Genomic DNA, 72,089 nt, shown 5'->3' with positions numbered 1-72,089 from the left:
TGTCAGTTCGCCCCTGTTCTCAGCATAAAAATACACAGGGAAGTTACAAGACTGGTGGCTGGGAGAATAGAGGGCATTGCGACCACCGGTCCTATGAAACGGATGTTAAGAGACCTTTTGAAGAATAAAAGAAGTCTTATTTTATCAGTGTCTGGATATCTATGCATGCAAACAAGAAGAACGTCTTTAAAGGTAAGAAAGCACTTTAAAAGTTAAATATAATTTATGAGCTCCAGGTTAACAGTTAAATTCAGTATTCAATAGAAATAATTGAGCTTTTTTTACCTGCCAAAGGATTTTTGTTCCTGTCCATCCAGTCCTGAGATTTACACAGCGTGACTTTCTCTCTTGCACTTAAACAGAATGGTGGCTGGCCAGCAACTCATGCCATTAGCATACTTGTACATTACGGCAGATTAACCTCTGTGTCTGCCATTTTACAGGTTTGACAGTTCGCCACTCCATCTGCCACCACCACCACCACCATCTTCTGGGTTTGGTACCCCTCTTTAAATCATCTTGGGGCCATTGATGCTGTAGCTCCTGTGCTGAAGTTACATCATCCTAGCTTCATCTGCCAGGGAATGTGCCGTGAGCATGCACAGTGAATGCACATAGGACAGGTAGATTACTGCTCTGCCAGCAGTCTATGATTGGATAGTGAAGGAACCGCAACAAACTGAGTAGGTCATCTATAACTAAACTGCAGAGAACGGGGACAGATTTATTTAAAATAAATTCTTTATTTAAATAAGGCAACAAGGAATACCATGAGATGATTACAAGACATATCAAGTCAGGTTAGTTTGTTCATGATCGAAAAGACAAGTTAGGAGCTCACTGGATTTCTGGCAGGATCAACTGGTATTTTTTTTCACCCTTATCAAACAGATATAACATAACACTTTCTCTGGGATATTTAACAGACTAAATGAAGAAAATATGAGTAGATTATTACTGAGATTTACATACATGTTAAGGCACCACTGAACCTATTCTGCTTTATTTTTTCTTCTGAAGCTTTGAATTAGTGTACACACCAGTAAAGCCGGCTCCTACATTTTCCTCTTCTAGACACAATTAGGCTTTTTCTGTGGTTTGAAATATTGCTACGTGTATCATTTTGTATTCAGTCTAGTCCCCCTGTCAAATCACTCATCTGTCAGCCATGAACACCTGGATACTTACCTGCAACATAGATGGAAGATGAGTCATTAGGTTTGCCCAGAGCCGAGTACACTAGATGCTTCCCGATCTTGGCATATTTATCAGCCAGTGTACATAATTCTGTTAGTAGATTAGTGCTTAAATCTGGGCTAATCTAATGTTATGCTTATTTGCTTTAATAATCATGGGAATGCCAGAACAAAAGTGTTTAGTTTAGTTTAGTCCGGATTTTTTTGGCTAGTAGTGAATAGCAGTGCATTGTAATGAAATATTGAAGTCAGTAAATTCAATGAATTGAATGAATTGCTCTTACTGTGCATTCAACATTATATGTCATTATTATGTAGTCCTGCCTCCTTAGGAGTTGCTGAAAATTTGGGTCCCCCTATAATCTTGCACAGCTAGACAACACGCATTCCTCACAGACTTGCACCCGGGAGACAGTAACAAGTCCTTGAGCTTGTTTTGGGTTTAGAACTTGGATGGGGTGAGGGGTGTATGGGATGCCCAAGAGAACTGCAACTGAGGACAACTTCTTGGAAATATGTACAAGTTTTTACACTGCAAAATTCTCTTCTTGAAGACCTCTTCAGCCTCTCCTAGCATACCACCCCTGACAACAGAAACTGGTCCAAGGGGTGTAGGATCCTGGTCCTATGAGCTGGTGGGTTGGTAGCTGCTTTCAGGCCTTCCTCTGGGCTGGCTTCTTTCCTGCTGCACAGGTGGAACTTGCTCTGGGGGCCAATGAGGTCTGAGCTTTCTTCTTATCCAGCACCACTGCCTGGAGGTAAGCCCCTTCCCAACTGGGCCCCCTCTCAGGTTCCTGCACCTCAACCTTCTCATTTCATCTTCCACCCAAACTCTCCTGCTGCTGAGCAGGCTCTATCACATCCTGCACCTCAACCTTCTCATTTCATCATCCACCCAAACTCTCTTGCTGCTGAGCAGGCTCTACCACATCCTGCACCTCAACCTTCTCATTCCATCTTCCACCCGAACTCTCCTGCTGCTGAGCAGGCTCTATAGCATTGAAGGGCTGCCTTGGCCTCATGCTAAGCCTCATGCTTGGGGATTGGCCAGGGTCCCCTAAGTGTGCAGGCCAGTCTCTCCTCACCCCAGCCTACTGCTTCTAGAATCTTCTCCAAGATTCTAGAGCAGGGGGAGTTATCAGGGAACTAACCTGCAGAGTCTCTCAGCCCTGAGCTGAATTTAATCCTGCTAACTATTACACCCAGGCTGCTACTCAGCCCTCCTTACTAAAAATTGAACTCGAGCCCCCCTGGCTATCTAGAGGGGCACTGCAATATATTTATATTGTTAAATAGTAAATGCCTGGTTGACGGTGAAATGTCCCTCTACTTCCTTATTCAGAGTGGGAAAACTATTCCTCCATCTTCAGCGTTGCCACTCTCACTGCGCTTGCTCCAATGAGAGTAAATGTGGTTTTGCTGTGAGCTTGATTGGTACATGAAAAAGCACATCGCCATCATCCCTTTATAGGCACCATTCCTCCCTGCTGGTCATGGGATGTTGCAGGCATTAGCGACATAATCTGCTTTAGAAGCAGGTTTTATAGAGCGTAATCAAGCATCTGATCAGCCGATTGCACCACTAAATTCTGCGCACCCAGTGGCCAGCAGGGATGAGCATGCATGTCTAGAGGGATGCCAGGGATATGTTCTTTCATATAATGTTCAGACTCAAGCTTCATCACAGGCTAAAACTGATCTCTGCCCCTATGTGTTGAATTCCTCCTGAAAAATAGCAGTGCGCTTCCTGTGCCTAGTCTGTTGTGTGACTCATAGTTGTATATTTGCATCCTAAGACTGCTAGTCTTAAAGTAGTTCTAAAGCTAAAATACTTTTTTACTTTAATGCTGCCTCAATGTTTTAGGACTTGATGCGCCCCCTCTAAATACTTTCCTCTCTCCTGGATCAATCCAGAGCTGTGTCTGCCTGAAGTCTTTTCTCCTCTGTCCCTCTTCACACAGGGACTGAGAGACCACAGTGGGAGCCATTGGCTTCTGCTGCTGTCAGTCAAATTCAGAGAGGAGGGAGTGGGAGGAGGGGCCAAACTGCATTGTGTGTGTCAATAGACGCACACAGCCTAGGTCGAACCTGCGCATCTGCCCCTATAGCAAATGTTTTCTATGGGGGCACACACAGAAAAGGAGGAGCCAAGAGTGCTGGTGGGAGACCCCAGAAGAGAAGAATTTGGGCTGTTCTGTGTGATAGAACCATTTCAAGCCAGCCATACATGAATAGATTTCTCTATCTATGCTAAACGGGTTGCATACAGGAACTTACTACAATGCATAAGAATAACATTGCATTGGGGGAAAAAAAAGAAGAAAAAATAAAGTACTGCAATGCATGTTATCAAAACATTGCAGCACAGCCTGCATTACAACACATGCCAATCTGCACACCAACATGGGGCATTATGCACACAATAACAAATACGCTGTGGTGTGAATTGAACCTAAGCATTGAACCTAAGCATTTCCCATTTAACAGTTTTACTATAAAACCACCCCATAGTATCTAAAATGTATGTTCCCTTTCTTCGCTAGTCACTCGGTTCCCCAAAGAAGAATTGCTATTTAATGTGGCCTAATGAACCTGCAAAAAAGAGGTCTTACCTGCAGGCAATAATAGTCTTACTTGTTTGGCAGCCCATATCTTGAAAAGTAATTATCTGACTGGTTGTACAAGTCAAATACTTATTCCCCCCGTTGCATGTAATGGTTCCTTCTGCTGGCTTGCACACCCTGTGGTGGCAGCAGAAACCACTGAGTGCAGTAGGGGTAGCAGTAATTCAACCAAAACGAAGGAGAAGCAAATCTGCAGCACTTCATAACAAGTGCCACTGGAAAGGTAAGCATATTTCCTCTTCTTTTGGCAGATATTGACATTTGCTGTTTCGACCCTGTAATTAAAAGCTCAGCTGAAGTTCTGAATCAATTCCACATGTTTGAGCCATGTGACATCACTGGACCTGTCAGGTGGGAGCAGTAGTGGTGAAAGAAATGGGACTGTATGCGGGGCGGGAGGGGGGGTAATAAAGTGAACCTGTTGCAAAGTTTAGAATTTAATAAAACTTCAGCTGATTTTTCTAGATCTATTGACCCGCATTTACATTAGCTTTTGTATCAGTATGTTCTTACCAAGAAATTAAGTTCATTTCCCCCGCCACCAATCAGCATTAGACCTTGAACGTGTACATCTGATTGGTGGCAGTGGGGAAATAAATCTAGTTCTTATTAAGAAGACAGTGATACACACGGCCCTGTAAGGCATGGCCACTAATAAAGAGTACAGATTAGACTTCATTTGGGAACACTGCTGTAAGGTTGACCTCAAAAAGCATGGTGTTATGGATTTTAGTTTCCTTGTACAGCTCTGTATCTTTTTAATAAACCTGAGTACTGATGAGCTCCTATCATGTGTTTCCAGACACACTTACGGTTTTTTTTCTAAATTGTGAACACGTACCCCAGTGAAATTTCATTTTAATCTCTACAGGTGACCTGGAATGTAATCTTTCTACTTGCACTGAGATAAGAATAAATGGAATTCTCTTGATTAGAAGTCAAATTCTAAAGAGAAGCATGTGGATACATTAACATACATTATTACATTTACTAGCCTACATAGTCAAACTGATGCAGTTCTTAAAGGACTAATTCACCCAAATGTGAAGTTTCATCAGGTTGGCATTGATAGTTTTTGAAAAATAGAAAGATGCTCTACTCCAAGCTTACTCCTAAACTAGCATTCCCTGTAACTAGCAATGAGCCGAACTGCACAGGCCAACTTCTGTGAACTCCATAGTTCAGATGCCTAATCCAAAACCCTTTTAAATCAATAAGATCCAAATCTGCCAAATCAAAAACACCCATTTTCTGGTCTAATAGGCAAAGGTTATCAAAAAAATTGTATGGGGGTGGGCAGTGCTCTGGGGCAGAAAGTGGTGATTATTTAAAGCACTGACATTTACAAAGGAAAAATACTTATAAATTGTTAGCAAATTACATTTCCCTTCTGGCTTCTATTATTAATAAAAAAGAGCCCCCCAAAATATTTGTGAGACTTTTAGAGGCGGCTGTGTGACTTTGTTATACTGGCATTAAGAGGTCATTTGTTGGCAATTTAAAGTAGGACTATGGATAAAGTAAGGGAGGGTTATAGCCCTTGTCATTTTTTTTTTCTGCCATCTGCGTCCCATTGGGGATATTTCTCTTCACTTCCAGTCCCATAACCAAAACATAAATTCAGAGAAAATCCCTGCACATAAGGAAAACTCTTGGGCCCCCCAAGTCAACAGAACTAGTGTCCCATTTGGAAAATTTCCCCTCTATTACATTTCTGGGGACAACCTAAAATTTGGGATTTTTGTTTACTTTCACTTTCAATGATAACAGTAAACAGGACAAATCTCCCAAATGGGGGCACAGCCAGCAATAAAAACCTTATGTGTGCTCTAATCCATTTCCACTCTGTCCAGAACTAAAAAAAAAGTTTTGCTTTTAGTCATACTTTAAACAGCATCATTTTGCTGTAGCACTTCCTACAGCAAGGATGAAAAAAAAAATTCATGGAGTCCTCCCAAAAGGCATACCAGACCCATTGAGTGAACCAATCCTGTAATAGCTTGTCTGGGGTGCCTTTTTTGGCACACCCTTGCAAGTCCTTCTTCTCCAATTGTTTCCATAGTTTTTTGAGGGCTACAGGAAAGTGTATGAGGCTCTTGTCTTCTAGTTGCCTGCAGATGAAAAATCTGCATCTTGTATCAGGAAAGGTTACATTCTCCCCAAACAGGCCTTCTAACCCTGACAAAATTTTCTCAAGACTGAAACACTCATCCTCTGCGAGTACCATGACTGCTAGTTCTTCAATCAATATGGTGGGCACCTAATAGAGGCAGGCAGCACTCTCCAGTCTCTCCCACTCTGTTAGTGAGATATAGGACTCGTTGAAATGGGCACCAGAGCTAACGCTGCTCCCAGTAGCGTCCATATTTGTGGGCCACGAGCTGTGCAAGGCTGCACAGGCACCAAGGGAAGAACGGAGCCTGCCAGTTACAGTCCCGATGGTGGCAGCTGTCCCCGGGACTATGCCTGGTAACCCAGATGGAGAAAACTTCCAGAAAGTATCACCTATGGCTTGGGTGGTGAGTGAACCGTTACACAGCTACACGAAAAGGCGTATACTCGCCACTCTATACATACATGCAAGAATACATATAGATTGACTGTACATTTGTCATCAATTTATTGCAGGATGGGGACAATATGATTCACTATCCAGGTGCAAGGCACCATTTACACACTACAAAAGACGGAGGATCCAGCAGGTTTCATACTACCATCTATATCAAGGTGGTCTATAGCCCGCACGTTGCGGTGAAGAAACCCCTTGAAGCAGGGCCCTGCCATCTTTATCATCTTTATAATAAGGATATCAACAGTGATTCTTTCATGACTGACTCTGCATCTAGATATATATGGGCATGTCCATTGTGAATTTGTACATGTTCACCACTCACTCATGCCCTGAATAGGGGCCACATTGCTATCATCCTGTCATTATAGGAGCATCCGTATCCCCACATATTTTTTCAATTTTTCACCCACATTGCTTTGATTGGGTTATGGGTAATTTTGTTATTAACCAATTCAATACCGGGAAATTTTACACCTTCCTGCCCAGGCCAGTTTTCAGGTTTCAGCGCTCTCACACTTTGAATGACAATTGCGCAGTCATACAACATTGTACCCAAACTAAAATTTTATAATTTTCTTCACACAACTAGAGCTTTTTTTTGGTGGTAGTTAATCACTGCCGGGGTTTTTATTTTTTGCTAAATTAACAAAAAAAGACCAAAAATTTTGAAAAAAACACATGTTTTTCTTTGTTTCTGTTATAGAAGTTTGCAAATAAATAATTGTTCTTCATAAATTTAGGCCAAGATGTATTCTGCTACATGTCTTTGGTGAAAATAACCCAAATTAGGATGTATTATTTAGTTTGCAGGAAAGTTATAGAGTTCACAAACTATGGTATAGATCTGAATATTGATCAATCCTGAAGTACTGACAGCCAATCTAATTTCTTGAGGTCCAAGAATGTCAGAACAGTACAGATATCCCCCAAATGACCCCTTTTTGCAGAGTAGACAGTCAGACGTACTTCATAAGAGGCATGGCGAGTTTTTTGAAGTTGCATTTTTTTTGTCATAATTTTTCGGAAAATGAAAAAATAAAAAAAATTTGTTTCAATATTTTTTTTTTACATATTGTCACCAGTGCAGTACAGCGTCATCATATAACTGGCATGGCGGTGAACAGGGACACTGACTGGTGACAGTATGAAAAAAAAAAAAATATTTTTTTTTTATTTTTGTATTATTTTTTTATTTTTTATTAAATTTTTTTTCTTTTTTTTAAGATTTCTTTTTCATATTTCACTATGTCCAAAGTAGTACAATGTTACCACAGTAACATTGTACTACTTTGGGGAAGTGATCAGTATTTTTTTTTTTTTTACACAGTTTGCTTATAGCAAAGAATTACTTTGCTATAAGCAAGCATTTACCTAAATGACATCGATTCATTCAAGGTTTTTTTTTTTTTTTTTGTGCTTAGCTGTGATTTGGCCACAGCTAATCACATGACATGTGCATGTGATTAGCAGTGACCATTCACAGCTAGGCACTAGTATACAATGGATGGCATGAATGACGCCGTCCATTGTATACAACTGTCATGTGACCTGCTGTGATTGGTCACAGCAGGTCACATGGTACCGGCAACGGGGGCCGATGCTCAGATCTGTCATCGGCCGTGTTCGAGGTACACGGCCGGTGACAGATCGCGCCACTGCGCGGCTCTGCAGGAGCGCAATCTGCGCATGTGCGGGAGGACGCCATATGGCGTCCACCCGGAACGCTGATGACATTTGCCGGCCGCCATTCGGCCATAGGGTGGGCGACAAATGGTTAATATATGGTGCCTGCTATAAGCCATTATTGCATAGCATTGTATTATACATTATATACCTGACAGTACAATTTTTTGACACAGCCCCTACTGGTGGTGTAACCAATGTGTTGGTGCTGCAAATGTACTAGACAGGTTTCTGTCATTACATATGCAGCACATTAAGATAAAGACCGGTCTTGATGTTGTTTTTATGTGATTTTAGGTCTTATTGTATTATCTCATACTGAGGTGATGGTGAACCAGGGTATTTACCCTATTGTCTATAATCATTGTGTAATAAAGCATAATTTTTGGGAACTACTCTGAGTATCGCATTCTGTCCATGATGTAACCACTTTTTTGTGAATCTCTTTTTACAACCCCCCCTTTTTTTGTATGCATGTTTTTTGGTTACTGGGCAGAAACCATATATTGGGTGATACAGCATATTACTGAACCTCTACTCTTTCTTATTCTTTGTGCCATGGTGGCCCCTGTTCCCCTGTCCATGCCAGTTACTGAGTGGGCATATCCTGCTAACTTATAGCAAGTGTTGGTGGATTCCAGACTCGTGGTCCAAAGAAGAAGAGAACCCACATGGAGACTGGTTGATGCAGCAAAGTGTATTAACATGATAATGTTTTAGGAGAACAACAAACTCCGTAGCCACACAGAACAGGAACACTTACAATGAACCAGGCAAAGAATTGCAATGCACATTGTAGGCACCTGACAACATCTGATAGAGGAGGTGCCTGGAAGGCAGACCACAACAGGCTAAAGTCCAAGCCACAGGAACCTGAACATATGCTAATGTGACTTTCTAGCCAGCAGGTGATCTGTCCCTGACCTATCCACTATGCAGAATACTCTCCAGCCCAAAGGGGACAGTGCTTTTTATAAGCACTGCTCTAATTAAAAATGACTTCTGGGTCAATCAGGGCAGCATCATCCAATCGGACAACTGCTCCCCTGATGACGCCTATGGAGGCCTCGGAGGAACCTTGCTCCCCCTTGTCCTCCACTCTCTCTGCGCCAAACAGCACCACTACATCTTCCTACAAATCATAACAAGATAAAAAATGAATAGCCCATTAAAATATAATATAACAAAACCCTCCTTTACTGCAATATTCAGATTAGATCCAGAGACTTCTCCAGAAGTACATTTCTGCTGCAAAATCTTCTCAGTTTGATGGTCAGCATCATTGAACCCACTTCCTCTGAGTTTAGGTCATCCTGGTCCATTCCCAGTTGGTGACTGGACAGTGAAAGAAGAAGCAGCACAGTTTTTAGCTCATCTCTTTGTCTCTCTGCTCTTTCCTTCTATCAGTATGCTTCTTGTCAGCGCATGCACTAACTAGCTCCTTGTACTGCTTCTGCCTCTCACACTCCAGCTCTGCTGTACAGGGACTTCAAGAAGCTGATCCCGGGTCTAGTTCAGGTACTTACACTGCTTGTATTTTAAAAATAAATGTAATCATATAATAATGATCACAGAGCCACATTAATTTGTGTCTATTGTATACGCCTAGATTTCAGTTTAAAATGAAAATGAATGTTCCAGCTTTAATTTTTTTTTTTCATCACAAACACTGAAACATTCCCTCCTGCCGCACAGTGTCAGGTTATCACACAAAGTAACTGACTTATTACATTAATTGCAGATGGTATTAAACTACTCACTGAGGTCCAAAACAATTAACACCCAACCTCTTCTGGTGTAATACAAGATACTCCGGGGGTCTGAGCACAACTGCCTTATAAACAGATGAGGAGGTTTAGTTTGCTGTAACAACTAGTCTTGTTGTTATGTTGCATGTTGGTATAGCTTTTTCTAAAGCATTACATTTGATGATAATTTTTTCATTAGAGTCAGAATTGTAGAATATAATTTCCAAAAGGTTTGGACACCCCGAAAATTAATTTTGTGGCCCCACTGGCAGTCATGAATGCCTTTTTGCACCTATGCTCAGTTTGCTGCCATTGCTTACCTTCCTCTCAATAAAAGCTAGTTGACTGGCTATTAGGCTGAACCGGTAGCTTTAAAATGTATGTAAATGCTAACAATGAACTTTCCTTATTTGCCCCCTTTTGGTCTGATAAATACACCATCGGAATTAATTTTGTTATATCTGTTTAATAAGTTCAAAAAATACCTGTTGATCTTGTCTGATATTGAGAGTTGTTCTGTGTCCTATGCATTTCCTGTGTTCTCTCAAGGAAGGTGATTTGCCCTTCAAAGTCTTATCTTGGAATATGGAACAATTAGCCTCTATGTCAGCCTTTCTCAAACATTTTAATACAGGGGAACCCTTGAAATAATTTTCAGGTCTGAAACTCCTGCTTTATGAAAAAAAAATTGTTCCAAAGTATTACTTATAAAATGGAATATATAATAGTAATGTAGCACCATCTAGTGTGCATAGTTCATTAAGTGTAGTTAGAGGCTTGCTATAAGCCTGGGTGTGAGTCAAAGGGTTTCTTCAGGCCAGGCTGGAGGGCTCTACAGGTCAGTCTTCTGGTACCTCCCCCTGTTCTAGAAGCTTGGAGAAGCTTCTAGAAGCCAGTATGCAAAGGCAAGGAAGGGTTGATTTGCATATTTATTATCGTATTTATGGTCATCTGAGCAATCCCTGGTAGTAGGCCTGGCACTGTGGCAGGCTGACCCATAAATATGACAGAGCTTGGACAGCGGGGGAGTTGGGTGGAAGATAGGTTGCTGAGGTGCTGCTGTGTAGCCTGGGAGGGGGCCACAAAGAAGGAGGGTTCTGCCTCCAGGCTGGAGGTTGGAGGAAGAAGGAAAGCTGAAAGAGGGAGCACCACTGCCCTGCAATCCAGTGCAGTATGCCAGAGAAGGAAGTTGTCCCCATTTTTGTCATTCTTCAAGTCAAGTTGGGCATCCCATATACACATTTTCTTTATTCAAGTTGAAATCCCTAATAAATACAAAAAAAAACAAAAAAAAACTGTTTCTTTGTATCTGGATACAAGTTGGAAAAATGCATGTTGGAATAAGGGGAATAAGCCTGTGGCTCTCAATGATGTAGCACTACAATAATAATCATGGCCAGATAAGAGACACCAATGGTGAAAACTGTAGTTCCCCTTACACTGGTGGTCAATTAAAAAGTGCCTTTGTATAACGATTGGTGTAGTGGTCCCATATATTGGTGGCCAATGGGAGAAGCGGCACTTACATTAATGGTTATTGGAAGAAGGACACTCTTAGGCAAGCCATAGATTAATCAATTTTCTTTCCTTCCAGCATGGGTGGAAGGAAAGAAAATTGCTCAATTCCCCCATCAACACAGTCAGTGTTGATAGGGGAATCTCTAACACAGTGCATTTGAGTTCTGCCAGATGGGAGCCTTCCTGGCTGGCAGAATACAATGATGACTGTGTACAGCTATAGACGTGAGCAGTAATCGCATGCTAAAAATTTGACAGGCCGGATCAACTTGGATACAATCAGCCTGCTCATAGATGGATTGAATCTTGGTCAGTCCCTGCTGAACTGGTCGAGATGTGATCTATCTATGGCCAGATTGATCAGTGGGAAAAATACCCCCCTTACAAACAGCTAAGAAGATAATCAATATCAGTGGTTATTGGGAGTTAGAAACTCTTGATTGCTCAATGAATCTGGAGCAACCTTATAAGGAACCAGAGGGTTCCACAGAAACCTGGTTGAAAAACCCTGCTCTATGTTTTTTTTAGATGAGGACAGTGGGAGGCTTTTAGTTGTTAAAGCTGAAGTTTAGGTATGGATATTTTTTACCTAGTTACATTGGTCCAAACCTGTAGGATCCCCATGCAAGCTGGAAATCAATGTAGTAGGCCACCAGTAGCTTCCAGGTTTCACAGGTATGAATATAGATACCTAGATTGGGCCAAACTGGATCACTGCAACTGTATGTAAAAATTGCTATACCTTGAATTCATATGCAATTCCAAATTACTTATCATATTACCATGGTTGCATACCTACAGTTGGGATGTCATTACATCGACTTGATACTGTGTATGAATAGTGCTAATAAGAGCTGTTAATCTCTATATGTTAATTGTTAATGCAAAATACATATATTAGTAGTGGTTTGGGAAGGATCAATATCTGTTGCATTTGAGTTCAATGTTATGCAATGTTGGAAGGTAAAATATATGATATTTCTTAGTTATGACATCATTATTTAAGGCTAAGGTATATGCGCCAGGTTAGGTCTATTGCAGCAAACATTTTGTACAATTTTAGGTGCATTTTATATTACATATTATAGAGTAGGATAGAGTTTAAGGTTTGGTCTGAACACAAGTTTAGACCAAACCTTGGCTGTTTGAGCATTTGCAAGAACACCAGATCATTAGCCCATTCAGAGGGGAGCTAAATGCTGTGTTTAATAGTTGTATACATTGCAGCTTTTTCCTGTCAATGATTGTTAAGGGTGCTGGTGGGTGCAAATACTGCCATGTCCTTAAAAAACAGTGAAATCACTGGTCCTATTCACTTACATGGCCAGGAATCCCTGTGAATTGCCAAGTAAGCAACTGAGTTGGGATAGTTGTAAAAGAAAGGTATGGGAGTTCCCACATAATTCATACCAGGCCCTTCAGGTTTGGTATGAATTGTAAGGGGGACCGAAGGCAAAAAAAAAAAAAACACAAAAAGCAAAAAATGTATGAGGTTCCCCTCTAAATTTTAAACCAGGCCCTTCGGTTTGGTATGGATTTTAAGGGGGAACAGCATGCAAAAAACAAGAAAAACAGTTTTCCCCAATCTGAGCATGCAGCTTGGTCAACCAGGAAAGGGAAGGATAAGTGTGCGTTCCCTTCTCCTCCTGGACCAGACCAGGTCACTCCCTGGAAAAGCACCTTGTCCCCATGTTGATGAGGATCTGGTGGTTGTGGGGATCCACGGACAAGGGGCTAATCGGAACCCGGACTAGGGGCTAATCGGAACCCGGACTAGGGGCTAATCGGAACCCGGAAGCCTCCTTTGACAATCAGGGGGCACTTAGATACTGCCCACCCATGTGATTGAGTAAGGGATAAATAGTACCCCTACTCATTCACACACACGAAAAAAGAAAGTGTAAATAAGAACACACATACAATACACAATATTTGACAACTTTAATTAAACAAATATGTCCCACAATGTATATTAACCATCAATCATGTGTCCCACAATATTGCATTTTGAACAACCATTGAATAAATAAGCATTTTCTGTACTTGCAGAATCTTCAAAGGGATAAAATGAATTGTGCATGTATTGCAGAGATGTACAAAATATTTATGTATTTATTTTTTGCTTGTAAGTCGATCTAAATTCTAACTGAATGATATTTAGTTTGCAAAATACTGTGTATCATCAACAGTTGCCTATTTTAAATGATAAAATACTTGTTTTTCATTTTTTTCATCCTTTGTTGCATCAGAAGGTCTTGGGAGGAGCATGTAGGCAGGGGCCTCTGTGCAAGAACCCATTTGGGAAGACTCCAAGTCACACAACAGCTCCTGTTAGCTAAAACTTCTATAGGCATGGTTAGCAATGGAGTAGAAGCACACGCAGTTCAAGGCACTTAAAAGGAACAGTTTATCGCAGCTCTATAACAAATTTGAGAAATATGTTACCAAACGATGGCTTCTACTGGAGGGGTGATGGAACAGGAAAATTCCCACTGCACTCACCATTGAAGAGATTTCCAAAGGTTCTGCAATTCCCAACGTGTCCCTCACCTTGTCTCTTCTTGTCAGGAATCTTTCCCTGAGCTAACCACTATCCCTATCCAGTGGGTTCCTTTCCCTAACCTGCCACTCCCTTAAAGGGCACCCAAATATTGTGGGGTATTTAAAGGTTCCCATGTTAAGATGGCTGCCTCAACTCTCTGCATCAAATAAGATGCCTACCTCCTTAGAGAGAAAATCAAAAGCCAAAATGGAACTTTTAAGCCACAAAATAAATGCTGTAACTTGCTTAAACTTTAACCTGACACCTTAAAGTGCAGTCACAAATGAAGATGTGTTGAGGAACTGTACCATTTATAGGGAAATTGCAAGGATATTGGTTTTAATGTGATTTTATGGAAATCTAATAAAATGTTAAAATTTTAAAAAGTTATTACATTTGTGACACCTTAAAATTCAGGTTTTGACTTTTGTTTTTGTGCTTTTAGGTACAGTTGGGATGTGGTGCCTATGATACTATCCTCCATTCTCCTCCATCCAAATTTTACCTCTCTAGGGAGGAATAACGGAGTCTCTAAAGGGGCAAACCTCCCTTATAGACTCCTCGTACCCTGTAATGGTACGGTGCTGCCTAGAGGCCAGAGGAGTACCTGCACCTGCCTAAAAGCGGAGAGGACAGTTTGGGGGATATTTTGAGATGAGGTTGGTAATATAACTCAGGGCAGACTTGTGGATGGTTTTGTAAGTTGTTAGTAAAATGCAATACATGTACCTAATATCATATAAGCTGTATGTGGTGTTGGGTTAATAGGCTTAAAGGATAAGTTCACTTTAAAATAAAGTACTGCGAGTCTTCACTGTCCTGGACACACCTGCACATTAGTGACCCATAAATTCCTGAGACTAGGGGTGGCCCCAATGAAGTCGTTGGGGCTGTAATGAATAGGCATTAGGCAAGGCCAGGGCTGTGGATAAGGGGGTACCACCAGTCCTCCTGTAGGGTGTCAGGGACCCCAGACCTTACCGCGCCGCACGGGTCTGCACTTGCGAGGTATGCCGGGGCGCACTAGCGTGCATTAGGACCTGAGCACCCGCGACGGCAGCGGCAGTCGCACATGAGCACTCGCGATCGCGGACGCACGCCTGGCACCAATGAGGGCGCAGGGTGCCCTATTTAAACAGGTCAGGTCTGTGCTCTAGTTGTAGTATTATCTTTACCTGTATCCTGTGTTTTCTGCGATTGCCTTGTTGCCGACCATGCCTGACCTTGATTCGCTGACTGTCTCCTGCTCTGATCCCTGGCTTGTCTGACAATTCTCCTGTCTAATCCTGCACGTTTGATCTCCTGTTACCGAACCCGGCTTGTGACCAGTTTATCCTTCTGCCTACCGCTCGTACCATTCTGCCTCCACCGCTACCGACCCGGCCTGTCCGACTCTGCTCTCTACCTCCTTACATCAGGCTCTCACCTGCTATACACCTCCGGCAAGTGCCCCTACCACAGCTGGGTGCACCCAGGGGCCGCGACCTGGTTTTGGCCTGCTCCAAGTCCATCCCCACCATCAGGGGCCCTGGTGAACAAGCAGGTCAGGGCTTAGATTCCGCGCCTTGGGGAATTCCGGTTTGTGGAGCGCTAACGGGGCCCAGGCCAGCAGTGGGGCCCAGGTAGCTGAGTGAATCAGATGTGGGCAAGGGGGGTGATCAGCACGGCAGGGTCGCAGTTACTGAAACAGATCTCCTGTATGGCTCTCTTTGCAGCAGCTGAAATCTGGCTTCTTCTCCTCTCCCTCCCGCTGGCTTTCAGCTGCTGCAGAGAGAGCTATAGAGGGAATCGGTTCCAGTAATTGCTTCCCGGTGTACCCATCATCCTTCCTGTGCACAATATATTTCCCCTTGCTGCCCAGCCCCCCCGTGTGCCCCCACCCCTGCAGTGCTGCCGGATTCCCTCCTCTCTTTCCTATCTGCAGTGGCAAGCACACAATAGGATCCTTCAGGATGGAGAATGGAGGAAGAATCCGGTATTATGTCACATTTACCAGCCCCTTCATTTCCTGAATGAACACAATGGGTGATCAGTACTGATCACTCACTTTGTTTATTCATAACTGAAGCATAGTAAACTGTGGGTTTTTTTCGGGGGTGGCTGTCAGGTTGACTGTATGGGGCACTGTGGTTTCTAACAGCAGCCCTGGCAGTGTGGGTTGTAAATAAAAGGCTGAACTATGGCCATCAGTCGCAGGTAAGTATACATCTGTGCACAGGGTGGGTGGCTTAGGTTAGATCAGGGGATAGGGCAAAAATATGTGTGCACTTTGTTTTCAAAAGAACTTATCCTTTACATCCATTAACCCCCACATTATTATATTATTAAATGACATTTCTATACATATTTATGAGTGGATTTATGGCAGTAACTCTCTGCATGGCCCAGTGGATGTTGCACAAGTTAATAGGATGGGTAAAATTCCCTCTGTTCCGCTCACTTTCTTTGTGTACAATTCATGCTGTGAAGCCATCTGTCTGGGGCTGACAGGAAATTTCAGGAGATGCATTTGAGGTCAATCAGATGCCAAGAACCATGATGTCTTACAAATGGAAAAGTTTCAGCTCCTACACATGTTGTCACATCTGCAGCTTTCTCTGTTATGCACACAGGCACCCGACCCGCACCCAGAAGGAAAACATCCATACTTATCTGTGCTGTCTTCATTTGTAAAGTCTAATGGCTTTTATTTCAATATCGTAGATCTGTATTTTTATATCTGCAACTCATTTAGTAAAAGCTGAGATAAATAAAAAGAAGCCGCTTAACCTGCCAAAGGATTTATATTTCTGTCCATCCATTTCTGAGATTTACACAACTCTGCAGCACAGCACAGGTCCATGTGGCAGGGCAGGACAGCAGATTTATCTCTTCTGCAGGTCAATAACATTACAGGTCTTGTCCCTCCCTCAGCCTGCGATTGGACAGTGGCTTCTTGTGCTGCTTCTTCCTCTTCTGGTCTAAGCTCTGCTGTACAAGGATTGCAAGAGGCTAGTACTAAGTCAAATTTAGGTGCTTACCAGGGGCGGACTGACCATTTGGAAACTCAGGCACTGCCCGAGGGCCCGGGGTCAGTAGTGGGCCCCATGAGATGCCCCTGGTACCTTTTTCATAGGCTTTTTTTAGTTTGGGCAAGGACACAGGGGCCCCATGATCCTCTATTGCCCGGGGGCCCCATGAGTTGTCAGTCCGCCCCTAGTGCTTACACTACAAGCAATACTTGCAGAAGATACCTTTTTATTACACAGTAATGAATGAGCTTGCATTGATTGGTGTGTTTTGTATCTGCTTGGAGTTCAACCTTAACCACTTGCCTACAGGGCACTTTTACCCCCTTCCTGCCCAGGCCAGTTTTCAGCTTTCAGCGCTGTTGCACTTTGAATGACAATTGCGCGGTCATGCAACATTGTACCCATATGAAATTTTTATAATTTTTTTTCACACAAATAGAGCTTTCTTTTGGTGCTATTTAATAGCCACTGGGGTTTTTATTTTTTGCACTGTAAATGAAAAAAAGCAAAACATTTGAAAAAAAGAAGGTTTTCTTTGTTTCTATTATAAAATTTTGCAAACAGGTACTTTTTCTCCTTCACAGATGTGCATTGATAAGGCTGCACTGATAGGCAGCACTGATGAGGCTGCACTGATAGGTATCACTGATGAAGCCGCACTGGTGGGCATTGATGAGGACCTCTCCCCTATCAGTGTTCCTTGGTGAATGCCGGATGGCGGCGGAGAATCTCCGTCCGGGACCCGGTGATCAACAGCGGTAGCCGCCAATAGTGGCGTGGATAGGGTGGCATGCGCGCGCCCCCTACCCGGAAATGCCAGATCAAATATGTATATATATATGTGATTTTTGCGCCACTATTGGTGGCTACTGCTGTTGATCACCGGGTCCCGGACAGAGATTCTCCGCCGCCATCCGGCGATCGCCAAGGAACACTTAAAAGGGGGAGGTCTGTATGAAAAAAATACAGATCTCTCCCCTCTCGGTACCAGCATGCTGCTTTGTATTGCTCTGCATAGCAGTTAGAAAAGTTAGTAAACAGTAGTTCTGCTATAGGGCGGTAGGGAAGCTGTTAAAGGTGAACGGCAGTTGAACAGCAATCATCAGTCAAGTCTTGTATTACTGATTTTATTTGGAATATTTGTGAAGACAAAAATAAATTGTAATTGTAATGTGTTGGACAAGGAATGTTGGCAGAGTATCATTAGCGATGTCTCTATTCTACTGATGTCACAAGTCCCTCCAGCTCTTGCTCCACTACTGCTGCTGTAGGTGTGACTAATGCCCTCGTTAACACCTTCCTGATGGTATACTGAAGGATAGAGCAGCTGTCAATCAGCCAGGGGGTCCTGGATGTAAGGTGCCTATATGAGAGTGGCCATGGTTGACAACAGTAGGGGAAGAGGCTACCTCACCATGTGGCTTACAGTACAGCAACAGGTATTCCGAAGAGTGACAAAGCTGTGGGAAAAAGAATGGATTGATTACAGCATTGTCACCCTATAACTAGACAGTGAAACTGTCAGCAGCAACAGGTATATCTGACATTAAAGCTGATCTCCAGGATCAGTAAATATTGCCTAAATACAAGAGTTATGTGTATTCTTCCTTGGATCTTGGTGTACTTTGTGTATTTCTTCCAGATCTGTGTAGTAATCCATTGTGTGACTTTGCCTCAGTGCAGCTTCTTGTAATATGGACCGGTCACTGCTGATGTCTCTCCTTGTGCAGGGTGACTGGTCTTGTCTCTGCCCCTGCTGTAGTTATCTGCAGGCAACTTGTAGTGGGTGGAGCTTGCTGAACCCATCCTACAGCTCTGCTCTCAGCACAGGAAATGTACAGCACAATGATGAAGTCACCACATTTACAAGGTAATATCGAGGCTTACAAACATATTTGGTGCTCACAAAGTGAATTCATATTCTTTTGTGTCTATTGAGGAATACTATTGAATTAAGGTTTGGTGCCCTAAGTTCAGCTTTAAAGTGTTATTAAACCCTAGTGTTTAAAAGTAGCATAATATGGCAACACATTCATCTAGCTTGTTTGATGATCCATGCTGGTTTCAGTCCCCTCAATTCAGCCCAGGATCATTTATTCTTTTGCCATTATTGTGGTAAATCATACTACAAGTGCTGTCCTAATGGAGCTGCTGCTGGTTGCACCCCCTCCCCAACAAGGTCTACATGGGTATGCTCAGCCACCCTGTGTGCCGACATGCACAGATGGCGCAGAGAAGTGGGAGCTGTATAGGATCAGTGATCTGACCACCTGTCATGAATGGCAACTCAGCAAAGTGTAAGTGCATTGCCAATGCTTGTGCAAGTGCTGGTGGGACATATAGGCCTACTGGCAGGCATGGAGAAGAGAGATGGTGCTCATTGCCCAACCAGAAGTTGGGGGAAGCACTATGTTTGGAAGACATAGGTGTGTTCTTATAAGAAAGTTAATATAAACTTTTAGATATGGAGTACACTAAAAATAGTGTGTTTATAAACATATGACATGCAGGTAAATAAAGAACTTTCTTTTAGAATGAGGGTTTAATACTACTTTATTAAGATTTTGGGGTATGTCTGAAATTTGTGCCTGTTCAGCCAAAAGAGCATTTTTCAGATCAGATACTAATGTTGGATGAGAAGGTCAGTATCCTTGACTAGCATGTAGGCAGGTGCAGTCTACAGTCTCCACTGAAAGCGGTGCTCGTCTGGATGTGCAGCAGAGCAAGGTAGGTAGCCAAAAACAGGACTGGAGCAGGGTCAGATAAGCCAGGGTCATAAACAGTCAGGCAGCGCAGTACCGAATCAGAAGAGAAAGCCAAGGTCAGGAGCAGAGCCAAAGTCAGGAACCAGAAGCAGGACAGCAATCAGAGTCGGGTCAGGAACAAGCCGGGTCAGCAATAAAGGGAACGTCAGGAACTAGCAGGACACGGGAGGGAGCTGAAAGACCAGCCAGCACTGAATCACCACTGAGGTGCTCTTTAAATAGCCCGCCCAGTGCCGACAGGCACGACTGGGGCCTAGTGCCTGCCGGGTGCCGTCATCGGTGACAGGTGCGCCTGGGTCCTAGTGCCCGCCTGCCCGTATGTCTTGTCGGAATCCTGTGCATGCGCAGATTAATGCGCTGCGGCTGACTGAAGGAGTAAGAAGTTTTTGGCAGGTAAGATCGTATCGGGTTCAGGCTGCACAATTGGGTCGGGAAACATACGGGACAGAGCATCAGGTTTGCAATTTTAGATCCCGGATGGTACGTCAGATGGAAAACGAAGTGAGTAAAGACTGGTGCCCATCTTGCTTGTCGTGGTCTGAGGCGCTTAGCCTTTTTCAGATACTCCAAGTTCTTATGGTCGGTATAGATAAGAATAGGATGGGATGTGCCTTCTAGTAGGTAATGCCACTCTTCCAATGCTGCCTTGATGGCTAATAGCTCTCTGTCCCCCACATCATAGTTCCTTTCTGAGATACTCAATTTCCGGGAGAAAAAAGCGATGGGGTGCAGAAGGGATTTGAGCCCCTGTCTTTGCCAAAATATGGCACCTACCGCATTTTCAGATGCGTCCACCTCAAGGACGAAGGCTAAAATAGGGTCTGGGTGCTTCAGGATGAGTGCGGATGTGAACATGGTTTTCAGTTGTTCAAAGGCTGTTTGAGCCTTAGGAGTCCACTTGAAGGGAACATGCTGCCTGGTGAGCTGTGTCGCCGGCGCGATGATTCCCGAGAAATTCTTGATGAATTTTCTATAAAGTTTAGCAAATCCAACAAAGCGTTGCACTGCTTTCCTGTTCTCTGGGATGGGCCATTCTAAGACAGCGGAGACCTTTTGGGGGTCCATAGAGATGCCCTCAGGAGTGATCACAAGACCGAGAAACTGGATGGATTGTCTCTCGAATTCACACTTCTCTGCCTTTGCATAGAGATGATGCTGGCGTAGACGATTCAGAGTTTTTTTTACATGCTCCCGGTGATTTTCCATGGAACTAGAGAATACCAGGATGTCGTCCAGGTAAACGATTAGGAGTAGATCTAGGTATTCCAAAATTTATCGTTTACTAGGTGCTGGAAAGTTGCGGGGGCATTACAGAGCCCAAAAGGCATCACTAGATATTCAAAGTGCCAGAATCGGGTTCGGAAGGCCGTCTTCCATTCGTCACCTTCCCGGCTTCTTACTAAGTTGTAAGCTCCCTTCAGGTCCAACTTGGAGAAAAAGCGTGCTCCTCGCAGCCTTTGGAATAGTTCAGGGATTAGCGGCAGGGGATAACGGTTCTTGACTGGTATTTTGTTTAAATCTCGGTAGTCTACACAGGGTCTCAGGGTGTGGTCCTTTTTTTCAACAAAGAAGATACCGGGTCCTGCTGGTGATGGTGATGTAGAGGGCCGAATGAACCCTTTTTCTAAACTTTCATCTATGTACCCCCGGAGGGTCTCTAATTCAACTTCAGACAAGGGGTAAATCCTCCCGAATGGAATCACGGTGCCGGGCAGGAGCACAACTGGACAGTCATAAGGATGGTGAGGAGGAAGGGTGTTGGCACTCTTCTTATTGAACACATCCAAGTACTCATGATATGCCACCGGAATGAGTTTCATGGTCTCCGGCTCCAAGTGGATACTGAGGAGAGGGGTTGTCATTCTTGCCCCTTTTGGGGTACAATGGATCAGGCAATATTCGGAGGGGAAGGAGACCTCTCCAGACAACCAATTAATGGTTGGATTATGTGCTTTTAGCCAAGGCATGCCAAGAATAACTGGAAACATCGGAGAGGTAATGATGTCTAGTCGTAAGAATTCCTGGTGTCCAGACAAAGAGCAACAGAAGATTGGTATAGTTTCCTGTGTTACTGGGCCGGAACTGATACCAGACCCATCTGCCAAATGAACTGCAAGCCTTTGTGCCTTGGTGCGGAGCGGGATCAGATTTTGAGCAGCAAAAGGAGCGTCCATGAAGCAGCTGCAAGCACCTGAGTCTATGATGGCTGGGACCGTGATTGTCCTCTCGGCCAGTTGCAGTTGCAGAAGGAAGGAGAGGTTCGTTCGGGTAGTTCCTGGAGGATGCACCATGTAGACACAGTTGGGAGAGGGTTTACGAGGTTTTATTGGACAGGTGGCCACGAAATGACCTGCATCGCCACAGTAGAGACTGGATTTCTGTGGATGAAGGCGTTCTGCTGTGGAGAGCGGTGGTCTCCAAAAGCTCTTTCTAGTGGAATTAACAGGCCTTTCTGATGGAGCAGTACTCTTAGAGGGTCCAACTTCCAAGCATATCAGAATCCTCCCATTAGTCCTTTCTTCCTGTCTTTCCCGAATCCTACGGTTGATATGGATCGATAGGTCTATCAGACTCTCCAATCTGGTCAGTACCCCCACTTGGGCCAGCTCATCCTTTAGGATATCCGAAAGACCCAGACGGAACTGATAGCGGAGAGCCGACTCGTTCCACAGAGTATCCGAAATCCAGATGCGGAAATCGGCAACATATTCTTCTACGGGCCTCTGCCCTTGCTGCAGCTTACTAAGCATAGATTCCGCGGTTTGCTGCCGGAAGGGGTCAGCATAGATCTGAGCCATTGCTGTGAAAAAGGAGTCCACTGAGGTTAGGACCGGATCTTGTCGTTCACGGAGATGGTATGCCCAGGACTGGGGTTAATTTCTGAGAAGGGTGATGATAAATCCCACCTTGATATTTGATGAAGAGAAGGTCCTGGGAAGCAACGAGAAGTACAACTCGCAGGAATTCCGAAAGGTCCTGAACTTCCGGCGGTCTCCCGAAAAGAACTCAGGTGTAGGCACCCGGGGTTCCGGAGGGGCAGAATTTTCGAGGCTCATACTGGCCTCTTTCTGAGTAGCTGTATCAGAGGTTGCCGTGAGGTCTGTGTGCGCATTAGAGTCGGCTAGCAATTTATTTTCCAGGTGTTCCAAGACCTTCTGCAGACCATGTATCACGTGGAACACGGTAGTGACTGATTGGCGAATGTCCCCCAGTCATGAGGCCTCCCTTTCAGACTCCATCAATGGCTGACTGGTACTGTCACGTACCTGATGGGAGACTGAGTTGATGAGGTCGGCCTCACTTGTGTCCCTAGCCCTGACCCCACTGAGGTTGGAACAGAGGGAGTCTAGGGACCAGGCGGACAAGAGCGCCAGGAGTTGTTGCTTGTGGCTCTTGCAGATGATGGCCTTGGTAGACTGAGTATCCACTGATTTAGGGCACAGTAGCAATAGAGCAGGCAGGTACTGTGGATTGCCGGATGTGCAGCAGAGCAAGGTAGGTAGCCAAAAACAGGACTGGAGCAGGGTCAGACAAGCCAGGGTCATAAATAGAGATGAGCGAATTATTCAAAAATTTGATTCGGCTGATTCGCCGAATTTGCGGAAGAAATTCGATTCGATGCGAATTTATTCGCTGCGAATTTAACTTATTTAAAGGGTTTCTAGGCTTCAGAGAGCCTTTATATTAGTGCAGAACACTGTACCTTTAATTTAAATGCCCTTGGAGTCTGCTGGGGAAGAGAAATAATACTGTCAGTCAGTATGACATGCAGATGAGTGCCGTCGATCTTAGAATCACCGCACACTTCACTCATTTGGGCAGTCACGGGGCACGACGAAGAAGAAGAAGAAGAAGAAGAAGAATGAAAAGAAGAAGAAGAAGAATGAAAAGAAGAATGAAAAGAAGAAGAATGAAAAGAAGAAGAAGCAGAATTAAAAGAAGAATGAAAAGAAGAAGAAGAAAAGAAGAATGAAAAGAAGAAGAAGAAGAATGAAAAGAAGAAAGAAAAGAAGAAGAATGAAAAGAAGAATGAAAAGAAGAAGAAGAAGAATGAAAAGAAGAAGAAGAAGAATGAAAAGAAGAATGAAAAGAAGAAGAATGAAAAGAAGAAGAAGCAGAATTAAAAGAAGAATGAAAAGAAGAAGAAGAAGAATGAAAAGAAGAATGAAAAGAAGAAGAATGAAAAGAAGAATGAAAAGAAGAAGAAGAAGAATGAAAAGAAGAAGAAGAAGAATGAAAAGAAGAATGAAAAGAAGAAGAAGAAGAATGAAAAGAAGAAGAAGAATGAAAAAAGAAGAAGAAGAATGAAAAGAAGAATGAGAAGAGGAATGAAAAGAAGAAGAATGAAAAGAAGAATGAAAAGAAGAAGAAGAAGAAGAATGAAAAGAAGAAGAAGAAGAATGAAAAGAAGAAGAAGAAGAATGAAAAGAAGAATGAAAAGAAGAAGAATGAAAAGAAGAAGAAGCAGAATTAAAAGTAGAATGAAAAGAAGAAGAAGAAGAATGAAAAGAAGAATGAAAAGAAGAAGAATGAAAAGAAGAATGAAAAGAAGAAGAAGAAGAAGAATGAAAAGAAGAAGAAGAAGAATGAAAAGAAGAATGAAAAGAAGAAGAAGAAGAATGAAAAGAAGAAGAAGAAGAATGAAAAGAAGAAGAAGAAGAATGAAAAGAAGAAGAAGAATGAAAAAAAGAAGAAGAAGAATGAAAAGAAGAATGAGAAGAGGAATGAAAAGAAGAAGAATGAAAAGAAGAATGAAAAGAAGAAGAAGAAGAAGAATGAAAAGAAGAATGAAAAGAAGAAGAAGAAGAATGAAAAGAAGAAGAATGAAAAGAAGAATGAGAAGAAGAATGAAAAGAAGAATGAAAAGAAGAATGAGAGGAATGAAAAGAAGAATGAAAAGAAGAAGAAGAAGAATGAAAAGAAGAATGAAAAGAAGAAGAAGAAGAATGAAAAGAAGAATGAAAAGAAGAAGAAGAAGAATGAAAAGAAGAAGAAGAAGAATGAAAAGAAGAATGAAAAGAAGAAGAAGAAGAATGAAAAGAAGAAGAAGAAGAATGAAAAGAAGAATGAAAAGAAGAAGAAGAAGAATGAAAAGAAGAAGAAGAAGAATGAAAAGAAGAATGAAAAGAAGAAGAAGAATGAAAAGAAGAAGAAGAAGAAGAAGAAGAATGAAAAGAAGAAGAAGAATGAAAAGAAGAAGAAGAAGAATGAAAAGAAGAAGAAGAATGAAAAGAAGAAGAATGAAAAGAAGAATGAAAAGAAGAATGAAAAGAAGAAGAATGAAAAGAAGAATGAAAAGAGGAAGAAGAATGAAAAGAAGAATGAAAAGAAGAAGAATGAAAAGAAGAAGAAGAAGAATGAAAAGAAGAATGAGAAGAAGAATGAAAAGAAGAAGAATGAAAAGAAGAATGAAAAGAAGAAGAAGAAGAATGAAAAGAAGAAGAAGAAGAATGAAAAGAAGAATGAAAAGAAGAAGAAGTAGAATGAAAAGAAGAAGAAGAAGAATGAAAAGAAGAATGAGAAGAAGAATGAAAAGAAGAATGAAAAGAAGAATGAGAAGAATGAAAAGAAGAATGAAAAGAAGAAGAAGAAGAATGAAAAGAAGAATGAAAAGAAGCAGAAGAAGAATGAAAAGAAGAAGAAGAAGAATGAAAAGAAGAATGAAAAGAAGAAGAAGAAGAATGAAAAGAAGAAGAAGAAGAATGAAAAGAAGAATGAAAAGAAGAAGAAGAAGAATAAAAAGAAGAAGAAGAATGAAAAGAAGAAGAAGAATGAAAAGAAGAAGAATTCCAGTACAGCAAAAAGTGTATCTGCAGAGAACTCCGCTATTTCTGACAGTTCTCTGACAGTTTCTTCACATTTACAGCGGTTGAAACATTGTATCTATTTGTTTCCGAATAAAAACATCTGTATCCTAAATGGAAACAAATAGATACAATGTTTCAACCGCTGTAAATGTGAAGGAACTGTCAGAGAACTGTCAGAAATAGCGGAGCTCTCTGCAGGGACACTTTTTGCCGGCTGTAGAAGGGATGAAAATCGGCCGATTGAGAAAAATTCGATTCGCGCATCCGAAGTTTGCTAATATTCGGATTCGGTGAGAATCGAATTTTTCCTAATATTCAAAACGAATTCCAAGTTCGATTCGCTCATCTCTAGTCATAAACAGTCAGGCAGCGCAGTACCGAATCAGAAGAGAAAGCCAAGGTCAGGAGCAGAGCCAAAGTCAGGAACCAGAAGCAGGACAGCAATCGGAGTCGGGTCAGGAACAAGCCGGGTCAGCAATAAAGGGAAAGTTAGGAACTAGCAGGACACGGGAGGGGGGGGGGGGAGCTGAAAGACCAGTCAGCACTGAATCACCACTGAGGTGCTCTTTAAATGGCCCGCCCAGTGCTGACAGGCACGCCTGGGTCCTAGTGCCTGCCTGGCGCCGTCATCGGTGACAGGTGCGCCTGGGTCCTAGTGCTCGCCTGCCTGTATGCCTTGTCGGAATCCTGCGCAGGCGCAGATTCATGCGCTGTGGTGATCTTCTCATTCCTGATACCAAGAAGCATGAACCATTGCCTTTGAGGGAGGAAGCCCTGACCCCATCTCCCCTCTCAGCCATGCAGACCACCCTCAGGGAACTCACCCAGAATCTGCCATCCAAGAAACAGGAGATGTCCACACTCAAGCAAGAACTGGTTCACCTCTCCAAAGGTGAAAGTCCGCTACAGAGGGATGAAGATCGGAAATACTGGCGGTGTGGCTGCTTTGGGCTTGTAGCCAGAAACTGTGTCAGGCCTGATTACAAAAGCAATAGGAGCACCTGGGGAGATCCCTGGGACCAGCAACCCAAGGTCCCATCAGACCAGGCTATGGTCACGCTAAGTCCAGTAGTCAACAGATAGGTCCCTTGTTTGACTGACACAGGATCTGAAGTGACTGTCATGAAGTATGACTTTTTTGCTCAGAGCTTTCCAACTAGAGACCAACTGTACCCCTCCTGACTGTCCCTAAAAGTGGCCAACAACTTGCCGATCTTAGTAGAAGGTGTCACCTGGGTGAGGATCCAAATAGAAGTCCAGGTAATAAAACGAGTGGCGGTCATGGTATGCGCTACCCAGTGAGCTCAGCAGTACCCATCGTCCTGGGAATGAATGTTTTGAAGGATTTGGACTTGCCCCACTTGCTGGCAAATTTTGAGCATTCAGGCTGACGGGCTGTGGCCTGAGAGCTGTCTGGCTCAATGTGATCAGAGCCTTTGAGGTCCACCAGCAGGCAGTTAAGCAGTGTTTCCAACCGTCTGTGTTTTTACAGACAGCCTGTAAAAACCGGGCAATTTTTGTCCTACCCATAAATGCCCATAGTAGGAAAATGTGTCAGTGAAAAATGTATGTGAAAGTTTGGAACTGCGCATGTGCAGTTCCTGAGCTCCCCAAGTCCTGAGACCATTCAAGTGTGTTCGGCTGGTGCCAGCAGGGGGCGGGTCTGGCATGGCAGAGCAGAGCCTCGTGTGTGTCAGATTTGAGCAAGCAAGGCATGGCAAGCCAAGCCAAGAAGCCTGCAAAGTTCAGGTGGGAGATCCCTCCCAGACAGAGCTCCATACCTTCTGACCTGACTGCTCCCTTCCAGCCCAGATCCCCTAGTTTTACATGGAGTGACTGACATGGAAGTAGGGTATTGGGGAGAGCCTGCTACCCTTTCATATTTCTGGAGACTCCCAGAGCCCCCCAATCACTACAGACCCCCTGGGGGACCCTATATCACCAAAGCCCCCATCTCCCAGAGGACCCCCCCATCACTGGGGACCCCCTCATTCCTGGAGATCTCCAGAGGGTCTCTGTATCACTGGAGACCCCCGGAGGGCCACCCTCATCCTGTAGATCCCTGGAGGACCACCCTTATCCCTGGAGATGCCCTGAGGACCACCCTTGTCCCTGGGGATCCCCTGAGGACCACCTTTATCCCTCCCTGGAGATCCCCTGAGGACCACCCTCAGCCCTGGAGATCCCCAGAGGACCACCCTCATCCCTGGAGATCCCCAGAGGACCACCCTCATCCCTAGAGACCCATGAGTGCAGTATCAGCACAGCCAAAGTTCCCCAGTTCTACAGTGGACAAGCTGTGGGGGGGGGGGGGTTATTCTGGTAAGTAGTATGCAGTACAATCTAGTAGATAATGGATGTTACTCTCGAGGAAGCCTTCCAGCATGGGATTCACTTGAACTTCTAAGCCAAGGTAACTTCTGTTGTGCCCACTTACTACTACCTACTGTGCCTGCCCATGTGCCAATGTGCCATCATCTACTTTGCCCACTTGCTCACGCATCATGTGCTGCTCTTCTTTCCTGTCTTCACCACCTGCCATCACCTACAACCATCTAATGTTCCCTCCTTCTTTTATCACCTACTGTGTCTGCCGGATATCACTTGCCCTTACTATATCAAAAATAACATAAATATCTTTTTTTACCTTAGTATCTACCTTAAATCAAAATCACATTGATAATTGCATATTGTACTTGCTTGTAGCTTAAATACTGAAATTTGCACTTAAAACTGTGATTTTTTTAACTTTAGAAATGCCAGTAAAAACTTTGCTGTGCCAGTAAAATTTGAGTGTCATTTCAGTGAATTTCAATCTGGTAGGTTGGCAACACTGCAGTTAAGAGAAAGCCCGAATGGGTGAGGCTGGTCCTCATGCCCCTAAACAAAAATCGCTCCTGGCTCTCACAAAAAAGCTGCAAGCAGCCGTATACAGTAAATTGTGGAGCTTTGTAAAGACAGGGAGGTACCGGGGGAACGGTTGACAGCCTGCACCTTTTCTATAAAGGAAAGGTGCTGGTCCAGCTTATCAACTTGGGAACTTTGTCAATTTCACTCCCCAATCACACCACCATAGCAGATCTCTATGTGGTGCCTGGTCACTGCATCTCCTGAGCCCAACCAGGAGCGGAAGCTGTCTGCACCCCATTACAGGCTTCCATATCCTCCCTAAATGAGGAGCAATAGAGACTGTTGCTGGAGCAATTGGACATTCTGTCCTGGGACTATCCCCTGCCCCAGCAGTGTCCCAGTTGGGTGAGCCTTCCTGTCGGGCTTTTTTATTGTACTGTTTTAGAAGCTTTGCAATACATTGATTCTGACAATCTGGGAATCCGTGTGCTCACCACCAAAACGGTCATGCTGAATGATGTTACGGGCAGAATAACGTTCTCCACGGCTTCTCCAGACCTTTTCATGTCTGTCACATGTGCTCAGGGTGAACCTACTCTCATCTGTGACAAGCACAGGGCGCCAATGGCAGATCTACCAATTCTGGTGTTCAATGGCAAATGCTAATCAAGCTCTATGGTGCCGGGCAGTGAGCAGAGGGTCCACTAGAGGATGTCCGGCCCTCAAGCCACCCTCATGAAGTCTGTTTCTAATTGTTTGTTCAGAGACATTCACACCAGTGGCCTGCTGGAGGTCATTTTGTAGGGCTCTGGCAGTGCTCATCCTGTTCCTCATTGCACAAAGGAGCAGATACTGGTCTTGCTGATGGGTTGAGGACCTTCTGTGGCCCTGTCCAGCTCTCCTAGAGTAACTGCCTGTCTCCTGGAATCTCCTCCATGCTCTTGAGACTGTGCTGGGAGACACAGTAAACCTTCTGGCAATGGCACATATTGATGTGCCATCCTGGAGGATTTGGACTGACACTGACCCTAATCAAATGAAAAACTAGTGAAAAACAGAAAATATAACTAGGGAAAAAATGTCAGTGATCTCCACCTGTAAAATCATTCCTGTTTTGGGGGTCAACTCATTGTTGCCCATCTAGTGCACCTGTTGTTAATTTAATTAACTCCAAATCAACTGATTAACAACATCCCTCTGATACTTAACTGACCAGATCAATATCCCAAGAGTTTAACCTCCCTGGCGGTATTTCCGAGTGTAGCTCGGGGTAAAGTTTCAGCACCACAAGCGGTAACCCTGAGCTACACTCGGGAATACCTTGCAGCGCTGCTCCGGGATTTCTTCTTCACTTACCTTGTCCTTTGCTCCTGCGATGTCTCCCCTGCAGTGTCCCAGCAATGTCCTCCGGCCGAGTCCAGCATTTGTCTTCTGGGGTCCGTTCCCTGTGACGTCAGGACGTACGGGACGTACGGGAGACGGAACGGCGGGAAATTTAATAGTGTGAAAAAGTGACATTCACTAAATTCACTAAAATCACACAGTAAAACATTACTGTATCAAACCATTTCACATACATTTTGTCCCGAGTGCTTTGTCCTGTGCCCTGCCTGCATTTTTACTGTTCTTTCTACCTGGAAACTGAGAAATGTCCATGGCGTCCAAAAAGCATCCCTTTAGGTCGGTTTTAGACCAGCTAGAGAACAGTAATAGTAAATTAGAACTTGCAGAATTGAGTGATAATGATTCGTGGGGAAATTCCTCATCAGACACTGAAAACGATTTTGCGACTTTACTCAGTGATGTGCAAACTTGGCGCTATATTTCAAATTTCAGTGTTTTTGGTTTATATTATTGAATTAAATTTATTATTATATTATTATTTTTTATGATTATTTATTAAATTATAATTTATAATTTTGTGTTTCAAATTTTAACATACCCGGGATGTTTACTAGACTCTTGTTCGGACAGATTTCAGTGAGTTATTCCTAAAAATTACAGGCCTACAATAAAAAAATACATATTTCCATGCAAAAAAATGTATATATATATATATATATATATATATATACTGGATAATGCTTTATGTCCTTTTGGAGTTAAGTAGAGTTTATGGGTTGTGTATTCTGTATACTGTCTTTGTGCTCAGCGTGGACTTCTGCTCTTGTCTTGTGTGTAATATAAATCTAGGTTTCTTTAAATGCCTGCACTCTGCTCTTGCTTCATTTCCAATTGTGTTACACGGGTCAAGGCATGCGCTCCTGTCACATGACGTGATGTGATTCGACATGACATACTGCGCACAGAGATCTGTTGAAATACCTGGCTTTATTAGATTCAAATAGATGACCTCTGTGAAAAAGACTTTTCTGACATATTGGTATTTTCCCCATTGACCGCAGTCTAACAAGATTCCGTGTCATGTTGTGTTTTATACTGTGTGTAATGTGTTCAATGGATGCGTGTTTTCATCTTATTTATATTTTCTTTCCTTTCAAGTGACGATTTAACAAAACTGTAGCAAAACGGTAAGGCTGCAAAGAGATTCCTTGTGGCTGATAAATGAAGACTGGGGAAAGAGTGGAGTTCTTGGTTACTGAGGTGTGAATAATTTCATTTTTAATGAATAGGGGTATGCATATTTAGAACAAAACTTCATATTTATAGAAGGACCTTGTTTTTTTCTGATGGGTGGGTCTGGGAGCTTGGTGCTTACTTAAAGATTTAAAACAAAATGATTATTCTGGGCTAAGTACCTGTGTAAAATTCATAAACTAATTAATCAAATAAACAGTTGCACTCACTGTGTCTTTTCAACAAACAACACACAAACTAATAAATAAACCAAAAGGTTGCGCTGCTAAATAAGTAATAACAATTCAATAAACTGCATGAATATATGTTAAGCAAAGTATTGTGCTATGTATGTAAAAAATACTAAATAATAAAATTCAGTAAAGTGCATAAATATAACAATAATTCATCATAGTAAAAATGTCCACATTAACTCAATCGTGTAGAAATAAATATAAAAACTATATATAATAGTCCATCCACCAAACTCATGTGCAAAGAGTTGTGCTTGTGCATCAAATAAAGGAAAGAAAGGGTCTTGTGCTTCCAATTCAATCCGCCATGCGTGCCACCCAGAGAAATAAAAGCCTCTTACCAGAAGCCAAGACCTCTCAGACAAGGTCTAACGGTGCTTTGGGGAAATTCTAATCAGTGATAGATGGATCAGCACTCAGATTCCAACGGCAGACAACTCTTGATGTAAATAGAATGGCCTCGCTCACAACACTGCAATCAGGCTCCCCTCACAGCCTAAGGGCAGGTCGATTAGCATCATCTCCGTTGCCTTATTGACGACGTCCTTTAGGATGAAACGCGTTGGGTGGAGACTTAGCAGTGACATCATCACGCCCGCCGTGGCACTGGGAGCTTTACAATGGATGTGCCCATGACTTTACTTGTTTGCAAGTATAAGTCTATATTTTAAATAAATGGTTTTTAATACTGCACCATGAGCAGTCCCCTTCCTTTTCATATGCAGGTATGCTGACCCATCTGCCCTTAAGCTGTGAGGGGATCCTGACTACGGTGCCATTCTATTTATATCAAGGGTTGTCTGCCATTGGAATCTGAGTGCTGATCCATCTATCCCTGATTGGAATTTCCCAAAAGAGCCTTAGACTTTGTCTGGGTGGCACGCATGGCGGATTGAAATGGAAGCACAAGTTCTTTTTTTTCATTTATTTGATGCACAAGCACGACTCTTTGAACATGAGGTTGGTGGATGGACTATTATATATAATATTTTATATTTATTTCTACACGATTAATGTGGACTTTTTTACTATGATGAATTACTGTTATATTCATGCACTTTAATGAATTGTATTATTTAGTACTTTTTAAATACATAGCACAATATTTTGCTTAAAGTGTTACTAAACCCATGACCCTGCATTCACTATATCTGGTCTCCCCGGACCCTGCATTCACTATATCCGGTCTCCCCAGGCCCTGCATTCACTATATCTGGTCTCCCCGGACCCTGCATTCACTATATCTGGTCTCCCCGGACCCTGCATTCGCTATATCTGGTCTCCCAGGACCCTGCATTCACTATATCTGGTCTCCCCGGACCCTGCATTCACTATATCTGGTCTCCCTGGACCCTGCATTCAATATATCAGGTCTCCCCGGACCCTGCATTCACTATATCTGGTCTCTCACAGTACACAGAACATGGAAATGCAATTATTTTAGTAAATATAAACTACTAAATACCTTTTCTCATCAGCAGTTAGAGCAGTCTTGTGACTTCTATCAGTGTCCAGCCGAGCACATGTTAAAGCTTGTAGGAAGAGTTTTCTTTCTGCTCTAGGAGGATGCAGAAACCCTGACCTCTGTCCGAACTGTGCTGATGGGCCCTGTGCTAATCACATGCACTCTCCAAAAAAAAACCTCTCTAGCAATACACACCGAATTGAACAAGTGCAGAGTGACTCCACATGATATGTCTTATCAGGCGATAAGAGGTGGACACTGGAAGAAGGGAAGAATCAGAGAAGTCAGGATTAAAAAAGCGGTTTTACACAATGCAGAGGATTAACCCCTTAGCTTCCACAGTGAGTATAACAAGCATTCTTTACTACATATACAGACTGATTTTACTATTGTGGGTTTAGTAACACTTTAACGTATATTCATGCACTTTATTTAGCAGTGCAACATTTTTAGTTTATTTCTTAAAGATTTACTGAATGAAAAAAGAGAAAAGGCCATTCCAAAGATTAATAGGAGAGCCTGCCCTCCTATGACTGCCCCTCCATTTTGCACTACGAAAAAACAGAACTTTCAACCAACCTCTCAGGTATCACTATTGTATTTTGAAAAGTCAGTAAAAGGGGAAAGTAGTTATAAGAAAAACTTTGGCTGTTTAGCTAGTCCAAATAACTATTTTTGTGTGGGACGTGTCCCTCCTTCTCATGTTGGTAGGTAAGCCATTTACACACACATAAAGCCAAACTCTGGCCAGAAAGGAACAATAAGCAATGCCATTGTCAGAAGGTCTAATACTTCCTCAGACTACTAACAATGTGTTTTTGTTTTTTTCCTGGACCTTTGGAGATATTTTTTCTAGTGTCTTTCTGTAGGTAAATTAAGAATGTTTCTTCCCCAGTGACTCAGAGGCAGTTGTCAGTTGCTTTGTCTATAAAAGCATATACTGTATTTCTCAATATAATGGATGGCATAATTAATCAAGACAAGAATGTACTCCCTAACTAACTTAACCACCAGCCCTACTGGGTCCATTGCTGTTGGCTTCAAAGGAACCTCAATCAGAGTCAGTGGTATCAGGGAACTTTGATAATTAGGCATCAAGGCTGAGATCATATACTGTGCAAAGACTAGCAATATTTTCTAACATCTGCATGTGTTCCAGGCCCAAAAAAATTCTGAAGAATACATTGTTTAGTCTTTTTTGACCCAAGTAGGACCCAGGAACTACAAATTGTTCCACAATTTTACCCCAAATTTTATCAGCCTGATGTAACCATTTCTGGTTGACTACAATGTGATTGAATACAAACTGCACCTCAGGTCTCACTGGGTTTCCCTTGTGTGCCTTCACTATCTCCCAAGCTTTTGTGAGAGTAGGGTCAAATAACTGGGCAGTTGCAAAGCTATATTGAGAAACTACTAATTCTGGCATTCAAGGCACCTCAGGGGTCTCTAAGAACACCACTAGCTTGTCAGTTCACATGGTTAAGAAGAAAGATACATTTCCTCAGTGTTTCCTTACAACACCAGCTTCAGAGTTATGTTTAGTTAGGTCCAGAGTCCACTCAGCAGACACAGGTATTTTCAGGTTCTGGGGCCTTTACCCCCTCACTGTGCTGCTCCAAGAACAGTGGAAAGTCTCTCTCCAGGTTCACACTATGCAACAATAAATGTGATAAGGAACTTCATGGCAGATAGTTCATTGGGGTATGGGAACTTCATGTTCCCTGACTAATTTCAAAGTTCACCATGGCAGGTGGGTACATATACACATACAACTCCTATCTGGTTCTATGTAAAATATTCATAGTCCATGAGCCAAGTACAGTTGTGTTCAAAATAATAGCAGTGTTGAAAAAAGTGAATAAAGCTGAAAATCCTTCTAATAGCTTTTATTTCCATACACACAAATGCATTGGGAACACTACACATTCTATTCCAAATCAAAACATGAAGAAAAATATATCAAATTTGTGTTGTTCCTCCAAAAAATGAATTGAAGAAAAGTGAATATTAGACTGTTGAAAAAAATAGCAGTGTTTGTATTCTTCTTTACAAACTCAAACAATCACTATGTAAACTGAAAAATGTTTGAAGATTTTGCTTTCCTTTGAATCACTTAATGAATATTTCGTTGTATAAGCACTGTTTCTGAGAACTGCTGTACATCTGTGTTGCATGGAGTCAACCAACTTCTGGCACCTGTGAACAGGTATTCCAGCCCAGGATGATTGGACTACATTCCACAGTTCTTCTCTATTTCTTGGTTTTGCCTCAGAAACTGCATTTTTGATATCACCCCACAAGTTTTCTATTGGATTAAGATCCGGGGATTGGGCTGGCCACTCCATAACGTCAATCTTGTTGGTCTGGAACCAAGATGTTGCACGTTTACTGGTGTGTTTGGGGTCGTTGTCTTGTTGGAACACCCATTTCAAGGGCATTTCCTCTTCAGCATAAGGCAGCATGACCTCTTCAAGTATTCTGATGTATTCAAACTGATCCATGATCCCTGGTATGCGATAAATAGGCCCAACACCGTAGTATGAGAAACATCCCCATATCATGATGCTTGCACAACCATGCTTCACTGTCTTCACAGTGTACTGTGGCTTGAATTCAGTGTTTGGGGGTTGTCTGACAAACTGTCTCCGGCCACTAGACCCAAAAAGAACAATCTTACTTTCATCAGTCCACAAAATGTTGCGCCATTTCTCTTTAGGCCAGTCAATGTGCTCTTTGGCAAATTGTAACCTCTTCAGCACATGTCTTTTTATCAACAGTGGGACTTTGCGGGGGCTTCTTGCAGATATATGTGTTAAAGATAGTTATTAAGAGGTCGTACAATAAATTACCGTATCACCCAGTAAATGGTTTGACGCATACTGTGCTTGCTGCATTGCATACATGTGATACTTATATCTATGGTATAATTTTTTGAAACTCCCTGTTTGGGATATAACCATTCTGGTAGTAGCATAGTCTACACATTTATAACACGTGTTATGGTATACCTATGGTATAATTTTTGTATACACCTCCTTTGGGAAGTGTTCACCTATGCGCCAGTGCTACAGGGACTTTAGACTCTTGTAGTCATTGTCCTTGTTGCACATGCATTTAGACCGGTACTGGTGTCATTTTATATGGTTTTAGGTCTGTGTGTATTGTCTCATACTGAGGTGATGGTAAACCAGGGCGATTGCCCATATGTCAAATTTGTATGTGTAATAAAGCATAATTTTTGGAAATTTTTCTGAGTATCACATTCTGTTCATAATGTAGCCGCTTTCTTTGTGAATTTCTTTTCACAACCCCTCTTTTTTTGCTTCTTGCAGATAGTTTGGCTTCACATAGGCGTCTTCTAATTGTAACAGTACTCACAGGTAACTTTAGACCTTCTTTGATCTTCCTGGAGCTGATTGTTGGCTGAGTCCGCGCCATTTTGGCTATTCTTCTATCCATACGAATGGTAGTTTTTTGCTTTCTTCCACGTCTTTCAGGTTTTGGTTGCCATTTTAAAGCATTTGCGATCATTTTAGCTGAGCAGCCTATCATTTTCTGCACTTCTTTATATGTTTTTCCTTCTCCAATCAACTTTTTAATCAAGGTACGCTGCTCTTCTAAACAATGTCTGGAATGACCCATTTTCCTCAGAATTTCAGAGAGAAATGCACTGTAACCAGCATGTACAACATTTGCTGCCTTCCTTCCTTAAATAAGGGCAATAATTGCTACCTGTTTTTCAAAGAATGAATGACCTCACTAATAGAACTCCACACTGCTTTATTTTGAACATGCCCCTTTCAATTAGTGATTCAATTACACAGAATCAGCAGCATGCATGTCATGACTGTTGGGTCTGTTGGATTTCTATTACTCTACTACACCTGCTAGTAAATTATTTGCCATGTAGAAATATCACTTCTACCAAAAACAGTGATTGATCAGGTTAGTGATGTCTGACTGCTATTATTTTGAACACAACTGTATGTACCAGAGTGACCAGGCTGCTTGAGTCATGGAGGGCATGCATACCTTTCCCTCCCTATCTTGGTTACACAATTCGGAATGTCTGGATCTGCATACAAACCCAGGTATGCAAAAATTAACATATGCATGAAAGTGTAACATACCATAGAATTCTGAAACAGAGGATATTTTGTAGAAATATGCCCCCACTTATCAAACTACCAGCTATTTATTGGCCTCAGGTGTTAGTGGGGGACTTAGGCCATACTGTATGCTTAGACCATTTAGTGTTTTTTTGTAGACCTCTCAGATTAATAATTTTTGGGTCCTCCTTGTTTCTGGAAACCAGAATACTGGGTGCTGGAGTAGAAAGAAGCTTTCATCACACAGGTGCAGAGCTGATGTGCAGGTGCCTATTGATTAGATATCACTCCACAAGATCCACTACTTGGTTTGTCAACATTAGATTTGCCTGGCTAACCCACATACACAAGTTGTTACTCTCTAGCAACAGAAGATTTCAGCTTTCCTTGGCATCCTGGGGGACCTTATCCAAGTAGGCACTCTTGGATTCCCCAGGAAGGAAAGTGCCTGGCCCACTGTTCTTTGGGCCCAGCTTCATGTTCAGCTGCCTGTTTGGAAGAGATGATATAAAACTCTATGTCATACAGTGATATTCTGGACCTTTGGCAACAATTTATTGTACCACTTGATTTAGAGTCTGCTGGTACCTCTCTGCCATCTGGACCAGAACTACAACCTAAGCCCCCATAGACTTCTGTAGGTTGATTAGGTAAGCAGCCAAAAACCTGTTGGTTTCTTGCTGGTTGGTGTTAAGTTGTTGCTGCTGGGCTAGGTTCTGCTAATGAGCCTAGTCAGAAGTAATGCTTTATTCCGCCTCCATACTGCAAAGTCAGCAATGCCCACTACTTATAAAAACAGCATATGGACACTTTAAATGGTTCTGCACAAAGTATTCAAACTGCATTACAATGCAGTCTGCTGTCAGCAGGAGCATGGTGCTTACTGAGTTTCTAAACTGAGTATACACAGTAGGTTCACAAACCCTGCAAAAAGTGTACTGTCTCTTTAAATTCCTCAGGTTGACAACCACTGCCACAATTAACCACTTTTAGCACAAGACAGCCTAATTTCAGTGGGGACCAGCCATCTTCAGGCAGAGTGAGATCCACTTTTTGCCATTCTCATTCTACAGGTCAAATCATACATTTGTAAGGAGTTAGTCCACACATCAGATACTGTAGTATTTTAGGGCTTCTTGCCCACTTTTATTTAGAAGAAATGGGTGGGTGACATTTCTTACTGCCAACATCCCTAACTTAACTAAAAATATCATACAAAATCCCTAGGGGACTTTTAAGGCAGATAAGACAATTGTGTACATTTCAATAAATGGCTAATATGTCAAGTTTATTGTAAAAGATCACCAGACTATACAATTTCATTTGATACACAAAATACTGTATCTTATTCTATAAACACAGCTAAAAATTATTTTAAAACCCCATGTGTCCATAGTATAAAAAAATTGCAGTATGTCTATTGTGGCTTGAATTTTTGTAGAAATATCAGGACAAAACCAAATATGTTTCGGAAAAACTCCTTCTGCAGTGGATAAAGCAGTGGTATGCCGTGTATACTAGACCAAAACAGCTTATAAATGATAGTTGATTACAGATGGTTACAGGAATAGGGCTGCCAATACATTGCTCATCCACCCTGGACCCAGATAGGGATGCCTTCCCTACACTGTTTGGTCAGCTCCCAGTGTCCGACTGTTAGTACAGAATCTAGCCCTCTAGAGCCTCTCCCTCTAGCCCCTTACCTCTACACTTTATTAATTAGGCATGAGAGGGTATGTTCAGCTATTAAACTCCTGTCTATTACTTGACAGCCATATTGCAGGGAGCCAACCAATCTATGCAAACACAAACATCTAGGTGACACATACACCCCATCCAGGACCATGCCCTTGATCAGCTAGGGCTTAAACAACATAGCATGGTGCAAGCATAATGCTTGTCCCGCTCTTCTAAACATACAAAATAGAGCAGATGCTGCTTCTAATTAACAAAAGCGGAACACGCCCTTTTGTTAATTAGGACATTAGGACTGATCTACTCCCTTTTCTATGCTGTATCTGTTACAGACAAAGCACAGAGCAGTACAACTGGAGCTGCCATCACTGCTCCCCCCCCTTTTCATTAAGCTGACTGTGAGAGGAAGGAAGCTGTGCAGGCAAGAGGAATGTGAGCCTGTGTATAAGCCAGGTCTTGGGAGGGATCTGCTGCAGTTCTCTATACTAGCAACTGCTGCAATCCATCCTATAGCACACATACTGCTACAGGGTGGCAGGGGTGCGCAAAATCACGTATATATACCTGATTTTGCATTTCTGGGTAGGAGGCATGCACGCCTTACCTGCTCCACCATTCGCGGCCACGGCTGTCAATCATCGGGTCCCGGCTGGTGATTACCCGCCGGTGCCCGGTGATTACCGAGGATCTCCGACAGGGAGGAGGGCTGCTGTCGGCTTGGGCACACTGCTCTGGATGGCTGTGGACACCAGCCCACCGCCCCCCAGTAAAACACTCACAGCACAGTTAACCCTTTGATCACCCCTCATGTTAGTGCCAGTGCCATTAGTACACTGCCCAGTGCCATTAGTACAGTGTCAGTGCTTTTTTTTTTAGTACTGATCACTGTATTGGTGTCACTGGGGATGTCAGTGACACCAAGTCAGTTCCCCCCAGTGTCAGAATGCCCGCCGCAGTCAGAATGCCCGCCGCTATAAGTTGCTGATCGCCGTCATTACTAGTAAAAAAAAAGAAATTCAGTATCTATACCTCTATTTGTAAACACTATAATTTTCACCAATTAATTTACCCGTATTGGGATTTTTTTAGCAGACATGTAGCAGAATACATTTTGGCCTAATTTTATGACGAAATTTGATTTTTAAAATTTTTTTACTGGACATGTTTGATGGCAAAAAGTCAAAAATATTGTTTTTTTTTTTCAAAATTGTTTTTTTTTTTTTTATAGCGCAAAAAATAAAAAATGCACAGGCAATCAAATACCACCGAAAAAAAGCTCAATTTTTGGGAAAAAAAGTCGTAAATTTCACTTGGATGTAGCATTGCATGACTGCTCAATTGTCAGTTAAAGTAATGCAGTGCCGTAACACAAAAAATGGCCTGGTTAGGAAGGAAGGGGGGTAAATCCTCAGGAGGGCAAGTTGTTAATCTGGAGTGGAACGCACACCAGTTTCTATATCACCCTGAAAAAGAAACTGGTGTGGATGGTGCAGATAGACTTAAAACAGCTCTATCTGTTGAATTAATGTGGAGCACGCTACTCCAGATGGTTTCCTCCACCAGTTTCCTGCACAGGAAGCTTAGTTGATCCCCCCCAATGAGAGTTTGCTTCTGTGGGTTGCAATTATTCTTTGCACCCAGTGTAGCTCCATCCAACACTGCATCTTTCCCAAGCTATCGGTAAAAAAAAATTTCCTCAGACCCACAGAGATGTGTAACATTCAGTTTGTAGGTGCCTGTAGATAAAAGAAGCAGAACATAAACTGATACCAGGGGTGGACTGACAACTCATGAGGCCCCCAGGCAATAGGGGATCAGGGGCCCCTGTGTCCTCTCCCACACTCAAACCACACCCAAGAAAGCCTACGAAAGGTACCAGGGGCATCTCATGGGGTCTCCTACTGACCCCAGGAACTCGGGCAGTGCCCGAGTACCTGAATGGTCAGTCCGCCTCTGACTGATACTATGCCTTTTAGTTATAATTTCAGCCTTACTTAAACTTCCTACATGACTTTAAAATGATCACGAAGTGCAGGATCTTCTTGAAATAAGTCTATGGTTCCTACTCATTTGGTTTGTTCATCCCTGTCCACAAAAGGTGGCACCAAACCACTGGAACAGGATATTTACATACAGCCTTCCAAATCATAAACTGCACTAAGCGCAATACATTGGGACTTGGTTAAACAAATAAAAATGTTAACACTCAGTATAACAGCACACTGAGCGGTTGACATTTATTTTATGATGTGGCCACAGCACAAGTATGTTTATTTTCATTTCTGCCAGAAAAATGTGGTTTTGGTTTGAGGATATTCATATGTGAATTTACACCCCCAGTGGGAATATCACTTCACAACAATATATGAGTTGGGTTGTTACATGGGTTTCCGTGTTGCACAAGTAAGCGGGCTACATCACCACTTGTGCCGAGTTTGTCGCAGAGAACTTTGTGCAGTGAGTCCCTACAATCAGCCTCCTATACAACTTCATTTTTACACTTCATATGTACAATTTCACACTTGCCTGGATTAAACCTGTACTAGAAGATCTGTAGAGATGCTATTGTTTGCTAGTTATGTTTGTAAGCAGGTGGATGTAAAGTGTTTTATGTTTTGTTAAACTGTTGAATTATATATAAGGTAATATATGAGGGTTAAACTTGTTTAATATTATTTAAGTGTTTTATACTGTTGGGTTTGTTGTCCTGCTGACGTGGTGCTCCTTAAGAGGTCAGGGTTAACTTTTGGGGAGGTACCGCCAACTGCTGAAGCAAACACATAAAAAAGGAGGAAACTACCACTGGGCCAGAGGTTTCCCCTTCCAAAGGACAAGTACGCTGCCAAGGATGTGATCCCTTGTGGAAACCCAGTCTGGATTCCAGGGGGTATGGACTGGCTTTTGATTTGAGGGCTTTAAAGGACTTTCTCACCTATTTAAGGTATGACTATCTTATGGGGCAGGGGCACCAAGAAATTACCTTAGATACTTAGAAGATCTTGTATAGGAATGTGTGTTGGAAGCATTTATGTTGAACTGTTCCTTTGTTATATTTAAATAACTTCAGTAAAGAACTTTGTTGGTAGATACATCTTTGCCTGGTCTGAAGTCACTTCAGGACAATTTTAAAGGGGTGCATGCATGCTTGGCGTATCACAGAACATGGTTCACACCTGGGGAGAAGACAAAATAGAGAAGATGCAGTACAAATGTCTAACGTGCAGTGAAGCTACTGGGAGGAGGATATATTGCCATTTCTAATGTTTACAGTTCTGGTATTGAGTCCATAGACAACCATCAGTGCGACTTGGCATAGGTGACAGAAGGCCCTGGTAGTGAAGGAGCTTGTGTGCTTAGGCTCTTTCTCTAGCATCCAGAACCTCAATACTGGGTCACGGGGAATCCTAGAGACCCAAAATCTAAGTCACGAAAGATGGAGTGAGGCCTCGGGAGACAATAAGCATGGGTTATGTACAAAGTTGAGCATCCTAGTATTCAAGTGTAATAATCAATGTCACTGGGATGAGGTGAATGGTTACTGGACTGATGAAGTCCAATGCAAGCTCCACAGCACAAGTTCAAAAATGCTGCACAACAAAAAAGAGAGAAGAGTTATATAATGTGTAATGAGGACCTCCTATTCATAGTGTACAATGTAGAGTTACCGAAGCTGGGCCATGGATTGCAAGGTGTTATTTATGTCTGTGTGGAGAGTATCACTTTTAAGATGGAGTTCTGCCTTAAACGCTATTTACATTGGGAAACAGCCTCAGCCCACCTTTGGGGGACACTAGCAAACATTCTCTCCCCATCCTGCATGGGCACCGCATTCATTTGGTAAGTTCAGAACTCTGAACTCTTTTCAAGCTTCACCCTGGACCGAGTCATTCATTCATACATAAATAAACAGGCGGGATGCTGGTGATGTCAGTGGCCTTATATGGACACATGCTTATATTCACAGCCATTGGCTAAATATGGGCATGTGCCCAAGAGGTAAATCTATTCGTTTTGTCATATTTGTTATGTTAGAATGAATATACAAATAAAATCAATAAAAGTAAAATAGTGATGACAAACAGCCAGCACAAAATATAGAATATGCAGTACTATATGGTTAAATAAATACACACAAGTGCAGTGCTTGAAAAATGTTTGTAGAAGCAGTCTGCATGCCTAGGTGCTTGATTTTGTATACCTGTGGCCATGGAGGTGATTGGAACACCTGAATTCAATGACTTGGAGGGCTGACCCAATACTTTTGGCAATATAGTGTACTATACGGTTAAATAAATACACACAAGTGCAGCACTTGAAAAACAACTCAGAAAAACACATCAAACCACATGTACAGTACTGTATATCATAAAGTCCATAGTAGCAACAGTGAAGCTGTACACTCTTAATAGCATTCCCCAGTGAATTAGTAGTAAACTATAAAAAACAAAAATATAATGTGATCTTCTCCACTTTTGGTCAATATGTGTGTGACACCACCAGGGGCAGACTGACAACTCATGGGGCCCCCGGGCAATAGGGGATCATGGGGCCCCTGTGTCCTTGCCCAAACTCAAAAAAGCCTATGAAAAAGGTACCAGGGGCATCTCATAGGGCCCCCTACTGACCCCAGGCCCTCGGGCAGTGCCCGAGTTTCCAAATGGTCAGTCCGCCCCTGGACACCACATGTCCTCCATCAACCGCACTCCAGAGGAGGTATGACTCTTGCAAGAGATGCATGTAATGTGTGCTCATTCTTACATGTTTACAGCTTACAGGGCAAATGAGGATGCCAGAGGTTCCTGCTGCCTAGCATGCTTGGTTGCTATGATGCAGGCAACTTCTGCTGCCTTTTGTCCTAGGTTGCTATGGGAACGGCAACTTCTGTCACCTAGGGTCTAAGGTTGGTAGGATGCAGGCAGCTTCTGCTGCCTAGCGTCTAAGGTTTCTAGGATGTGGGTTGCTCCTGCTGCCTAGCATGCTTGGTTGTTAGGATACAGACAATTTCTGACATCTAGCATATAAGGTTGCTAGGATGCAGGAGACTCCTGCTACTTAGCATCCTCTGTTGCTAGATTGCAGGTGGCTTATGGCACCTATTGCCTTAAGTTGCTAGAATGCAGAAGGCTCCTGCTGCCTGGCATCTTTGGTTGCTAGGATGCAGGAAGCGTCTGCTGCATAGCTTCCTAGGTTGTTAGGAAACAGGTAGCTTCTGTAAACTAGCATTCAAGGTTGCTAGAACTCAGGAGGCTCCTGCTACCTAGCACTCTCTGTTGCTAGAAATGCAGGTGGCTTACGGCACCTATTGTCTTAGGTTGCTTCGGTGCAGGCGGCTGCTGCTGCTTAGCATCCTCAGTTACTAGGATGCAGGTGGAAGAAGCTGCCTAGCATCCTTGCTCTAGGTTAATAGTGTAAATTTAGGTTAATTGCTGTATGCATGTAAACTTTATCACAAACATTTACATACATACAGCATTATATACGGCCCATATGCAAGACTGTAAATGCAGATTTCTCTTTTTTTTTTAAAGCAGGTAAACATAGCTGTGTGCTTGGGTGCATAGCCCATAGTTTATTTTGTGCCTTTGTGCATGTAACCTAAAAAGAGAAAAAAAAAAAAAATCTGCATTGACCAGATCTGCAATACAAGGCTATGGACTTACCTTACTAGTGACATGTTTGCTAAGTATTTTGAATATACAAAATAATTTCCAACATCCAGTATAAGCCACACACATTTACATTTTTCTACATTGTAGACTTGAAGGTCCAAACTTCGCTGCTGTTCCCATACATTTTGAACATATGACATTATTAGTTACATGGTAATGCTAAGCAGACCAGGAGGAGCAAACAGGTTTGCACAGTTAGATTGACAAACAGATGCTGAGCCATTGTGACACAGCTGCTATCACTGAGCTAGAGAAAGCAGGTCAAGGTTGCGAGGAGAAAGTGCCTTTCTGTCTCGTAGCTCTGAGCAAAAAAGATCCATGTGGGGAGAGAAAGTCGTGCTGTAGAAAATATGATGTGAAAAAAGATGAAACCCATTGGAAGAAACTGTGGTATGGTTACTTCTTAAAGTGGTATTAAAACCAGAATGTTGTTTCCTAAATCATATAGAAGGTAATGAACTCACATACAATTTAATTTTTTTAAAAATTTCCTCCTAAGAGCTTTCTTTTTCAGTCCTCTATATTGCACTGCTATAGTCCTGTTCTCTCTGTGCCACCAGAACCTATGTAGTCCTGTAGGAGGTGCATCCTTTCCTTTCCTTTCTTTTCTTTTCTTTTCCTTTCCTTTCCCTTCCCTTCCCTTTCCTTCTTTATTATTTGTTTCATTTTTGCTTGGGGCTCCCCCTTAAAATCCATACCATGTATAGCATTGGGGGGGGCTCAATTTTTAGTTTTGTTGTTGTTTTGTTTTATTACATTGTGTCCCCTTTAAAATCTATATCAGACCTGTTGGGCCTGGTATGAATTAGGAGGGAGACCCCATTTTTTTGGGGGGGGAGGGGTGCAAGGCCCATTAACATCTACATAATATTTTTACCTAATTAACAAACAGGATGAGGCAGCTGGGAACTGTCATTTTGCCACCAATTTAAACACACTTTGTTCTTTGTAGAGTGGGCCAATGACTTCAAGGAAGTTTAGGAGCCGCCATCTTGGAAATTCCTTAACACATTGAAAATACATTATAACAAGGTTTATTACTGTGGTGTCCCAGCAGGACTTTTAAATGTGAGTTCACTTTATTTTTTTAATAAATCAAGCTATATTTATATACTACACTATGGCAACCATTTCTGTTGACATATGCGGAGGATTTGTGGGATAAAGAGGAATCGGTGCCGTTTGCAGCAGAGTGAGGAGGAAAGTGGAGTCATCTATGGAGTATACCTACCCAGGTTAAAAGGCAAAGGCGGTATTTGACCTATGCAATTTGGGTCATAAAAGGAGGTGAGAGTATATATTATTATTATTATACAGGATTTATATAGCGCCAACAGTTTGCTCTGCGCTTTACAATATAACGGAAGACAGTACAGCAACAATACAGTTCAATACAAGAGGGATAGGAGGGCCCTGCTCCTTGGAGCTTACAATCTGTATGTCGCTGGTGGAGGAGCACCTATAGGAATATATGTGGATAGGAGCAATAAAGAGCACCTGTTTGGGAACAAATTATAAAGGCACGGATCAAGCACACATTATGAACTTTTAAGTTGCATTCAGTATATTCACCGTTGTTGCATAATCACATGGTGTGGATGCTTTCATTGATATATGAGGTTATAGAGATATATGCTCGGTACTATTTTATGACATATCTTTGTAAATGTTGGTGTTCCTGTAGTAGGTTGTATACACCATACAAATGCACCACTTCATCGGAAGGATCAGGGTATATCCCCCAAGTATGTTATAGAAATGAATTTTGAATTTATAATATTGCAGTTTAAGCACTGAAAAAATTGCTGCTCCTAGCCAAACAAAATTAAATTTTTTTTTGTTTTGGTACATGTCCCCAAGGGCAATGCCCGGCCCCTCCCTCCCCCATGCCATTTGTTTGACAATTCTTAAAGCGATAGTAAACTCATGTCTTCACAATAAAAAAGCTGGCCCCTCTGCAGGTTTAAGTCATAATGTACTAGTATGAACCACATACTAACACATTATGATAGACGTACCTGCAAACAGAGCCCCCCAGCACAGCACTGTCATGGCTCCCTCGGCACTTCAATCTTCGCCCGGTCTTCCTTCTGGGTTTTGTATCTTAAATGGCCAAGCTGCGGTGACTCCTCCCATGAATGCGCATTGGAGCCACATTGCTGGGGCACACAGAATGGGCTGTAAATGTGATCAGAGCTGTGCATGCACGGCTCAGATCGCATTACCCACGACAGGCAGGGGGGACAACTAGAGTCTCTTCTGTTATAATAACCACAGCTGTCAGCGGATTTATTTTATATCATGGCTTTTCTACCACTTTAACATATTAGCCTAGGAAATGGTCATTACTGCTTTTTAACATTTGAATACCATTGAGTGGGGTTTATATTCGACACCCGAACTTTAGTTATAGCAATATACAAATAACTCAATGGTGATTCCAACATAGTTAGAAAACTATTATGTTTTAGGGAGCTTAAGAAGACAAGTGGACACTCCATGAAATTGGAAGAGAAGCAGTTCAACCTTAAACTGCGAAGGGGGTTCTTTACTGTTAGAGCGGTAAGGATGTGGAACTCCCTTCCACAATCGGTGATGTCAGCAGGAAGAGTTGATGGTTTAGATGGGCATCTTAGTGAATGTCATATAAAGGGATATGGGAAATTATATTGACATAAACACATACATACAGTGCATGTCTTCCACTTGTCTTCTTAAGGAGCTTAAGAAGACAAGTGGAAACTCCATGAAATTGGAAGAGAAGCAATTCAACCTTAAACTGCGAAGGGGGTTCTTTACTGTTAGAGCTGTAAGGATGTGGAACTCCCTTCCACAATCAGTGATGTCAGCAGGAAGAGTTGATGGTTTAGATGGGCATCTTAGTGAATGTCATATACAGGGATATGGGAAATTATATTGACATAAACACATACATGCAGTGCATCCAGAAAGTATTCACAGCGGTTAACTTTTGACACATTTTGTTATGTTACAGCCTTATTCCAAAATGGATTAAATTCATTTTTTCCTCAACGTTCTACAAACAATACCCCATAATGACAACGTGAAAGAAGTTCGTTTTGAAATCTTTGCAATTTATTAAAAATAAAAAACTAAAATAAACCCCCATATACATACAGTCATGGCCGAAATTGTTGGCACCCTTGATATTTTTCCTGAAAATCAAGTATTTCACACAAAAAAGGTATTGCATTAACACATGTTTTGCTATACACATGTTTATTCCCTTTGTATGTATTGGAACAAATATAAAACAGAGGCAGAAAAGCAAATATGACATAATGTCACACAAAACCCCAAAAATGGGCTGGACAAAAGTATTGGCACCCTTAACTTAATATTTGGTTGCACACCCTTTGGAAAACATAACTGAAATCAGTCGCTTCCTATAACCATCAATAAGCTTCTGACACCTCTCACCCGGAATTTTGGACCACTCTTCCTTTGCAAACAGCTCCAGGTCTCTCTTATTGGAAGGACACCTTTTCCCAACAGCAATTTTAAGATCTCTCCACAGGTGTTCAATGGGATTTAGATCTGGGCTCATTGCTGGCCACTTCAGAACTCTCCAGCGCTTCTTTGCCATCCATTTCTGAGTGCTTTTTGACGTATGTTTGGGGTCATTGTCCTGCTGGAAGACCCAGGATCTTGGACGCAAACCCAGCTTTCTGACACTGGGCCCTACAGTGCGACCCAAAATCCTTTGGTAATCCTCAGATTTCATGATGCCTTGCACACAGTCAAGGCACCCAGTGCCAGAGGCAGCAAAACAACCCCAAAACATCATTGAACCTCCACCATATTTTACCGTAGGTACTGTGTTTTGTTCTTTGTAGGCCTCATTCCGTTTTCGGTAAACAGTAGAATGATGTGCTTTACCGAAAAGCTCTATCTTGGTCTCATCTGTCCACAAGACGTTTTCCCAGAAGGCTTTTGGCTTACTCAAGTACATTTTGGCAAACTGTAGTCTTGCTTTTTTATGTCTCTGTGTCAGCAGTGGGGTCCTCCTGGGTCTCCTGCCATAGCGTTTCATTTCATTTAAATGTCGACGGATAGTTCGCGCTGACACTGATGCTCCCTGAGCCTGCAGGACAGCTTGAATGTCTTTGGAACATGTTTGGGGCTGCTTATCCACCATCCGGACTATTCTGCGTTGCAATCTTTCATCAATTTTCCTCATCCGTCCACGACCAGGGAGATTAGCTACAGTGCCATGGGTTGCAAACTTCTTGATAATGTTGCGCACTGTGGACAAAGGCAAATCTAGTTCTCTGGAGATGGACTTGTAACCTTGAGATTGTTGATATTTTGCCACAATTTTGGTTCTCAGGTCCTCAGACAGTTCTCGTCTCCTCTTTCTGTTGTCCATGCTTAGTGTGGCACAGACAGACACACAATGCAAAGGTTAAGTGAACGTCTCTCCTTTTTATCTGCTTTCAGGTGTGATTTCTATATTGCCCACACCTGTTACTTGCCCCAGGTGAGTTTACAGGAGCATCACATGCTTGTAACATTCTTATTTATCCGCAGTTGTGAAAGGGTGCCAATACTTTTGTCCAGCCCATTTTTGGAGGTTTGTGTGACATTATGTCGAATTTGCTTTCTTTCCTCCCTTTTTTTGTTTTGTCCCAATACACACAAAGGGAATAAACATGTGTATAGCAAAACATGTGTTAATGCAATACGTTTCGTGAGAAATACATGATTTCCTGGAGAAATATCAAGGGTGCCAACAATTTCGGCCATGACTGTAAGTATTCACAGCCTTTGCTCAATACTTTGTTGAAGCCCCTTTATCACCAATTACAGCCTCAAGTCATTTTGAGTATGATGCTACAAGCTTGGCACACCTATTTTTGGGTAACTTCTCCCATTCTTCTTTGCAGTACCTCTCAAGCTCCATCAAGTTGGATGGGGAGCGTCGGTGCACAGCCATTTTCAGATCTCTCCAGAGATGTTCAATCGGGTTCAAGTCTGGGTTCTGTCTGGGCCACTCCAGGATATTCACAGAGTTGGCCCGTAGCCACTCCTGTGTTATGTGGGCTGTGTGCTTAGGGTCAATGTCCTGTTGAAAGATAAACCGTCGCCCCAGTGTAAGAATACCCCTTTCAGCATATTGGTGAGAACCAGCCCTAAAATGTGTTTTAGCATAGGTATAAATGGGCCTGTAATGTTTTTAAACATTTGTTTGGAATTGTTCTTTAAATCCTGATAGTAGGCTATGGTTATTACAAATGTTTGTAGCCAAAGGGTTTTCTATTAGTATCTTGCTATTTCTTAGTGTTTTTTTATTTTTTGCCTTTGAATAGTCCTGTTCTGACTTGATAAGTAATGACCACCAAGGAATCATCCCAATCAATGCAGACATTGTAGGAAGTACTAATCCTGAGATAATGCTACAAGCTGTGCTGAGAGACTACACATTATCAATATTGGAAATGTTAGCCTATTATACTAATGGCCATTGATGAAACAATAAAAATACAACAATTAAAACACTAGCAAATTAATAGTAATATATTCTCTGCATGTGCTGGATAACCGTTCAAGCATGTGGTGCCCATGCACTTAGGAATCTACTATATTAGTTAATGAAAAACTGCAAAAAAACCCTCTAAAAATATATAGTTTATAGAATTGCTGCTTACTCCATTTTGGTGTCTATCAAAAGTCCCATTCCATTTTGATCTGCTAGGACTATCTAAAACTATTAACCAATGCGAAAGTCGTTATTGTGCAATAGGAGGAAAACTGTGGGTGTTCTAAATACCATTTCAGTGCTGAATACCCCTATTTTTCTGTTTGTGTGACAGGCTCCCTATTTTTCGCAGAAGCCTGCTCTTCCCAGAAGAACTGAAAGGTAAATTAGAGGCATGCCCCACAACACATCTTTAATCAGTGCTAATATTTTAACCACTTGCCCTTCAGAGGATTTACCCCCCTTCCTGACCAGGCCATTTTTTGCGTTACGGCGCTGCGTTACTTTCACTGACAATTGCACGCTGCACCCAAATTAAATGTACACCTTTTTTTTCTCCACAAATTGAGCTTTCTTTTGGTAGTATTTGATCGCCTGTGCGTTTTAATTTTTTGCGCTATAAAAAAAAATCCTACAATTTTGAGAAATAAACAATGTCCAGTAAAAAAATGTTAAAAATCTAATTTTGGCAAAAAGTTAGGTCAAAATGTATTCTGCTACATGTCCTTGTTAAAAAAAAAATCCCAATACGTATGCATTAATTGGGTTATGTGAAAGTTATAGCATTTACAAATGGCGGTGTATATATACTGGTATTTTTTTTATTTTTAATAGTAATGGCGGCAATCAGTGACTTATAGTGGGACTGCGGCGGGCAATCTGACACTGAGGGGAACTGACTTGCTGTCATTGACATTCCCAGTGACACCAATACAGTGATTAGTGCTAATGGCACTGGGCAGGAAGGGGTTAACATGAGGACCGATCAAAGGGTTAACTGTATGCTGTTTTACTATGTGCTGTGTCCGTGTGCTTCACTGTAAGCACACTACTTTGCATGGCTGTGCTGTGCAGAGCCATCCAAAGCAGTGTGCATGAGCTGACAGAAAGGAGAACTGTTTTATTTACAAACAGTTCTCCTCCCAGTTGGGGATGCTCGGCAATCACTGGGCGCCGGCGAGTAATCACCGTCCGGAACCTGGTGATTGATAGACACGGCCCTGAATGGTGGCGCGGGTAGGGCATGCGCGCCTCCTACCTGGGGATGCAAAATCCCATATATATGTGATTTTGCACACCCGTGCCGCTCTGTAGCAGTACTTCTGCTATAGGGCTGTCGGGAAGCGGTTAAAGTAAAAGATTCCATTTGTCCCTATTTGCTGGGGACAGTCCTGTTTTTGAGGGGTCTGTCCTTGTCAATCAAATGTTCCCTGCATTGTACCTGGCATTTTAGTACAAAATTAACACTACGCAGGCACCAGCCCATATCGTGCTGCACAGGTGCCAAACCAATATGGTGCTGCTGCAGCCATTTGTGCATTCACAGAAATCATCTGTCAGGGCTGTTTTTCCTTTTCCGGCTTTTCATCTCAAGACCATTTCTATACTGATGGTGCCAGAGACATTTAGTTTTTATACTTTGAAAGCCTGCCTCTTGTTCCAAAAGTCTGTGAACAATTGTTTGATGGTTTAAAATGGGAGTGTGGTTTTGTGGGTGTGGCTACAATCAGGGGAAAGACTTTGTGGGTATGGTTAAAATGTGTGTGGTTAGTGGGATTTCCTTGGATTTCGTTTTAATGCATGTGCACCATGTAGTAACAAAGGCTGACACACATTTTTGTATTAGAATTTGGGGAGGATAGGGTTAACGGCCATTGACCAAGACTTGTTAGTATGTACTATATTGCCAAAAGTATTGACGCCTGCTTTTACATGAACATGGCATTCCAGTCTTAGTTTGTAGAGTTCAATATTGAGTTGGCCCACTCTTGTCAGCTATAATTGCTTCAACTCTTCTGGGAAGGTTGTCCACAAGGTTTAGGAGTGTGTCTATGGGAATGTTTGACCATTCTTCCAGAAACACATCTGTGAGGTCAGGCACTGATGTCAGATGAGAAGGCCTGGCTCACAGTTTCTGCTCTAATTCATGCAAAACGTGTGCTGTTGGGTTGAGGTCAGGACTCTGTGCAGGCCAGTCAAGTTCCTCCACCCCAAACTCACTCACCAATATCTTTATGGACCTTGCTTTGTGCACAGTAATGTTGGAACAGGAAGGGGCCATCCTCAAACTGTTCCCTTAAAGTTGGGAGCATGAAATTGTCCAAAAATGCCTTGGTATGCTGACGCCTTAAGAGTTCCCTTCACTGGAACTAAGGGGCCAAGCCCAACCCCTGAAAAACAACCCTACACCATAATCCCCCCTCCACCAAACTTTACACTTGGCACAGTGCAGTTAGGTAAGTACTGTTCTCCTGGCAACAGCCAAACCCAGACACGTCTATCGGATTGCCAAAAAGAGAAGGGTGATTTGTCACTCCAGAGAACACGTCTCCATTGCTCTAGAGTCCAGTGGCAGCGTGCTTTACACTCTCATCCGATGCTTTGCATTGCACATGGTGATGTAAGGCTTGGATGCAGCTGCTCGGCCATGGAAACCCATTCCATGACCACACTTGAATTCACTAAGCTCCTGAGAGCGACCCATTCCTTCACAAATGTTTGTAGAAGCAGTCTGCATGCCTAGGTGCTTGATTTTATACAACTGTGGAAATGGAAGTGATTGGAACACCTGAATCCAATGATTTGGAGGGGTGTCCCAATACTTTTGGCAATATAGTGTATGTTGCCATGTTATATGTGTTTTGATGCGTTGCCAGCATGTATTAACGACCCACCTGCAATGTACTCAGGATGGGCGGCCCGTGCAGGCTCAACGAGGTACTGGTACTTCATTGCCTGCTTCCAGGTATAGGGCATGTGCGTGCCCCACCGACACTTGCTGTGATTGTACACAGTGGGAGTCTGTCAGCAAGTCCTTGCTGATTGATCATAACCAGGACCTGCTGATTGGCTTGTCCAATCACAGCCCAGAGTCCTGTGTGGACAATCAACACAGGGCTCTGTACAGAGGGAATGATCTCTCTGTTTCTAATTCCTGCTAAGCAGGGATGAGAAACAAAGAGATCTATTAGTAAAAGCAGCACACTTTACACATATTACACAATGCTGGACACACATTTAACCCCTTGATTGCCCTAGATGTTAACCCCTTCCCAGCCAGTGTCATTACTACAGTGAAAGCGTATAGTATTATCACTGATTACTGTATTAGTGTCACTGGTGATGTTGGTAGCAGTTACTTAGTTCCCGCCCAGTGCAAGAAAGTCATATTGCACACCACACTATAGCAATTCCAATTATAACTCGCTGGTTGCTGCCATTAATAGTATATAATAAAAAACAATTCTTATATATTTACCATAGTTTGTAGTTAGATGCTATAACTTTAAAGCAAACCAATCAATATGCACTTATTGGGATTTTTTTTTACCAAAGACATGTAGCAGAATACATTTCGGCAAACATTTATGAAGAAATTTGGTTATTACATTATTTTTTATTGTTTAGGTTTTATAGCAGAAAGTAAAAAATATTGCTTTTTTTCCCAAAAATTCGTAATTTTTCATTTATATCACAAAAAAGTAAAAGACCCAGTGATGATCCAATAAAAGCAAGTGAAAGCTCTATTTGTGTTAAAAAAATTATATAATGTTCGTTTGAGTACAGCATTGCAGTCACTAGTTAAAGTAGCGCAATTCCGAATAGCAAAAAATGGCCTGGTTATGAGGGGGTAAAATCTTCCGGTGCTCAAGTGGTTAATAAGCCTCAGCCAAAGGCTGATAACCCTATCTACTCTAAATTCTAAACAAACAAAAAATTATTGAAAACGTGGCAACGTGCATCAAATGCATGCCAACGCACACAGGAAAGACACATGATAACGTACCTGGCTAACACTCGGGGAAATGGACCTGTACACACACATGGATTTAAATGGGCCCTCAAAGTTTGTTTCCTCCCAATTAGCACCATAGAGCAAACGACTGAGACCATTTCCACATATGAGTCCGGCATGTGGTCTCTAACAAGCTCAATTACCAATCTTTCTTCAACTGCATCCCAATCATTGCTTTAGGCTGGAGAAGAAACTCTTCATTCCCAGCTTTGGATCCCACCATGTGACCCAGATTAGAGTCAGTCTCATTTTACCCAAGGCACCTTCTCCCACCTCTGGCCACTCTGCTGGTTGCACCCCTGCAGGGCTCTCTATGTGCTTGATAAATACTTAAACACCAGGGGATTATTCTATCCCAAACAAAAACACACCTCTAAATACATATTCAGAGACTGGAAGCCTTCCCAGCCACTGTTAGCTACTCTTCAGGCTGAATGGCTCAGTCAGCGAGGAGCACTGGGATTTTCTCCTCTACCCTGAGGATATAGGAACTATAGCAGCTGTGGACCCTCTGACCTTCAGGGTGACCATATTGGAACAGAGCTGTCCTTCAGGGATTAAATGTTAACTCACTACCTTACTATGCTGCGTTAGTATCACTGTCCATTATTCCCACTAATATTGTGGCTGTCGGTACATTTTAATATATTGCTATGATGCTATATACATCCTGAATAATAATAGTAATAATAACAATAATGTATTGTCACGACTTTTACTGCTGTGCATTATTATAATAACTGGGGGTTCATTATTATCCTTATTACTTTTAATATTATAATTATTATTAATAATATTAACAACAATACTGTTGATGATAAAGAGGAGGATAGTAGTAACAATAATGATGCTAATATTATTATTACCATCTTTGTTGTTAAAAAAATAATAACACTCACATTGCTTTTACTATTACCATTATTATAAACGATGATGATATTATTATTATTATAATAATTATAAAATCATTGATGGTCATGATACAATAATAATAATATCATTGTCATCACCAACAAAAACAGCAATAATAATAAATGAATATTAATACTTGTTTAGGTAATTGAATTTGAAGCAGAAACAAACACACACACTGACCTCTTTGCTGCAGCATCAGTGGGATGGCATGATCAGTCATATATTCAATATCAAAACCAATATTTAACAATCTCTGCCAGGGCATGCAAACTTTTGAGTACAGCTATGTGTATTAATATATAATTCTTTTTATCTATTATTTTTATCTACTCACCCCCCCCCCACCCCCAGTCCCCATGGCAGCTTCCTCATGCCATTTTTACAGCAATTGCTTGCCTATCACACTTGAAAAAACTCGAAAAAGACCTACAGTAAAAAAAAGAAAACTGTGGTTGCTATAGACTTCAGTGGATAGTGATGATATGAAGCCATATATTGTCACATAGTTGTTTGGCTCCTTTTTAAGTCATGATGATAACAGAAATCACGCAAATGGCCCAATGAAAAGTTTCCATCCCCTGGAATGTTTGGCCTTGGTACAGACACACAAGGTGATAAACACAGGTTACAATAGCAATTAAAGGTTCATTTTAAATAGCAAATAGTCCCTGTGTATAAATAGCCAATGAGTTTGTTAGCTGGATGCACTGAGCAGGCTAGATACTGAGCCATGGGGAGCAGAAAAGAACTGTCAAATATCTGCATAAAAAGATAATGGGGCTTTAAAAAGATGGAAAAAGATATAAAAAGATATCCAAAGCCTTGAATATGCCAGTAAGTACTGTACAATAAGAGGTGGAAAGTTTGGGTATCTCTTGATACCAAGCCAAAGTCAGGTAGACCAAGAAAGACTGTAGCCGCAAATGCCAGAAGAATTGTTTGGGATACAAAGAAAAACCCACAGGTAACCTCAAGAGAAATGCAGGTAACCTCAAGAGAAAGAAAGAAAGAGAAAGAAAGAAAGAAAGGAAGGAAGGAAGGAAGGAAGAAAGGAAGGAAGAAAGAAAGAAAGAAAGAAAGAAAGAAAGAAAGAAAGAAAGAAAGAAAGAAAGAAAGAAAGAAAGAAAGAAACCTTGACATACCTCACTGGGCTGTTTTGTGGCATTGGTGTAGCAGTCAAATTTAGGGGGGAGGAGAGATCACTGACAATTCCTGCCAAGCCTGGAGGGTGATGTCACTCATAGGCTTACTATAGGGCATCTGTTGTTGGCTGTCTCTCCTCTCCTCTGAAGCCAGCCACTGGGAGTCAATCATGTAACCAGTCCTGAGTGCTAACAATAGTTAAGTAAACAATTTCCCTTCTACAGTGTAGTTAGTATGGGAGTTAGAAGGGTGTGGGAGCTGTTTTAACCACTTACCCTCCAGAGGATTCACCCCCCTTCCTAACCAGGCCTTTTTTTGCGGTACGGCTCTGTGTTACTTTAACTGATAATTGCGCGGTCATGCAACGCTGCACCCAAATAAAATTTACGTCCTTTTTTTCCCACAAATAGAGCTTTCTTTCGGAGGTATTTGATCGCCTGTGAATCTTTTATTTTTTACGCTATCGATAAAAAAACGAACATAACAATATTTTTGACTTTTTGCTATTAAACATGTCCAGAAAATTTTTTTTATTAATCAACTTTCGTCATAAGTTTAGACCAAAATGTATTCTGCTACATGTCTTTGCTAAAAAAAATCCCAATACCTGTAAATTAATTGGTTTACATGAAAGTTATAGCGTTTACAAATGGAGGTATATATACTGGAATAAATTTTTTTTATTACTAGTAATGGCGGTGATGCTTATAGCGGGACTGCGGGGGGGCATTCTGACACTGGGGAGAACTGACTTGGTGTCACTGACATCCCCAGTGACACCAATACAGTGATCAGTGCTAATAAAAAGCACTGGCACTATACTAATGACACTGGGCAGGAAGGGGTTTATATCTTGGCCAATCAAATGGTTAACTGTGTGCTGTTTTTATTTTTTAGTGTGTGCTGTGTTTCACTGTAAGCACATTGCTTTGTATGGCTCTGCTATGCAGAGCCATACAAAGCAGTGTGCAAGAGATGACAGGGGAGAGATCTGTGTTGTTTATACACAGGTCTCTCCCTCATTGGTAATACTCGGAGATCACAGGTTGCTGGTGAGGAATCACCGGCTGGGACCTGGTGATTGACAGCCGAGGCTGTGAATGGCGGCGTGGGTAGGGTGCGTGCCCCCTACCTGGAACTGCAAAATCACGTATATATACATGATTTTGCGCACCCGTACCACCCTGTAGCAGTATTTCTGCTATAGGGTGGTGTGGAAGCGATTAAAGTGGTTCTAAAGGCTGAAGGCTTTTTTTACCTTCATGCATTCTATGCTTGAAAGTAAAAAACATTCAGTGTGCAGCTCCCCCTGCAGCCCCCCAATACTTATCTGGGCCCAGTCCTGATCCAGTAATGTGCATGAGGCTCTCATGGGTCTCTCTCTCCTCATTTGCTGAGACACAGGAGTGGGAACAATTGGCTCATGTTGCTGTCAATCACAGCCAGTGAGGAGGGAGCGAGGGGTGGGACTGAGTCATGCTCTGTGTGTCCCATAGACACACAGAGGAGGCTTGGGAGTGAGCATTCATGAGCAGGGGCGGACTGACAACTCATGGGGCCCCCGGGCAGTAGGGGATCATGGGGCCCCTGTGTCCTTGCCCAAACTCAAAAAAGCCTATGAAAAAGGTACCAGGGGCATCTCATGGGGCCCCCTACTGACCCCGGGCCCTTGGGCAGTGCTCAAGTTTCCAAATGGTCAGTCCACCCCTGTGCATGAGTAACCCAAGCAAGCAACTTGCTCAGGGGGCACTCGGCAGGGGGGTGAATCCAGTACCGCTAGAGTATCGGGGCTGCTCTGTGCAAAACCATTGCACAGAGCAGGTAAGTATAATATGTTTGTTATTGTAAAGAAAGAAAACATGAACTTTTATAACCACTTTAAGCGTAATTCATGTTAGACTTGAATTCCACTTTATAAACACTAACATTTAAAATCTAAATGCAGCTTAAACTCAGGGTATTGATGTATGTTTTAAAGAGCCCTAAAGGGCATCACTGAAAATTCAAAAATCACTTAGGGAATGTTCACACATGCGTCAATACCCTTTGTTTATACAGCATTTGTTCAGCATTTTTAAAGCCTCGTAATCGCACTTCGATGCCTGCCATGGGTATTACAATGAGCACCACAGTGCTGTACACACAGGAGCAGTAGCATTGTGTTGTGTTAAAAATTAGACAACACATAGTTTTCATGAGGCATCGACGATTGTCAGCCACCTCCATTGATTTCAATGGTAGTTCTCTGTAACTACCTCTTAACAACACCTAAAGTATTCATGGTGTCAGTGAAGCATTTATAAAGTGTTAGCTGGGTGCTGGGGGAGAGTCAGCGGAGGTTCCTGCTCTCACACCACAACCTAACCACTCTTTAAAGCAGATCATTTCCTCTACATCACTTCCCCTTTAACCACTTGAGCTTTTACTCCCTTCATGACCAGGCCATTTTTTGCTATTCAGAACTGCACTATTTTAACAGGTAATTGTGCGGTCATGCAACGCTGTACCCAAACAAAATTTATACATTTTTTTCACACAAATAGAGCTTTCTTTTGGTGGTATTTGATCACCACAGGGTTTTTTTATTAAAGAAAAAAAGACCAAAAATTTAGAAAAATAAAAACCAATATATTTTTCTTCCTATAAAACATCCAATATAAATAAAAAATAAATACAATTTCTTCGTCAATTTTGCATATGGCTATCCAGAGACATGTCGAGAAGCACTACTTGGTGTGGCGTACACGTGACAGTCAGGGTAAAGCTGCTGCGGGAAGTGGAAAGTTGTCAGTGTGAGAGGTAGGGTCACAGTGCAATGGAGCAACGAGTGAATATCAAATTCTACAACAAAGTGGGGAAAACGGTGACATAGAAATATGAAATGTTGGTGCAAGTGTACAGGACGGAAGCCGTGAGTATAAAATGTTTTTACAAGTTGTTCAAACACGTTCGCGACGGGAAGGAAACAACTGAAGATGAGCCACGTTCTGGTCAGCCATCAACAAGCAGAACCCCTAGACATGATCGATCGAGTGCGAGTGACAAATGCTGGCACAAGATCGGCAACTGTACGAATGATGATGGAGGAATTGGGCATTAGCAAGGAAACAGAGTGCACATCGTCCACGAACATTTGGGTGGATGATCTGTTCCCAGTTTATGCTGCACAAGCTGACAGACAAACAAAAAGCAAAGCGAATGGAAACCTCTGGAGATTTCATTACCATGTGTGACCAGGAGCCATCTTTTCTGTGAACCATCGTCACAGGGGAGGAGATCTGGTGCTACCAGTTTGATTAGGAATCCAAGTGGCAATTGATGGAATGGTGTTTGACCCAAAAAGAGTTGCCTGCAAAAGTTCAAGGTCAAGCATCATGAAAGGCACACGTTTTGCATATGTGGCAGCACTGCAAGAATGTGTGACAGCGGTTTCACAATCGATTCCTAAAGAGGCCTTTTCTGACCGTTTCCAGAAGCTTTATGAACATTGCCCAAAGTGTCTTGTGCAGTATGGCGCTTATTTTGAAGGCCAATAAAGGTAATTTAATTGTATCTGCTGTTTTTTTTTTCTGATACCATTCACTAAACTTTTTAGACACACCTCATATATATATATATACTAATGGCGGTGATCAAAGACTTATAGTGGGACTGTGATAGTGCGGAAGGCAATCTGACACTAACTGACACTGGGTGAGAACTGACTAACTGACACAGACATCACAAGTGACACTAATACAGTGATCAGTAATAATACTATACACTGCCTCTGTACTAATGACACTGGCTGGGAAGGGCTTAACATCTAGTGGTAATCAAGGGGTTAAGTGTGTACCTAACACGTGTGTATTGTGTGCTGCATTTTACTCAAAATGTCTTGCAAAAGCATGGAGAAGAAACAAAGAAATTGTTCCTTCTGTACAGAGCCCTGTGTTGATTGTTAACACAGGGCTCTGGGCTGTGATTGTACACAGCCGATCAGCAGGTCCCAGCCATGAATCATTGTCCGGGACCTACTGACAAAATCCAGAGGTGGACAATCGCATTGGATGTCAGCGGGTCTGGACATGTGCGCATCCTGTACCTGGAAGAGGCCAGAAACGTACTGGTAGACCACTGTGCCTATACAGGCAGCCCATCTGCAGAGCATTGTGGGTGGGCAGTCCGTAAGTGGTAAAAGCAGATCATTTCCTCCACATCACTTCCCCTTTTAGCACTTCCCACTATAAAAGCAGCACTTTCATGGGCAATCTTGAAGCTTTTTCAATGCTTCAAAAACACAACTAAATCATGTCATAAATGCTATAGGGATGTTAATGAGCATTGGTTCATTCTTCATAATCAACACACGTGTGAACAAGACCTTAGGGCTCATTCAAACACACACCTTAACTGCACCTATAGCATTGCGAGTGAAGCATTTATGAAATGTTAGCTGGGCATTGGGGGAGAGGCAGTGGAGGTTCATGTATCCCAGAATGCATTGGGAAATAATAGAGAAGTAGGACAGAGCAGTTCCAGCCACTTCATGTTTGTACACAACAGCTGTGGGGTAACACCATTTGCTTCTGTGTGCAGGCAAAAGCAACAACCAGCCAGCAATACTGACCATGCCAGGCAGGAGCAGAGGCATTGTGAATTATTGCCAGTGGAAACGTTTTTTGTCTCAGCAAAGTCGGGTGCCAGCAAGCAACAATGACCATCTTTCCATGATCATCTTGATCTTGACCAAGCCATGTGTCAAAGAGATCAATGCATATGAATCCATCTTGTAGAAAATTCACAGAAATATCTGCTATCACACCACAATCTAACCACACCCCGCAGTAGATAATTTCCTCTACATCACTTCCCCTTTAAGTACTTCCCACTAGGAAACCAATCATGGGCATTTAATAAGCATTCTTGATGCTTATTCAAAGCTTCAAAAACACAACAAAAACATGTCATAAATGCTATAAGCACATTAATGAGTGTTGCTTAGTTCTTCTTAATCAACACACGTGGTAACAAGCCTTTAGGCTAGGTTCACACCTTTGCGTGTCTTTTTAATAGCACCCCCACAACTTTGCTAACACGTGTGGTTTCACCTGCGCCAAACTGCATGGGTACGGAGCATTGTTGGAAAATGGTTCAGGGCTTCTTTTCTGAGATACTGGCATGTAGGGCAGCCTATCAAAATGACTGGGCTGCCTTACATGTGAAGCATGGGAAATGCATGAAAATGAGTGCATGCTCTTTCACACCTGTAGATGTGAACCTAGCCTTAATAATGTTTTATGGGGGGAAATTGTCTTAAAGCTGCACCTGGTATTACAGCACTCCAGAGCACAGGACATCCGGGGGATGCCTTTGACCAAATATAGTCATGACCACCATTGGTCAATTATGTCAGTCTATAATGGTGATTCAGCGAGCGCTAAGATGATGAGAACATAAGCAGCTGATACACTAAAGGAAACCATATAACCTCTCTAGTATATACAATATGAAAAAGTGCAGCGCTAATAAACAATGTGTCTGTACTATATCAGAGGCTGGCCACACCCTCAAATAGACAGTATGGAGTCCAAAGGAACAATGTCCAGTAATATTGACAAATGGATGAAATGGTGACTTTGTTACTCCCAGTGAGGCACTCGTCAGAACCGTGCAGGAAATACAAGAAATGCACACTCACCAGATGCGCAATAAGTAAGCGCAATAATAAGAGCTAGAGGTCCCCTCTTATCCTGTGGAAGGTGCAGCTCACACTGGACAGGCTTTCCCACAATACTGGCGCCCTTGGAGATCTTCTCTACTGGTGGAAGCTGCGATGGGGGTCAGCATACATGAGTCACTCTCCTCTGGGCCTCAGGGTAGTCACCATATGGTCCTGGGGGAGAAAAGTGGCCATAGTGTAGTAGGTCAAAATGTTGATTCATTTATTAATAATTAAAAGTAATGAGCATACATAAAAGTAAATGGAAGCCTTCGCCAATGAAATGTAAACAAAGCATGCAGCAAAAACGTTCATGAACCATTCAGAACACTAACCAGCTGGATAGTTATGGAAGCCACCGGACCTCCTTGATCCGGTGGCGTGACGTCTCAGGCGTGTGTGGCTCCTCCTTAATTATGTCAGTCTGTCCGGCTATCTCCTACTCTGGTTGCCTTTAAGTGGTCCCTGAAAACTCATCCCTAGGGAAGCCTATCACACCTTCAACTAACAGAACTTTTATCACTTCATTATTAAAAGTAATGAGCATACATAAAAGTAAATGGAAGCCTTCGCCAATGAAATGTAAACAAAGCATGCAGCAAAAACGTTCATGAACCATTCAGAACACTAACCAGCTGGATAGTTATGGAAGCCTCCGGACCTCCTTCATCCGGTGGCGTGACGTCTCAGGCGTGTGTGGCTCCTCCTTAATTATGTCAGTCTGTCCGGCTATCTCCTACTCTGGTTGCCTTTAAGTGGTCCCTGAAAACTCATCCCTAGGGAAGCCTATCACACCTTCAACTAACAGAACTTTTATCACTTCCATCAGCTCATCGCCCACAGTTATAACTTTTTGTACCACTTTCCCCAGCCTATTAGATTGTAAGCTCCTATAATCAGAACCCTCTTAACCCTCTTGTATTTTATTGTATTGCAACTGTATCGTCTCCCTTTATATCGTAAAACTCCACACAAACAGTTGGTGCTATGTAAATCCTTTATAATACAGACACCCAAGATCCCCAGCTGTTTCTATTCTGGTCCAGGGTTTTGGCCATGCTATCTAGCCATTTATGGCCAGTTTGTTCAGCAGTTTGATAACTAGACTGGGTTTGGGTCAAATTCACAACCACATCCCTGGTAGCTATTAAAATTGCAAGGAGTGGCAATCGATTGCCAAACAAATGGAACAAATGTGTCCCTATTGAGTAAGCTAGTAGTGATCAATGTCACATGATTTAACAGTGCTCCAATCAGGTGCAATTGAAATGGTTTATGACAGAATTAGATGTGCTGTAACAATTTTCGGCAAGGATTTCTAGGATTTCTTAGAAATCTAGCTGGACATGCTACTTTAGGAATTAAACATAGCAACCTAAGGGTATGTTGTGCAAACGAATATTGTTTAACTCTTTTGGTTTTGGTTATATTTGTATAAACTCCAGCCAATGTGCCACAACTCCATGGCTTTCTTGTTACATCTCATTAGAAAGGCCTTTAGTATTCTCTCTAAAAAATATGAGCAGAGATGAACATATCTTGCGGTGGGACAAAAAGAGAGGAAAAAAAATCAAAGGCTTCAGAGCACTGGCAAAATTTCTCATCGAATGTGTCTGAAAAGATGAAGGCCCTGCAGGCATTTTGCTGGGACCATTGTGCTTTTTCCATTAGAGAGATACAATACTGACTCAAAGCGTGCTATTGATTTTTTTTCTTGCTTTTTTGCCTATTTATAAAAGACTGTTGAAAGTGCTTTTAGACTTAATTGAAAAGAGATGTACTTTTATAATGTAACAGTAATTTAATGGATCTTAAGTGCAATATATATATATATATATATATATATATATATATTAAGTAATATTTCAATTGTGTATATATATTTATTGTCTTCAGGTTGTGTTCATGCCACCTAAAGTGTATCTATTGTCAAACTTTGTGGGGGTTAAAATATGGTTAAACTTACTTTTCTCTTTGCTGTATGTGCCCCTTAGGGGAGATTTCACTCCGTTTCCTGTCTCAGAAACCCAAAAGAAAGTGACAAGAAATTTCCCCAAAGTGAGGGGAAATTCCCTGTTAGGTGTCACTGAAACAGGTTTCCCCATCTGAAAAGCTTCCCACACCTCTTGCTTCAGTGGATTTTCCACCCATTGGGGAAACAGACAGCAGTAGTGGTCTGACCATAGTTATAACTACTCCCCTCCCCCATCCAAAACTGAAAAAAAAAGTTTTGAATAGAGATATAGCATAAAAAAATCTAATATAACATTATTAAAAAACCTTTCTTTTTTAGTCTGTAGACAGAGTCCCCCCCCCCCCCCCATTTAGCACTTTTCCCACATTGTCCAGTATTTTCTCGTATCCCCACCAGCCTTGGTGAGCAGGAAGTTGTAAACCCATGAGGATTAATCATTATCAAGATTAATAAATCTATACAGGATTTATAGACCCATGGTGCTTTCATTCTTCATGCTTTCTTTGGACTGCTCTGGGGACCCATTAGCATACCTTGCATGGTAAAGAGTTACCTCTTAGGACTTGTGTAGTGACCCATCTCAAAACAGATGCATCCATATTCTAAATTTAGTGATGCTTGGCTGTAGTCATCCTAGGTCTGAATTTCAACTTCAGGTTATTGTTTGCTTCTTCCTGCTGCGTCCTTCCATACTGCAAAAATGGTTCAAGAATGGTTTGAGGAACGCAATGAGATTGAGGTATTGACGTTGCCTCCAGATTCCTCAGATTTCAATCCAATCGAGCATCTGTGGAATGTACTAGAAAAGCACGTCCGATCCATGGAGGCCCCACCTTGCAACTAACAAGAAGTAAAATATCTTCTACTGATGGCTTGGTGCCAGATATCACAGTATGCCTTTAGAGGTCCAGTGTTGTTCATGGGCCAGGGCTGTTTTGGGTGCAAGAGCGGGATCTACTCAATATTAGGTGGGTCACCATAATGTTACAACAATGCTTATTTTTGTTACTTACTTTTATTATTATTTAGTATTACTTAGCACTCAAGAATAAAAAGTGATTGCAATGCATGCTTCACTATCAACAGATCAACAGAAGGTGTAGATGTACATTAAAAGTGAAAGGTGAAACTGAAATACAACAGAGGAAGACTATAGCAGTTGGTAAATAACCACCCAAACCAAAAATACAAATACAAAAGTACAACTTGTGGCTCAAAGAAGAATGTCTGATTTAAGAAGCTAAACAACTGGACGAGGCTGTTTGTCCACTAGAAGAAAGAAGACACAACCATGAAGCACTAAGTGAATTCGAAGAGAGAGAGAGGCAGAGAGAGCTCCTAACTGAATGCGCTGCAGCAGACAATAACACCCTAAGGCAGTGTGACCAGATGCTTCTTTTCTTAGTGAAATATCTTTCATCTTTATTAGTATTTTAAACCCTCATCTGATAGTATTATGTGATTTGTTGTCTAGTCTATGGGAAGAAAAAAATATAAGTCAATCTGAAACGGACAAAGTATGTTGTTCTGGATGAGATCTTGGTGTTATGGCAGAACATTGGGGTTTTATTGCATTTCACAAATACAAATATATGATGCAAACATAGAGCATTCAAGGTCAGCGAGGTCGCGGAATGCCAGATGTTCTGATATTGGGAAAGGGGTCATTCCGGCTGCGCCGTGCTGGGATTCTCTTCTAGTTTTCAAGTGTTTGATCTTTAACAGCGAGGGCTGGTGTAAAATACTGTTCACTGCAGGTTCAGGGTCTGTGTGGAGCAATAGGAGAAAAAAAGATAATTTTTTGCAGAAATCAATTACATTATGAGGTGACTAAGCTTGGGGGATGTGTGATGGAGAGCCATGTGCTGGTCCAGTGCAGGATCCCTGGACAGCTCATGGATGTGATTGTCCTATCTCCTTCCCCTCTTTGCTGTCCCAACCTCTTACCCAACATCTTTACTATCCCATTTCTTACAATCCTCAAAGTGTATGTCCTGTAGGCTTACAATACACTTTACAATCTGAATGTACAATCTTCTTAGGTCTCCTTAGGTCTACCAACTACTATGTAGTGCAAGCTGTAGGTCTTCATATTACATTGTTTTAGTGAATCCATACTTGACTGTGGAAAGAGTGTACACTCAGATTATACCATGTATGATGACCCTTAATCCTAGTACACATGGGCCGAATGCTGGGTGTCATCAGCTGATTCAATAGAAACCGTCTGACATTCAACCTGTGTGTACGGCTGCCGGTCTGACAAAAGCTGGCCTTTTGATCGGCTTCTGTCAAAGGGGCACGACCGGAAATGGTCTGCCGATTGGCTCGGAATGCTGTAAGTGAGGCCAGAGAACCTGTCGAGGCCTCATCCGCTGACAGAGAGAGAGAGCCAGGACCTTCTGGAAGTCACCAATCGGGTGAGAGAGTCCCATACACCAGTTGAGCAAGAGAACACTGACATTCTTCTCATGCCTTCTACTTTACCTGCACACAGTTACAAACAGGGACGGACTGACCATTTGGAAACTCGGGCACTGCCCGAGGGCCCGGGGTCAGTAGGGGACCCCATGAGATGCCCCTGGTACCTTTTTCATAGGCTTTTTTGAGTTTGGGCAAGGACACAGGGGCCCCATGATCCCCTATTGCCCGGGGGCCCCATGAGTTGTCAGTCTGCCCCTGGTTACAAACATTACATTCAGCTAACACATGTTGCGGCCTAGTTCCCATAGCCGCTACTAACACATTTGCAGCACAGTCCAATCATCAGAGCTGACCACAGTGCACACCTTGTACAGTCCAGATCACATCAGTGCTCCCTTAACCAATGGTCTACCCTCCTAAAGGAACTTCTACCATGATTGTCATTGGTTATTGCAGCCCAGAGTGGAGTTACCCTTTGCCAAAAGGTGCTATTGCCAGTTTGACACCTTATTTGCCTTAAGCTGCCCTTTACTTAGTGCATTAAAGTGGACAACACCCAAGTCAAGTGCCACTTAAAGGTAAAATACTTGTCCTTTTTTCTTCTTCCCCTTGTGTCAATCCTGTAACTGTCACCAATATTACATATTACTCATGCACCAACTGGGTTCCAGCAAGCATGCAGAAGAATCCTCACTGCATTTATAGGAACATTGACTACCCTGGTCAAAGAGCTCTCAGATCTTATCTCAGATTTAAGCCATCCGATTCTGAGGGCCCAAAGTGAGCTAGTTCTACTGTTGCTAGGTTTCATTGCTCACTGGGGTTGACACCACCTCAGGTTGAAGGTATTGGGTTAACTTCTTAAAAGAAAGCCTGCTAACACTGATTGAGATTCTGCTGTGTGGTGTTTCTTTGCTTAGAGTTGCTAAGAGTAATATTTGCCATTCCACGTACTAATACCATTTTGTACTGTCTCACCAAGCGTACATTGAAGTTTAATATAAACCTCATATCAGTTTACTCTAATTTGTGTGTGAGTCTTTTTTCTGGTGGTAATTTACTCTGGTCAAAAGAACCCCGTGGTGTCAGCAGGGGTTGGGCTTTCAGAAAGGGCTCCAGAACGACAGGGAGCCCGAAAATAACTCAGTGACTTCTAAGAGGTTAGTGCCACACTTGTGATAGCTTGTTTCCCAACAGTTCCCTCAGATCCGATCTCCTGAGCAGTTCCCACTGAGTGCAGGATGGGGACAAGGGAGATGCAGGTGCCCGGGGTGCAGTGTGGTGCCGAAACCCCCACTGGATGATCTCCCTCCAAGTGAGAGAGGAGGAATCATCTACGGTGTGTGGGGAGGTACTAGAGCTGGCTGGGTGCTTCAGCTTAATACAGTAACAAAAGTAAGACATGTGCAAGATGGCAGAGCTTTTAAGGGGGGGATGGGGACAGTGGAGGGGGGATTGCATGCAGCTGTCAGAGCTGAAGAGAAATGAAAGTGAGATGTGGATGAGGAATGTAGAGGCAAGCAGTTGTGGAAGAACGCCTCAAAAACTCATCTAAAACAGGTCTGCAAATTTCCCATATAGGCGTTTCAGAGGCGTGCAAACTCACTTATAAAGTTATAAGAGCGAATAGGTTGGGTGAGAAGCTGGGGCAATAGTAAAGTGGAGGCAGAAAAGAAAAAGGGACATGAGGTACCAGCCTAGCTTACACACTGACCAACAAGGTTTTATTACAATAGAGTTTTTAGTCCTCTATATGTATATAGTTCAGCTTATTAATGATGCCTATTAAAGTTTACATTGGCTCTTTGATCTCACATTCAGCGTTGTGTACCGCAAAAGTAGCAATGACACAAGTTTAATTTGTAACAAAGCTTAAAGTGGAACTGGAGTGAATGTAATTAATGTTGCAAAAAAGGAATCTTGCTTTGCTCACTAAACAGAGTCCCAGTACATAGTGATAAAAGCCTTCTGTGCAATTCTAGTTATTTACAGCCAATTTCCTGATTTAGCCATCTTCAAAGGCCTCGTTCTAGTGTTCCAATGCTTTCACAAATGAAGCTTTTCATGCAGAAACTTTTCTAAATGTTATGCAGACTCACAACACCTGCCATCTGATCTGACTCTCCATCGTTTTCCATGAATTAAATATCCTGCCATAACTTTTTGTTGTTGTTGTTTGGGATAATGAAGGTTTAGAACCCCTTTAAGTTTTACATTGTCCTCTTTGGAGACATTAACCTTCTTGATATGTCCTGATGACTTTTGTCACCAGAAAGAAATTGATGGAAAACCCTATATGTTACAGATGTCACTAGAACTGGAATAGAGGGGAAATCTTCCAATAGGACATCAAAACATAGCATTACCTTGGTTCACATATCCGTGTTCCTGCAGGTCGTGTTTTGCGTGGGCACGAGAGCCCATTCATTTGAATGGACTCCCGTGCCCCGGGACACGTAGGGAAGAAGTCCCTGCACTTCTTCTGAAAACTCAGCCCGCACGGAAACCTCGGTTCCCAGCAGGGAACTGCCCGAGGGCCCGGGGTCAGTAGGGGGCCCCATGAGATGCCCCTGGTACCTTTTTCATAGGCTTTTTTGAGTTTGGGCAAGGACACAGGGGCCCCATGATCCCCTATTGCCCAGGGGCCCCATGAGTTGTCAGTCCGCCCCTGGTTCCCAGTACGGTTGCAATTTCCAGTGCGGGTGGTGTGCCATTAGAATTAATGGCACCAGCCCGCGGGTCCGCACTCTTCTGTGTGGGTGCTGCACGGATTTTTGTGCGAATCCGCAGCGGCACCACCCACACATATGTGAACCTAGCCTAAAGGGTGTTCTAGGATGACCCACCGGTATTTTGACCATACATCGAAACTTTCACAATTTATTCCAAATCTCATAAAATATCAAAACAGAAATTATACAAAGTCTCATTATTATACAAAAATACATATAAAAGCTAAAATGGCTATTGACATGAATCAAGTCAATACATTTTAGTAAATACCACTTCTTCAGAACTTCATATTCATAAATGAGAGATATCCATCACAGATAATCCTTAATCTTTGAACAAAAAAAAAATGAAAAAAAAAAATACATTGCATAGTTATAAAGACAGAATCGATTTATTTTTACTTATTAGTCTCTTACGATAGGAATAATTCTTCGCTAATTGACAACCAATCTAACCTATAGGTTGCACATGGGGGAAAAAGATCTCAGTTGATACTTAGCCACTTGCCTAAAGGGCACTTTTACCACCTTCCTGTCCAGGTCAATTTTCAGCTTTCAGCGCTGTTGTACTTTGAATGACAATTGCGCAATCATGCAACACTGTACCCAAATGAAATTTTTTTCACACAAATAGAGCTTTCTTTTGGTGGTATTTAATTACCACTGGGTGTTTTATTTTTTGCACTATAAATGAAAAAAGCAAACATTTTGAAAAAAAAAAGGTTTTCTTGTTTCTATTATTATAACATTTTGCAAACAGGTAATTTTTCTCCTTCACTGATGTGCATTGATGAGGTTGCACTGATAGGCAGCACTGATGGGAACTGATGAGTGGCACTGATAGGCAGCACTGATGGGCACTGATAGGCTGCACTGATAAGGCAGCACTGATGAGGCGGCACTGGTAGGCATTGATGAGGAGGCACTTGGGGAGCAACTAACTAACTGTCACTGACATCCTCAGTGACTCTAATACAGTGATCAGTGCTAATACAAAGCACTGACACTGTACTAAAGGCACTGGGCAGAAAGGGTTTACCATCTGGGGCGATCAAAGGGTTAACTATGTGCTGTTTTACTGTGTGCTGGGTGTGTTTTACTAAGGGGGTATTCTGTTTTATATTTCTCTACCATGCTGGTGCTGATGGGGGAGAGATCTGTATTGTTTACATACAGACCTCTCTCTCGTCAGTGTTCCTGGGTGATCGCTGGGTGCTGGCGGGGAATCTCTAGCCAGGACCCAGTGATTGACAGCTGTGGCAGCGTGCGTACCCTCTACCCGGAAATACAAAATCACATACATATATATATAATATATATATATATATATACGTGATTTTTCACAGCCCTGCCGCCCTGTAGCAGTAGTTCTGCTATAGTGATGTCGGCAGTTAAGATACAATTACAACTTGTAAGTTATCTATCACATCTCTGTTTCCACCATGTAATATCATAACCTCATCAATCAAAATACCATTGTATTCATGAACAACGTATCTTGATGCTGCTGATTGATGCAAAATGATTGATACTTTTTGGTCCTTGCTGCCCATAAGGAAGAAAAATATACTTGAAATATATTTAAAAAATATTATTCCCAAATATATTGCCATACATTTGAAATACTACAATTTTGGCCATATTGAATATATTTCAATATATATTTCAATATATATATATATATGCTGCATGTTGAAATATGTTTTGTATTACAAAATATATGACAAATATTTAAAAAAATACATTTCAAATATACTATATGTCTTTAAAAATACAAATCTACATTTTTGGAATGCATTTACAAACATATGTAAAAATAGATGTAAAAAAAATCTGAAGAATATATTTAAAAAATATATATTTTTTAAATATATTCTTCAGATTTTTTTTAACATATAACAAAGTAATTTTAACATATAATTTTACATATATTTGTAAATGCATTCAAAAAATGTAGATTTGTATTTTTAAAGACATACAGTTCATTTGAAATTTATTTTAAAAAATATTTTTCATATATTTTGAAACACATTTCAACATGCAGTATATATATATATATATATATATATATATATATATATATATATAATTTTATATATAAAATTGTAGTATTCCAAATATATGCCAATATATTTGGGAAGAGTATTTTTAAATATATTTGAAATATATTTTTCTTCTATTTATATTAATAAAAACACATTTCAACATGCAGTGTATATATATATATATATATATATATATATATATATATATATATATATGTATATATATATATATATATATATATAAATATATTGAATATGGCCAAAATTGTAGTATTTATATATATATATGTATATATATTTATATATATATATATATATGGCAATATATTTGGGAAGAATATTTTTAAATTATATTTCAAATATATATTTCTTCCATGTGGGTGATCTACTCAATTTCATTGAATCTGGTCTAATTCAAGTTTAAATCGGTCAAAACGGTAGTTATGACTATTTAATAGTTTGCAGATTTACATTGGATACCCTTTATACTTTCTCTTCCAAATTGATGAGAACTATATAGTATCCAATGACTCTATATCAAGCGTTAATGTGGGGCCATATTGTCAATATTATCTTATCCAAGTTAATTCATGATATCCTCTGTCACTGTTTACACAGATATGTAACTTGACTTTGATTGTAATGCTCCTTGATAATTCTTATATGGAAACCCCACTAATGTTATGGTAGTCATGTGTTCTAACTCAGCTTGTATGATTTCTATATTATAAAAAAATAATAAACAGATTGAAATCCAATTGTTTGCAGATTTGATTGCCCTGATGGATCAAACATCTATTGGATATTAAAACGGAAAAGTGTACAGCTTCCATAACAGCAAGAAGAATTGAAGCACCACACCACTGTCCATTAGTCCAGATACAGTTTTATTTCAGAAAGTTTCAACAGGCAATAAAAGAACGCAATGCATTTTGGGGACTTTAATAGGAAATCAGGACTGAAACTTGGATAATATTTTGTCCAGTGTGATCATTTACAAAGATCTCGTCAGCAGAAGGTGTGCCGGTCAGGTATTTTTGGACCCCCCAAAGCACATTGGCTACTTCTTTCATAGTCCCTTTGACCCTTACTGGAATATAACTGTATCTTAACTATTGATCAGTAGTGTGGAGCTTGTATTCTCCTTCTGGTTTACCGCACTAGAAACTGAGACAATTGAGGAGATCTGCTGGGGTATAGAATCTGCCTGCCTATTATCCGGATAACTTACACCAACATCATTACAATACTATTGGATAGCAACACCAATTGGATAACCTTAAGGGATCCCCACTAATTCTCCATTTTCCCAAATTTCACCAACAGGGCACAAACAGCAAAAACTGAACAGCAGCAAACCGTTACCATATGTTCGGTATGTCAATGCACAATCCAAAGTGTGGTAAAATTGCAATTCCATTTGTTTTGAATGTCACCTTAACCAACTACTATAGAATCAAGCAATGCCGTTGCACTCCAGGCCCTCACAGTGCACCAATCTTGCACTGCATTAAATAAAAGTGTTTGTGTTTTTCATGTGTTAAAATGTAT

Source organism: Staurois parvus, unplaced genomic scaffold (assembly GCF_062004578.1).
Source record: "Staurois parvus isolate SC_StPar_1 unplaced genomic scaffold, SC_StPar_1.0 ptg000390l, whole genome shotgun sequence".
Classification (NCBI taxonomy): domain Eukaryota; kingdom Metazoa; phylum Chordata; class Amphibia; order Anura; family Ranidae; genus Staurois; species Staurois parvus.
Note: the sequence above shows the minus strand (reverse complement) of the source record.